Consider the following 72,089-nt stretch of genomic DNA (forward strand, 5'->3'; position numbering starts at 1 on the left):
AATCCGGTCTATATGCGATGCCATGATCGGTTTTTAACGAGAATTAATTTTAAACTCACCGATCAGTCAAATAACCTAATTGATCTACAGGAGGAGGAGTTAGTGATCACTCTGTTTGTAAGATCATAAAGACCCTCATTGTAAATAACCACTTAGCAGCAGGGGGGGCGATGACATCGACGCGGTCGTCGATGTGCTTACCGGACGCTGACGACGCTGGGGATCGACGCGCAGAAGGTGTTAATTAAACCAAATGACGTCACCATCGTGTAGGATGGACCGACGTCGTTTTTTTTTTACCAGCGCTGACTACACCGGATCCGCTGAGTGCAGAAAGTAATAATTAAGCAAAATAACGATTGGACAAAATGTCCGATTCGCCCCCCCCTGCTGCTATTAGCATGAGCCTTGTATGAAATCTCGCAAATCCTCGTTGGAAACGTGAATTCACATGGCTTTTCAAGGTAAGCATACGACTGCGAATCCCTGAAGTGGTGCAAAACTGTATGTGTAAAAGTTATCTTTGCAGCTAAATGTATCAGAAAATAGCATAAAGCACAATGTCATGAAATACTTTGGACGATTAAGTTAGGGTAGATGTATGTTACTCACACTTTTTACAAAAATTAACTCGACGCTAGGATTAAACTTGCAGGTCAGTGCGCGCTAAATGGCGTCCATCGCACAAGGACTTGGGCTATAACGATGGGGTATTTGTGGTGAAATTTAGGATTGGAGGAATCGATTTATGCCATAACGAGATTGACTTGTGTATCAAGTTCGGGCATTTTACACTGCATAATAATTTGTTACACAGCCCCCCCCCCACACTTTACTCGATCGCTAGCTATGATATTCTTACACCATCCCATTTGTTTGTACTCCCTACATATTTTATAAACAGTGTGCATCAAGGATATAAAATGAGAAAGCAAAATACAGTCATTTCATTCACTGATTTGTAAGTTCTAACTTAATTATTGCTATTTGGTCCCAAACATTGTCAGCTTCTTGGCTTCCAAATCAAAACATAATTTCTTTAGCAACACGATCGCCATCTTTGTTTAGACCAGTCTATGTTTTCAGGCAACACATATGATATAGTTCACTGTATTGGAAAATCTCAATAATTCCATAAATTTTAGATTTACATCTCTTTGAAGACATTTATACAAGATTTCCTCCTATTTGTTTCCTCAGTTTGTTTTAGAAATATTAAAACTAGACATTGTAAATATTGGAACCAGATGGCACATCTGTTTGCTAAAAGAGACTATTCAATAAACCAGAAATGGACAGCAAGCAGTCTATTTGTTTGATTACATCAGGACTAGCTTTCATTTGCATTGAAATGCCAATAATATGATATAATTAGGGACCCTGTGGCAACTATCATGTTAGAAATGATTAATAAAAAGTGAATGAAAATTATTGGATTTATTAGTAAAAGTTGTCATACAGCTTTATACTGATGAAATTTCAAAAACTTTTAAATTAGATTATTCCACACTGTGACGAAGGTATGACCCCTGATTTCCTCTCCAAAAAACACTAGTTTCCATGACATTTAAGGAATATTGTATTTCAGTCAAATGTATCATGCACCATTATATTGATGATAAGTTGGAACCAGTCAGTTAACATTCTAATTTTAAATTATTAAAATTTTAGCCATTTCTAATTATGATTTCTCAATAGAAGTTCATCTGCATAAGGTCAGATGGAGCAAATTATTGTAAACATGGCTTTTGTGATGCGCCTATTGCTAATAGCTCTAGTTTGTGGTGTATTCACAGGCAATGGTACAGGAGTGGATGGGGCTACAGATCTTGCTCCAGCTGCCAATGGAACAGGGGATAAAACTGAGAGGGAGAATGAAGAACCAGAGGAACATGAACCAAAGGAACCTGAAATGACTGTGGTAAGAGTTTTCATCTCATATTTTTGTTTTAGTCCATTTTCTATTCATCCATCCATTTATCTACATTCTCCGTTCCATGGCAAAGCTTTGAAATAATTTTAAATATCTCAGTGACTCTTGGTGAATGAATTCGATGTTTTAGTCTAATAGTCCAGATGTGCCATTTTGTATTCATAAAGTCAGTATTAATTATCATGTTTAAGATTTGTATCCATTTATCTGTACATCCATTCTTCCACCAGTCATACTCTATTTTCCAGAATATTACTCCAAAACCATTCAAGATATCTCATTGAACTTTTGTAGACATATTAAACAAGTTGTCCAGATGTGCCTAGTGTTATTCACAGTTCTTAATTTTCAGAATTTTATGTTAATGTCTGTATATTCATCAACTATTCATCAACCCATTATCCACACTTTAATTTCCTTGTCAAAACTCCAAAACCTCTTAGACATTTGTACATATATTAGGCTAATATCATGTATGGGACCTTTTGTTTTCAACAATGGCTGTTGAAAGAAAATATCGCATATTCAGGATATTGAAGTCAAAACTCCTGACAACATTTTGCAAAATCTCCTGATCTGGCCTAATCTGATGCCTGTGTTCTATCACAGGTTTTTGTATTACTCACAATGGATCTGTTTAACAAAATCACATAAACGAAGACTTTGATTTTAGCAGCTTTCTTTATTGTCATAATTTCTGGCATATCTTTTTAGTGTTTTTTTACAATTTGTTCTTTACAATTTAGTAAACAAACAGTATTCATTGTAGCAATGCCAGCACCAAAATGAATAGTTAAGCATGGTTCTGCCAATTATTGGCAGTTGACTCTTAACTTGTTTACGAGATTTGCAATGACAAACAAGCCATTCCTTCACTTCTTGGAAAAACAGTGTTAGTCTTTCTCTCTTGTCCTATCATTTGGGAACTTCAGGACTGTTGCATCATAAAACATAAATACCTAAATCAAATTACTTTAAAACAATATCGGGAATAATTATTTTGGAACAGAGATTTTGTTGTCTAAAAACAATAAGTATCTGAAAGCAAAGAGACAATACAGTATTCACCAAATGACACCTGAACTTGTTTGGTCACTTTATTTAATAAAAATGGGTTTAGCATGGCATTACAATTACTCAGCTGTAGTACAAATCACATTGATCATGTACGTGCATTTGCTCGTTTTAAATTTTTTTACAAATGTCTTTAACCAAAGTCTGTTCAATCTGGATTATTGAATGCTCTGCACCTTACCGGTCACAAAAGAAACTTTCAGATAAAAATTATCTGTCGCTGTGAACTTACAATGGTGTCAATGTACTAAACTTGGGTCAAAATAGGAGCTTATCAAGTGGAATCGTCACAATCCTTGAATTTGTTTATTAATTTGAGTAACGTTTATAGTGTCATCAAAGCATGCAACATTCAATCCAGATTGTACTGGATCACACCCTTAGGTTCAATTTATCCAAAAATGTCCATGTAGTTTAACATTGAGTTTGCCATATGAACCTCTTGGAGCATCTAAATAATGACTTTCCAAAGGAATATGGATGTATTCAAATTTAAATGAAGTGAATACTTGCCACTTAAATCAATGTAGAATCAATGTCTAAAAAATGACACCCATTACTGAAACAGTTGGTGTTGAATTCCTACATGACTCGTGGCTTGTACTATAGGCCTGTTTATCCTGTAAAACAGCTTAATGCATTCTCATCATCATTTTTCTCAATGTAGAAACTTGAAATTTGTCATTAGCTAAATTAGATAATGCATTCCGACCGCGGTTACCCACCCTATATAGCCACTTTTTGGCTACTTTTATCAAAGTCTTAGTTTCAATGATTTGTTTTGATGCCTTTTGAACACGGATTTAATATTTTGGACTTTGTATAATACTGAACCGAATTTGAGGTTTGTAAACTTTAAAAAAATATAAAGACCAAATGATTTTGTCTGTTTTGTTAATTGTTTAATAAGATAGGAAACATTCTTAGTATTATCTTCCTACACTTCAAAATTAGAAATTTTCTTGTCAACATTGGAGAAAGTACCTTAATTTTTGGATTGGTAATGGATGTAATGCCTGTAAATCCATACACTTGCAAAAAAATTCAGGACACCCCACCTATCCAACCTGAATTCATCAGTTCATACTGTATTTGATATTTCAGTTTGACATGATCAATATGAGAGTGATGATGGAGAATTTCAAGAAAGAGCAATGGAAGGACATCCATGATGATGCCATCAGAAGATTTCTTGAAGATTCAGGAAGTAGACTGATAGTGGCTTACAGTGACCCATATCGTGGCTTTGTAATTGAACATTCTATTCCTCCCTACATGGTTGACCAGTTAACTTTCTTCATCCGTGATGAGCAAGTGAAGGAAATTACTACTGAGAACTTCATGAAAGCTGTCCATTATGGCACAGTGAAGGGGATGCACATTGAGAGTTTGTTGAGAGTTATGTCAGGGATTTTTGCTCCCATTTTCTTTGAAAACACCTTATGGCCAGACAGTATCCTTACAAATACAATCCATTTTATTATTTATATTTGACAGCAGGATATAAAGAAGTGAAAGGCACTTAAAAAGTGTATTTCACTGTCTTCTATGTTATATTTTGTATCCAGTCAGATATATTTTATTGTTGTGACATGAGAGTATTGCTCCTATTTGAAACTGAGTTCAGTTTCAGACATATGTGGCCATGTTTATGGATTTCAACTTAAAACAGAGTTCAGTTTCAGATATTATTGTAGCAATGTTCATGGATTTCAGCTTCAAATATTTTTTGTCTTGGGTGATAAAGAATGTCCTACACCCAAAACTAAGACATATAAATAAATCAGTGTAGTGGTACACACATTTCGGAGTTGGCATTTAGTTACTTGAAGCCAACTCTTTACACCGTTACTAACATCTTAAATTATGCAAATTGTTTTTTGTACAACCAGTTTGATAGAAATTAATAATGGTTCACTGTCTAAACCCTCTAAATAAGTATTATACCAATTGTCTTCAGTATCATAGAATGCTATACCCCCTATCTCCATGAGATACAACCCTTTCTTTTTCCTCATTCTCTGACTTCCCTAAAACAAATTCTATTGTCCTGAGACATCGGTCTTTGGAGAATGTGACTTTTTTATTCTATTGGTTCTAGTGGCACTTATAACATCAATGATTATATCCTGTAGGGAAAATGGGAACTAAATAACTTTACAAACATATACGGAAGCAGCTGAACCAGTCTGGGCTGGGCAGATATTGATTATTTGACCATTGAATAATGAGTCCCATGTTCTACCGTCTGAGCTATGGCGGTTGCCTCTATGTAAATAATTAATGCTTTACAAAGTCAGGATACATTTGGACTGGTGCCAATGTATCTTCTGCTCATTCAAATTTTACTCATTTTAAATAATAGTTGATCAAATGGGTGTGCTGTTTTGCAGTTCCATTATGAACTCTGTGATACTAATTACATACTATAGTCAAGCAAATGATCTAAGATGTTCAATAATTTTTGGTCAGCAGGTTTGGTGTGGGGAATTCTTAGACAGCTTTAACTTTCAGTTGATCTACACTAACCCGATCATTCCAAACTTTTTGATCTGATTAAATGTATATCATTTCAGGTAGTGTTAAACGACATTTGAAGGTTTGAGATCAAGATTGGCATCACATAATCTTTGAAATACATCAATCATCAAATGACGAAGTAAAAGTTAAATGTTATCTATGTATACGATGGCAAATTTCCAATTTAAATCTTTGAGAACTTTATTAATAATTATCGAAACGTTTTGGATCAAAGAAATGGAAGTTTTTTAATTTGGATTATGCCTTAGCATGAAACAAAATTTGTCTAAGCCTTATCTTTCATATACTGGCAATTGACAAAATCCAGACATGTTCAAGCAAGCATACACTTGAGTCCAGGATTGCATGAAAGAACACATTATATCTGTTTAAAATATGATAAACTGCAGCAGACCCTTTATGGTCTTTGCTTTATAGGTCATGTATCACCTGTCACTATCTCATATGCATGTACAACTCTGACATCTTTGTTAAAAACAGTGTTACCCAAAAATGATTGGAACCTCTTTTTTTCTTTCCTCAGTGAGATTAGAGCTTGTCAGATCTATTCCTAACTACATGGCTGTTTCATTAAACTATTTATCACCTGTTATTTGTTAAGTTTTGCAGACAATATGATGTGCAGTATTGGACTGTACATGTTAAATACTTTCGGTATAGGGCTGAGTTTTACATCCTTCGAAAGTGTCTCACATATCTTCTCTATCTATGGCCAGATGAGAACTTCAACCTGATTATGGTTTGGGTGATTATGTGAGCTTATGTTATGTATGGCGTGATTAAATTTCCTTCCATTTTCAGTTTTTACCCCATGAAATTTAAATTTCTTGGAAAATTTTAAATTTGTTCTAGAAAATATCACTGCTAAAATACTGTACCAGCCAGTTCTACTTCAACTCAGTTATAGCATTTCTGGGTTGTAAAGAGTTGTTACATTTAACTTTCAGGTCCAGCTAATTGTTTTCTTCTTTCTCCTTTCCTGAACTAGGCTTTCACATATAAAACCATCCTGATGTTCTAAAACCTGCAATTCTCAACCATTAGTTGCATTTTTTAAATTAGGACTTCAGTCCCAAGTTTTATGAAATCTCACAGACCCTTGATGACTTTAAATTTCTAAACCAGGTTAAGATGAACTACAACGGTAGTAACAGTAACCAGCCTAACTACATTTTAGTTGTGACTCCCCATATGTACCCTTCTGGATACCTAAACCTAATTTCTGTACAGAAATGTCTTGTTCAAAACTATCCTTTCTTATTGTTTTTACATTAGCCCTGAACAATTATTTTTCTACTCCAACATTTATAACATAGAATTCATTTTTGTGCTGTATAAACAGTCAATATGGGGGTCCTTTTAATTAACATTTGGCTCAATTTTGTTTAATTATGCCCTTTTCTTTTTTAAATTATCCTTAACCAGATTTTCAGGTATTAAGAATGATTTCTCTGCACAATTGCACAAATTTCTGGCCAACTTGACAGACACACGGTGGAAGCTAGAAGGAAATACAGCCTTGTACATTCCAACAGAAGAGATGAAAGTTCCAGCTGAGGAATCTGCCAAGAATAAAGAATTGGTTCAGAGGTTGGAAAGTAGGTCTTATTCTCTAATCAATTCAAGTGGTGATTTTCCAGTCAGTTCTTTTTTTTTCTAGAAGTATATGCAACAAGTTAAGCCCTCAAGCTTTTGGAAAACATTCAGTAGTATAAGATTCTTATTATCCAGGCCAATTTAGTTAATTTAAAATTTTGCTGACAACAAATAATAGTTTATTCACTTATATTTTTATGGAAAATAACCATTACATAAAAATGTTATTAGATTTATACAGTTTGAGAATTCTGCAAGAACTAAGTGCACCACAACATTTGATCATGCAGATGGCTGGCAATGCTTATTGACCTCCTTGTAAAATATATGAGGAAGGATATAGACAGTACGAAATTTGCATGACTCTTAAAGAACATTGAATAAACATGTAAACAATGTAACAAGCTATCTTTATTTAACTAGCTATAACATTAGAAAATCATGGTAAAAAAGTGAGAGAAGAAAACCACTTTAAATGATTAAAAAATCTTAAGTATTTCTAGACTAACAGATATAAAGAGGGACAGCAGTCCAGGCTTTCTTGAATTCATAACAGAGTAATAGCCAGAGAGAGGGATATCATTCCAGGCCTTTAATTCATAACAGTGTAATAGACAGAGAGACTCAGGACTTCAAACCTTGAATTCGTAGTTAGTTAGTTAGTTAGTTGGCATCCATTAGTCTAGAGAGACGATGGAACTGATCCCATGAGAGATTTCCCGGTTGGTGGTTGTGCAGCGTCTGCTGTGGCTAAGCAGTCCAATGCGAGAGTGGCAGTCCCTGCTGCACTTGCTGCACTTGAAGGCTGTGTCAGGTGTTGGTTGAAGCTGCTTCTTCTTCCTCTGCGATCGTCTTTCATCAGCGAGCAAGCATTGCTTGTCCTCTCCGGCTTTCAGACCAGTGATCAGAGCATGTCGCCAGCCTGATCTGTCTAGAGCGAGCTCTTCCCAGGTGTTGACATCAATATCAAGAGCTTTCATGTCATGCTTACAGACATCCTTCAAGCGGAGATGTGGCCGTCCGATCGACCTTGTGCCAGAGGCGAGTTCCGAATAAAGAATGTCTTTGGGGATCCGTCCGTCAACCATCCGACTTACATGGCCCAGCCATCTGATGCGGCGTTGGCGGAGAAGTATGATCATGCTGGGAATCTTGGCATGCCCGAGCACTTCGTTGTTTGTTACTTGATCGCTCCACGTGATCCCAAGTATGCGTCGTAGGCATCGCATGTGAAAGGCGCTCAGTCTTTTCTCTTGTGAGGCATATACAGTCCAGGTTTCACTGGCATACATGAGAGTGCTTAGCACGCATGCACGGTACCCGACGGTGATCTTAGTGTTCATTGTTATTAGCATCAGCGGCTACGACGGTTACGAAATCGGCAGCGTAAGGAGCAATCCGAACTGAATACGGAATGTTTGATTAAAGGCGCTTGTTGGTGGACCATGTCCACTCGTTAGAGCACCTCAGGGTGGCATACGCATATAAACTAAACTATAAAAGTTTTCAAAGATCAAAGGAACACAAACGGAAATGATAAAATGTTGTGGCTTCGCCTTTGTTGGAAGTGAAACATCTCAAGTGCAAACTTACCAAACATATTAGCAATGATACAATCAGTCAGACAATTGTACAGTATTTGTATGAGGGAACAGCTCGGAGCAAACGGTTCTTTATCAAGTATTACAGAAAATAAGGAAACCGATATGGTTAACAAAGATCCGTCAATATGACCTGGAATATACTGGGTCGCATACGTGGTGACCAACAATCATCTTTTGCATTTTGGCTTGTATTTCATTGCACCACTTGCAGTTGATTTTTTGACATGGGGCGCTGGTTAACAAGGACAATTTGCAGACATGTTGTTCAATCCTTGCGTGCACAAATGGGATGCAAAGCTTCAATCATGCCGATACCGAAAAGCAATGATATCGAAGTATGTGCACTATTATGCAAAATGCCATTTTATATTTATGGACACTCATCCTCCTTGCGATTTTTGATGATCAAGCTGGTTGATTACAAGCATCTGTTTTTGGCATACAAAGTTCATTTAAGAAACGGATTTGCCTGAGATTATCAACCAGGATAATGCTTCCCCAAGCTAACATGCGGTTTTTAAAATCGAACATTTAAATAACAATGTTTTAAATTGAACATTCTGAATCTTACTTTCGGATGAAAGGGCGCAAATAATCTTGCCGAAATTAGCGATGATGGAGGAGTCAAATACGCTGGGTCGTTTACGTATATCAGATATTAAACTGATGCAATCGCAAAGTTGTCCTCAACAACACACCTAATAACTGCATGGGGTGTTTTAATAAGTACAATAACAAGTGAAGAACGGTAAGAAAAGAGTTGTAACGGTAAATGTTACGGTTATTTTCTGTTCCATCGGAATTGGCTATGATTCACTTAAACCTCACATCATAATAGTGAATGAGTAATTTTGCACCATGGCCTATAATATTGGTTGATTGGTGATATGACATTAGTGAATTGCCAATTTATACAATATGATTGTTATTGGTCGCCGGAGATGAAATTTATAAATATGGCTGCATCAAAGCCTTTGTTATTTAATATAACGCATCTAAGACATCATTTGCGGTTTTTATACATTCGATACGTTTATCGCATTTGTTAAATGGGTTTGTCCAATCCCGTGTATACTTATGTTTTGGTCTATTATGCAAGTCATTAGTGAGAAAAATGTACGGGTCCAAAGTGACCCGCGCAAACATGTTACCAAACTAAATACATGTTTAGACAGCAGCAATGCAAGTCCTATACCAAGAAGAATCGTTTAGTCAAGCAATTCTTTACTGTGTTTTGTTGGTGACCTTTTGAAAAGGTTTGCGTGGCATTGACTTGTTTTAGGAATAAAATCGTCGTACGTTACAATACTATTTTCATTCGCATCCAGATCTGTACTGAAAAATGTTTTTTAAATTGTAGAAAAGAAATCAATCGTGGCAGCGCTGGTAATCAACGACGAAGTTGGCTTTGCTTTAATAATATCAATATATGGATGATCACATATAAATGGTAGCATGTAAAAGAGGATACAATTATTTTGAACAACGGATGCATTTTCCTGATCTAGTTGGCACATTCTTGAATACGCGAGGTTAGTTTGGAACCACTGAATTGGTTCCATCTCAGTGCTTCTTTGGTCTAGGGGCTTCCTGCGTGGAAATGTCAATGATAGAAAAAACTATTTGTATCAAAGAGAAGCTTTTGAAATATGTGAAGTTTCCTTTTCATACTATCATTGCATTATACAATGGGTACATACTGTTCGTGTTGTGTTACACAATCATGTTGTAATTGTGTGTGTGAATTGTTTAGCGAAAACCGTACCGCAATCCAACTCAAGCCGAAACACACAACAACAGGGCCGCAATCAAGATAACGTATGTTCGAAATAGGGCAAAGAATTTAACGTTTATTGGATCCTCCGGTTCCAGACCTTCCGGCACATTCGGTGAAACTGAATGGTCTAGTTTACCTAAATTCGGAGGTAGTGTCGATGTTATATTAAAGAGACTAGCATGAACACCATCCAGTAAATAGTCTGGTGATACACATATATCGGTCTCTCCAGGACCTACATACAATTTATGTGAGTCTGACACGAGGCTTAGTATACTTCTTGATTCTAACAACCAGCCTGGCAAACTACCAGTACATCGTTTTGATATTGCATGTTACTGATACTTTGCGTAACAATCAACAAACGTTATCCGTGTACAACGCGCTAGCATGGGTCTCAATTATGCGATTGCGGAGGGCTCTGCTTCCTCATCAACTCTCGGATAATTAATCTCTGGATGGCTAATCAAAGGATATACTGAACCCAGTAATGTTTGGATGGCCAATATAAACAGGTTATAGTGATATAAACTAATATCGGTTAAGGATATTTTAAAAGTATACTTTCTCGCTATCATGAACAATGTCGACAGGAATTCTTTCTCCTCAATGTGGCATTGTTTCCCTTATACAGATTTGTTCATAAGTATAAATAAATATTTTGCAAATTCGTTCGTGTCCGCTGTGCGCAGATCTGAAATCATCAAACTGTATAGGATCATCCAAGCAAGCTGGGGTAATCGAAGCAAAGGACTAACTATACTTGCACGCATTCAAAATCACATGCAAATTGAAGCTTTGGTACGTGTAAGACATAAATGTCATTGGTCCTAAGACTTGGGAAACAAGTTTGATGCACTCTATAAATAGGTGTTCGGATTTTTGCATGATTTCACAATGATAAGGTCACAAACAGCCACGAGCCACGAAAACTCGTTGATATGAATATGTTAAACGTGTTGATGGTCTCAATCGGTAACGTGTCGGTTGTCTTGGTGTATCAATATGTTCCGGGATACGCAATTCTTCTACAACAGCACGTCATTTTCACGCCGTTGTCAGCCTAATAACTATCCATGTGCATGGAAATAGCAAACAATCTTGTCTGCAAAATTACGATTAAATCATTCCAGAATATATTGATGTATACTGAAATGCCTGACACGTATTCGTATACGATTTTTGGCCAGTACCACATTCACATATCCTATACATTAACTGCATTATCCACTAGTAACATATGTGGCAATGTGAGCAACTCTCATGCACATATGCATTCTAGTGAAACCGCGTAGCGTGCGAAAGCTTCAGATGTCAACGGCTCCGCTTCTTTGCATCAGCGGGCCTGATCGACAGCCGTGAGCAAGCATTTTTAGGTGAGCAATCGGTCTTGGTTTTCAGGGACAAATTGCATGGGACAAATAACAATTCAGCCTGATGACCCACAGCTGGTGTATCAATATCACACCAATACCGTAAGACCTTTGTTTGGACTCTTCTAAATAAATTTGCCACATTGCTTGTTTGGCCAACCATGTTCGAGCAATCACATGAGTGACCTTGGCTGCACTGCTTACATGTTTTCCCTCTCCAATGCTCACTCGGACGTTAGTATATGTTACCTAAATTCTTTGTTTATATGTTTCTGATTTTACTTTAAATGATTGCTGTGGGAGTTAGAGTCTACGAGTGCAATCTCGGCTTTCTTACCATTTTTGACAACCAATCTTGAAATTCTTTCTACCAATGTTGAAATCAGCGCACTTCTGTCATGGGTCAGATCCACGTCGGTGCGTTTACGTCATCGCATATCATTGGATATTTTATAAGCCGTTTTATGTCAGTAACACGCAGCAATGACTCGATCGTTAGTTGCTTCAACAAACCATGGTTGTCTCTTATAAGAGAGTTGTAGCTGAAACAGTATTGCACGCCCGCAGTAATTGCATGCATGGTGTCCCAGGTAAACTTGATCATACAACCGCGATATCGCCGATGCAAATTTTGTTTAATAAATGCAATATTTCTGCTTCACATCAAGTAGAAATTTGTGTTCCACTTTTCCAGTGACATCTCACACAATATGGATGCATGTTTGTATTATAACGAAAGATAATGGCTATATGCAAAATAAATGTTCATTGGACTTGATTTGCCTCCGACCACAAGTGAGATGAATTTCGTGACATGTTTCTCAGATTACGTGTGGTCAGCATAGTTGTCTCACTGATGATTTAACTGGTGGTTCACACGAGTATCGTGCTTGTCTGAACCGGAAAGTGTATCATGCAGATACGTCAATTAAACAATAAAAGCATAATGATATAAAAAGTATGTCCGTCAAGAGATGCCAAAGACGAGTATGAAAAACGGCGCCGTAAAGCTGTACAGCAATTCCTATAAATGTTGAATTTATGATAGAAAAAGCAAGGAAGTCAAAGATGATCTGTAGTTCGTGACAGACTGGAGTAGAAGATCTTACAACCTGGTTTAAATACAACATTTGCGTCACTGATTAAACCCAGGCAAAAGTATTTATGGAAGGAGAATACCAAAGAGGGAAACAGAGGAACGTTATACCACATGGTGTTCATGGGAACTGAGGATAGCCCTTGTCCACTTTGTAAAATAACCAAACATACAAATCAAAGGATATACAAAATGCAGTGGTCATTAAGCGTTTTTCATAGGCAATTGGGTAAGCGAAATGAAAAGTTGAATGTTTTGGTAAATTTTACGAGCACGTAAGGAAGTCATTTGCCAAAATACCAGAGGTGCCGCTCTAGTACAAGTCGCAGTTGAAAACACCGCCTCGATTTGTACAGGAAGACACTACATGATACAACTGTCATAAAATCCACATTTTAATTAAATCTTTAATGAAACCACACTGATTATGTCGGCGATTGCTGAACAATCATCGCTCGGACAGTTACACAAAATCGCGCGCTGATGCATGAATTTGATGGCGATGTTCGTGATACATATTACGAACTAGTTTTGCTCACCAATGATGAGTTTGAAACGATTGCATAATTCGCACACACATTAACTGCCACTGTGGAACACTTTGCTTTGCAGATAAGGACCCGGCATTATCTTAAAGAACCAATGCTTGTTCTTGTGCCGGTTCAAATTACAAATCTGGATAATGTTCAATCTCAAAGCAAAATTATATTTGGCGACTTAGAAGTGACTGATCTTATTTTGCGGTTAAACTTTCAAAACAAACCTTCTAAAAAAATTCGCTTTAACTAGTCAATTATAGTGCACATGCACATCACACTATGTAGCATGGTACTACATTTGATCTGTATCCTGCATAAACATAGTGATTTTATTGTAGTTAGGTATCTGATAATTAGTTACAGTCAGATAATCGGTTTAATGCTGGTGTTGGTGTCTTCAAAAATAGTACTAACTATTTCGAGATGCACCCAGTGGATAGTCATTTGATTTAATTTTTTGCATTAGGAATATTATATTTGAGAGCAAATTATTTACTTTAAGTTAATTTGCTACTGATAAAGTAGCATGTGATCTTTTGCTTCGAGTCTATCTTATTTACCGAATAGGAGAAAATATCCCGGTTATATCCACGAAGCTCATACAAATGCAGCTTATCACCTAGTTTTTAGCATTCGATAAAACTACACTAAATCTTAGGTTCATTTCAGCGTGTTTGCTTCATAATTGTACAATGCACTAGTTTTAATAGTCGCTCTGAGAGAGTTTCAAGTGAGGATTACATGGTATGGATTGAATTTTGGACCTGTGAACAGAAAACGTATTATATAAATTATATAACAAACCTTTGTAAGCGATTGATAAATGAACAAGAATGTACTTATCTTGATGCCAATACATCTAAGTTGGACAAATATTACTGAATATTTTAAGAGGGATCATGTAAGGATTGTATATATTCTGTTTAAGATTTATGATTAAGAGGATTTAGGAGGTCAGTGTGACCGAAAGTACGTATAATGGACACAAAGTATAAGGACATTATGCTGTATTATTTGCCATGTATTAAAGTGTACTGATTACAATAATTCATTAGAGCCTGAAATTCCCTCTTTAACTGCATGTTAAAACTGAATATTGGTAGCGTTGCGTTCAGAAAAGATCACACACACGCACACACGCACACCTCTCTCTCTCTCTCTCTCTCTCTCTCTCTCTCTCTATATATATATATATATATATATATATATATATATATATATATATATATATATGCAATTACACTAATACACTCAGTTTGAATTTGTTCAAGAATTTAATGCATGTTCTGGAGTATAAATCATGACCAAAACGCATATGGCATACATGGATTGAGAGGTCAGCTTCACATTGTCAAATGGGTGGCTGCTGTTAAATGATATTGATATGTATATATACAGACGGACAAATGGATACATAAATGTGTAAATGAATGGATGGATACATATCTAGTTACCGAAAAGAAAAAGATAGATTAAACATAAAATGGATTTGCAAAGCGTATCTCACACAAATCATCTTAATTGAAAGGATTTGATTGTAAACACGAATGTAACAAATATTACAAGTCTGATTATGAAACTACATGTTGAGATTCACGTATGAAAGTATATTACCACATACCAAGATTAATATTGTAGAAAGTATATTTGCGTGTTAAATTTAGACAATACTTCACATCCATCATTCCGCTTGATTGTGAGATGCCCAATCGGGTTCGTTCCCAGAGGATATGAGAGCTATTTATACATGCAGTGTTGAATTCTCTTAAAAGATGTAAACTACTCCCTAGTAGATGAGCCATCTGTCTGTCATCCTGCCTTCAAACTTCCACGTCATCTATGGACCACACGTAACTGCTTCCGGACAAGCCAGGCTGTTTGTGCAGTCAACCTTGTCCAATTTGGCTAGACTACTAATTCTTCATGTTGCTGTGGAGCACATCAGACCATGTGACACATTGCAAATAAATGTCCTCTGACAAATGTCCACTGACAAGGTTCACCGTGGTCTGCAGGCTCTGTACCATGCTGATGATAACGTTGTTAAATGGACGAGCACGAACTAGATACAACAATAAATATACTAATATATAGGTTACTTTCGTTGCAGTCATTTAAATCATTTTTTCAGGAAAGTATGCTTGACATCAGAGAACGTCTTACCCTGATCTAGAAATCCCATAAACAATCTAATTTAGATGACACTGGAATAAGAGCGAATTGTAAATGTGAAGAAAACAAACAACATCCTGTAGGAAAATATAATTATCAGATCAAGTGATCTGAGTTATTGATGCAGGTACAATGCATTATGGCAATTATTCATGTATTTTGTAATATGTGCCGGGTACAAGAATAACATGTGAACAAATCATCTGTATGTTGGGATCGTACTAGTTACAGTTTCCTTTTCTGTGTTATTATAATAGTTCGTATACGCGTTTCAATACTGATAACCAGTGGTATTTCCCGCACTTGATTACATAGACTGCAGAAGGTACAGGAGACATTTGAATTAAAAGTGATCTGACAAAATAGACTGAATTACCTTGTGATTTTCACTTCAATACGAAATTTACTTGCCCATGACCACTACAAACAAGATTATACGCATCAAAAGTAAATAATAATATTATATAAGCAAACTATTTCACGAATTTTAAAGCATTGCTTTCATTTTATCGCTAACGTGAATGTTCAATTACTACTACGACTAAACCTACATTTATGCAAACAGTATATAGTACACAATTCCACATTTAGGACAAGTAGTCATTAATCAAATGCTTTGTTCATAGATGTTGCTTAATTTTCATAAATGATAATTATAGAACTAATATACACATACTTGTAAAATATTAGCTGCGTTAAGTAAATGAATGTTTCAACAAAACAGAAGGTCACTCCAGTTGATAACAAAACAACATATCAACTATTCGTGCGAGCATCAATGATTTCGTTCAGACAACTAGGTACAATGCGTAACAGCATGAAGCTCCCCCCCAAAAAAAAATAAAATCCTGCGGAAAACCTGTTTTTCACGACTGAGCAAAAAATGATATATGGTTCATAGAAACATTTGTTAATAAACTATCATTCTTGTCTATGGATATACGACCAATGGTATCTTCCCTATAATACCACTCTTTTCTATTTACACTGATTTGTATAATGCTCCTGCCCACACATTTTTGTTCTGTTCAATTTACCATGGTTTGTGATATATTTTGTTCCAGTTTCCAGACGAACAGGTTACCGTTTTTACCCAACTTATTTTCTTTGTTTGAATTGTGTGGTTTTGGCACTTGTATTTATTTTGACAGTTTTTAACATTGTTTTCTAGATTTCTTGAGTTATATGATACAGTATGAAAACTCGAGCTCGGAGGTATCTTAGCTCAGTAAAATCGTCTTGGGAAACACGCGTTGATCATAGCCTATATAGCCAGTAGAATCAGCAACGCTGAACGCTAATTTATCCGAGACCACAACAGCGCTGCTGTAAAGTAACGGGTTTAATATTATCCAATGCCATTCTGTTGTTTATTGCAATCAAGCCATCGTTGGACGATTTAACCGTACACTCTATGAGCCGTTATTTAACATGACGGGAAATGTTGATACAGCATAAGGGTTCCAAAACATTATCAATGTTATGAGTATCAACAAATCGCGCCATTTTCGGTATGTTTTATATACTCACCTGGAGAACAAGAACAAGAGCTACTGATCTCATATGGAGTTTTAGTGGCCGGGTACAGTCTCGTGAATTGGACCCTGTCAAAGTTCGTAACTTAAGGCTATGTTATGACTTTATCAGTTGTTACTGTTTGCTAATTAAATTTCAATTGCATCAACCTGTTTAGTACACATTATTGTGCAGAAATGTCATCTAGTGAAAGGATTTGTATTTGTAATATGATCATCACATGGTGTCACAAATGACCTTCCGACACAAAAATTGCAGGTATAAATTTGCAGTTGGAGTTAATAAACTTCTTTTGCTATGCAATGCCATTGAATTATCTGGTCAAGCGGATAATAGTCTTACGTTTTGTTAATAGAGGTTTCCACAAATATGGCAGATGTTGACCTCACTTGTGTATTTGATTTGTTTATGTTTCTTTTTATTCTTGGTTTCTCATTGCGACATTAAACTTGTACATACAAATTAGACCCTGCCCCATTAAGGAAAACGGATAATTTGTACTGGGTTTTTTCAGTCACATCTATTACATCTTTATATTTCTTTGTGTATATTTAAATAATATTTAAGTATTAACTTCATTATAGTTCCTTCCTTTTCCCATATATCACTTAGTGTTGTATGTAATGCTCTTTAGAGATGGAGATAACTGTGTTTTGTATGTCAATGTGAGAACTGTTTACGTCATTAAAAAGTATCCTATTGTGGACGCAACTTACTAAATATGTGGAAAAATGGTTATCATAATGTATTGTCCTGCTCTTTATGTAGTTGCAAGGTTTGCACCCATAATTTTATGAATATTATTCAAATTTCAATACAGACACAAATAAACAGTTGCATTACATATCTACATGCATCATTAAAAGTACTTTAACTCCACAGGAGCATATAAACTTCAGAGGATTCATACATAAGCATAATGCTGTAAACGTTGATGTTACCAGTGGAACGGTCTTATAAATAATAATGCATATGGTATATTGCTTGCCATATTTTGCTGAGAAAAAATGAAAGTTTAACACGTCGACATAGTTCAGATAAGAGATTAATATATCACAATCGTGTGATAATAAAGAATGTATGTATCTTGACATTTGTAGGTTCAGTTAATAAAGGAGCAAAGCTTTACTTTAAGTGTCAATTTCATACATTTTACAAAAGGCATGAAGGTTTTCCTGACATTCTTATGCTTTCACTGAATGCTAAAAGTAAATCAATAAAATGTGTTTCTTTTCTTTTTGCAGATGTCAGTTTGGATGGTAAATTATTAGGATTAATCGATTAGTCATGTTGAAAGAACAATATGTATAATCTCATCCATATACTCCTTCTAATGTAATTGCAAAAGGGCGTGACTTTGACGGACAAATTTAGATTCTGCAGGAGTTTTTTTTATGGCACATGCTTATTAAAAGCCAAGCGGGTGAAATGCTTATTACCTTGAACTGATTTTTCCAACGTAAACATGTATTATACACTTTATCTTATTATTCACTATGCTTTTACAGACTCCAAAAATCATTAGTGTCAGTTGTAAATGAATTGTGTCTGAGAAGAACGTTCTCTGTCAAATTTTATTGATTAATTGTACTTGTATGGTCACTTTCAGTGGTAATGTATCAATTGATCAATTTGATATGTCACTTTGTAAGTTTAACAGGGTCCCACACATCAGCCTATCAATATTCCGGAATGGTCTAATGTCCGGTAGGTAAACTTTGATTTCTTCTGATTAGCTAGATTGTTGTTGTGACTATACCCCCAACACACACCCACATACTATTTATGCTGCTATCCACATAATATTTATGCTGCTATTAGCATCTCCAGAATGATAACAAATGGTAAGGAACTGCTAGTGTTATAACAGAATAAAAGTGCATCTAAAGCATTTATCTACTTAAATGATTGATTTCTTTAATGTGCTAGGACGGTTAATAGCAACTCTTCCCTTATGACACTGACAAATAACATTGTATGTATGTCCTTCACTCCTAAACTGTGTAACATCCAAATCTCTTCGTGACATTCATTCAATATTTTAAATGAATTTTGAATCTCCTCTGATGCTATGGTGGTAAGCAAAGACCACAAACATTGAAGGTTGCAAACAATTTGACATATTTCAATAAATGCAGTCACAACTCACAATGTAAATAATGCAGTGCTTCTTTCTGCAAGGTGGTCACTTTTCTAAAAGCATAATACTTTGTTTAGTTTTGCGCACAAAACGTTTTTCCTTTATGCCATTTTACTAGATAATATCTAATTATGTGATATGTACAACATTCTCGGCATAAACCATTTTCAGGTAATTCTTAGGTGTCAGGGTAAAGCCTCCATATCTGTAAGCACATGAATCTGGGGCAAGTAGAACATCTCAAAACGGCTTGATGACAACTGTATTCAATTGCATCAGCCTGTTTAGTACACAGTATTGTGAAGATGTGTTATTTAGGGCAAGGGCTTGCAATTGCACTATGAGCATTACGTGGTCTCAAAAATGACCTTCGTACATGAACATCGCAGGTATTAATTTGCAGCTGGGGTGCACAAACGTATGTTGCTATATACTGCTACTGATTTATCTTGTCAAGCGGATACTAGTCGTATGCTTTCTTTCAATATAGGCATCCAAAAATATGGAAACTTTTGATCTCAAATGTGTATTTGATTTTTTATTCTTTTGTATATCTGATCGCTGATTGCGGCATCAAATTTGTACATAACAATGGTCTCTGACCCCTTGGCCACACAAACCGTCTCACATTTGGCTCGTCACAGGAATACACGGTCGTTTTATCATTTTTAGGGAAGCACCATTACGTAGGGTTTTCAGTGAGGAATTCCAATTGATACCTTTTGGATACATAATTACCATCCATGCAAGTCATGCCTCAACGTCAGTTACACTCAATTCACATCATTACTACATTACCATTTGCTTATTATCTATACCCTCCATAATAAAACGTGTGGTATCGCCACCTGTGCAATATCATAGTAGTATGACGGTACATTGCACACAATGATAATTTTGTTGTTTCGCAAAGCCGATGACGTCATCCACGGCCAGATCCTCCATGTTAATCAGGGCGTCTGTATGTTACCATTATATGCTATCTTTCTCCAGAAATGGTTAGGAAACGTTTACATTTGTGCTGACTGCTTCGTTGGCGTCGTCAAGTACAACGTGGATGAGTTTTGATAGATAGTCGACACGCAATATGAAATATGCGACCATTCTTTGCAACTGTCGTTGATCATGACACGCTGTGGATTCTTTACTGTTAAACATTGTGATGAATAAACACTGACTGCGTATCCATGGAGCTTCTTATAACATTACTTTCACTGTATCATTCAGTACAAACTTCAGAGATGTTTCCGTGTCTGTTATCAACACGTCGATGTTTTGGCCTCATTTATTCACCCGTCTATATACGATTATCCTTATGAAGTGAGAACAATTCACATGTAGAGTGCCATGCATTTTGTTTCCTTGTGATCATGCTGGGTGATTAGTTGAACGTCACTTATTGAGGTTTCTGCAGTAACCTCACTTAATTGCACATTGTCACTCAGATCATCAGATTTGGCCCGATATTTGTTTAGACTGTTCTCATCATTAACAACTTTGGACAACAACTAGATACGGGAAGATTAACAGCCAATAGAAGAGGATGACATTGATTGTCACGGAATGGTGTAAATGTTGTTAATTAAATACATGTACTCGGGTTTCGTTTCTTTTCGCTGTACAATGATACCCGAGGGTGATTATATTACGGTCTATTGTATTTCGAAATCGTGAGTACGATTCATCATATGCCACACGTGCAGGGTACTTTCGATAAGGCAAAACGAAAATTCTAACGATATAAATACGTTACTGCATGTAAAGGACCTTTACAATACTAATGGTTTTGTCAGCAAGCGGCCTGCTAAAAGGATTCGCACAACTCCAACTGTAGGGGTAGGTAATTTTTCGGTCTTAAGTGATAACTAGTGTATTACCATATTTACCAGGTTTGGAACAGGAAGGAGATATTTAACAAGATGATGATGCACCTAGCTATTTCCGTCGTTCAGATATTCGAGGGCGTGAAGTGTAGCTGTACCATGGGAGATTTAGGAATCCACCAATATAGCCATATCCAAAAGACAATATGTTTGTTCTTGATATTTTGCATGGCAGTTTGGGACTCCTCTTAATGCATATAGTCTTGTTATCGCGTCGTATTCGGTTTCAGTCAGCGATAATACTGAATACGTTTTAAGTTTCCGTATGCGTGTCCCGTTTATTTAATATGAATTATTTGCAACTCTGCGTTGCTTGGTAATCGGAAATACATCGATAACAAATATATGATTTCAGATCAGCATATTGTTGATATTACCCATCTTTATAGGAGAGCATTTGTCCGACTTTAGCACAGGTCACTGAAATATATGCCACTATATAGTTGATGATTAAATTTAGTTCAGACTTCTTAAAGGCGTATTTTATTTAAGAGTTTGCGGATGTAACTTCGATAAATGCAACTATTCGGTTTCGCCCTATAATCTTGTTGCTGGAAATATCTTTAGGAAATGCACCAAGAGAGGGATACGCCGAAAGTACATGAGGGTAAATTGAAAATTGATAATTTCAGCAGACCGAGTCAGATCAATGTCTGGAAGCAAGACACATTTTAAAACTCTAAAGTTGATAATGGTGCTCACATCCATGTTAAAGAACACGAAGCGATATCAACGGAAATAACATCATTCGGATCGCAATATTTTCCAAAGACCTCGATGTCCACACAAGATCGATTGACCTCCTCGAGTAAACAGTTTGGTACTGATTTCCATTTTTTACGTTCCTGTGTGAAATAAGACACCACTGATATGACAGTGAAAGAATTTCGTGTGCCCTCATCAATAACATGTGGGTCATTTCGTCCCTGTGTGTGACTGATTTTAATGTGCCATGGCAGTGCCATGATCTGCATCAATCACCGCCCGACTAAATAAACATATTAAACTTAATTTTTGGATCAATCTCACTTTCAAGAAGCCATATATTCAAATGGCCGTTCTTGGTTAATTAGCAGTTGTATTGTACACATTACCGTTGTACAATTTAACAACTCGGATGACGGTAAATGTGAATCATCCGACCATTCATGATCATTTGCAAAGATACATTTTATAGCTACTCCAGGGTTGCCAGATTTTCCAAGTCGCATATTCCTGTAACATCAATAACTTCCCCAGTCATGATAATAATTGTGCTGAATTTATGTATATCCCTCTCTGCGCATGGTTATGCTTTGTGATATTGCAAACTTATGAATGATGATATGGAAGAGGTGGATGGGGATAATGTTGTGTGAAGTTGATACTACCACCACTTCTACTACTACTATTACTAATAATAATAATAATAATAATAATACGTACAACAATAGAAGACAATTATTCGTATTCTTATTTGTATTCGTATTCATATTATTGGTAATAATAAAAATAATAATAATATTATTATTATTATCATTATTATTATTATTATCATCATTATCATTATTATTATCGAACATTTATTATAAAACAAATACATTAATACAGTATCTCATGTTATAGCATAGCATGTACAGTGATTTGAAATATGTAATCTGCAAATAAACATGGGCCACCTGTCATCTAAATTTTAAAATTCTCTTTCAAAGTGTCTGTCAACACGTTGGATCAGGTCGGATATTCAGAAACACCCTTTTATGATGCTATATGCCATGTAAATAAGCAATTTGCACTAGTTAAACAGTCTGTGGTCACCGTCAACCAAGACAACAGTGATTTGCCACCCTAATCCATAAAAGAAAATAGTTTTTGTTCTTCGGCAATCGTTGAAATCATTACTGGCATCCACAACGAAATTGTGTTAGTATTACTTTAATAGCATCACCAGCAGGATGCCAAATTGCATCATCATCATTAGCCTTTCTTACATGTGCAACTGTATGTTTCACTTAAAAGGTAACTTTTCTAACATTTCTTCAAAATCCAAAAATATGTGAAAATGGAATTGTGCATAGAAATCTTCTACGAACAACTTTCAACATTGATCGTCGTGATATAAATACTAAGTTGTAATCTGTATTAGTACCATGAAACACCAGCCAAAACGGCCACACCGCAGCATCAGCATTGTCCTTATCCTTTCTTGGTCGTCTTATATTATGCGGTATGTGGTCAGGGCTGTCAGGACCGTCTTTGGCGAAAGTCATTGTCGGGCCGGCTGATCTTGTATAATCATCTGAATATCTTGCTAGAGCAATTGTTGTCGTGGCAGCGTCAACGTCCTTCTGATTTGATTCAATATTTCTTCCGTCGATGATATTATATACGTGGCAATGTCATAAAACGCCATGATACTGTTGTTGACAAATCCAACTCTAACGTCAGGTGCGTATTCAGTATCATCTGTTTTCAAATTTTCACCTTATACTTCAATAAATGCTTCAGCGGGTATGAAATATCTGCTTGTATCTTGAACTTTTAATTCAACTGACCCACGCTGATTTGGATGTCGTCCGTTATAAGAACAAAACTGATTATTGCGTATAGATTCATCTATACGAACCGGTGCGTCTATATTGAACGCTGGATCGGATAGACGTTTGAACATTGTATTATAATTGTTATCGTCAAACAGGAAGACCACTTCCTGATGTCAAACTTAATGCTATATATTTTTCTTCTTCACCAGCCATCTCTGATATTTGCCGGTTTGTGGCTTGATTTATTATTTTACTGACATTTGCAGACATAACTTCAGTGCTAGGTAATTTTACTGGTTGTGGTTTTCGTCTAGGTATCCTATCCTTCATTGTCGAGAACGCTGAGAGTAATGTCCAGAGTAACAACTAGGTTTCGTACTGATTGTGTGAATTTGATATTTATCTTGCTGATATTTATTGTTTGATGCAATGGATGTGAATGATAAAGTCTTTGTGTTTTGATCAGAATGGCCTCAGTTTTATCATCATTCATTTTCAGCGTCTTACATGTCATCCATGATTTCACATCAGAAATGCACCTCACTACACCTTGGATGGTAGCATCAACTTCAGTTCTAGGGCTAGATTTGTACATTTGGGTGTCATCAGCGTACACTTGGTGAGACACAGAATGATGATCTATGACACCTGAGAGTGGCTGAGTGTATAGAATGAAGAGAACAGGTTCAAGAACAGACCCCTGTGGAACACCACAACATAGATCAAATGGTCTTGGAATGTATTCCATTTGCAGACCTAAGTTGTGTCCTGTTGACCAAGTAGGACTTGAATCACAGTAAGGCTGTATCACGAATGCCAAATACATGCTGGAGACGATGAAGTAATATAGCATGGTCCTTTGTGTCAAATGCTTCAGACAAATCAAGGAGGGTGAATAATTTAATCTTTCCGCTATCCAAAGCAGAGAGAATGTCATTAACTACTTTTAGAAGAGTAGTTTCATTGATGTGGCAAGGGCGATCTGCAGATTGTACATTGCTAAAAAGACTCTTTGAATTCAGATGAGATACAAGCTGAGATAGAACAACCTTTTCTAAGCTTTTTGATATGAATTGGAGATTAGTTCTTTAAATCGGTATGGTCTAGTGTGGTTTCTTCAGCAGAGACTTTACAATGGCAGTGTTGAAAAAATGATGGGAATTCCCCGGATGAGAGAGAGGTATTAATTTAGTTAGTGAAAGCAATACTGGGTCTATGCACTCAAGCAGCAGTGATGCTGGAATTGGATCAAGTTCACATGACTTTACTGCAGTCTTCATCACGATTGTACGTACAAAATCCATAGAGACAGGTTCAAATGCTGCTAATAGTTGCCGCTCAAATTCTGTATCCCAACTGTATGGTGACGACGAGTCGATTAAAATTATGGTATCAAGCTTATCTCTAATATTTTGTACTTTGTCACGGAAGAAATTTGCATATATGTCCGGAAGGTCGAATGGAGAAAAGGTAGTTGGAAGTGGTGTATATTTGTTCCTTGACATTAGCTTGTTAGTAATCTCGAAGAGCTCTTTGCAGTCGGAACTTTCCATGATTTTAATTGTGTAGTGGGCTGATTTCGCTGCATGGATTATATTTGTGACATTCTTCTTAGTGGCTTCATAGATTTACTTATGAATAGTGAGTCTGGAGGAAAGCCAAAGCCTTTCAGCTTTACAGCAATCTCTTTTAGAAGTGCGATGCTGGTCCCAAACGCTGCTATACCATGGAGAACACTTTTGAATTGATCCTCTGCACTTGGTAGCTGGGGCATATTTATCGAGCAATGAACGCAGGCAGTTATCGGTTTGTTCTGCTGTAGGAATTAAGCAATGTTGTAAGGTTTGTTTGAATGTCATGCATTAATTTGGTTCTATTTATCATATGGAGGTTTCTCTCAGTAGCAAATAAAGGTGGAGAGTTAGAGACTGATAAGTCAAGATGGCACATAATCCTAAGGTGAACTGATGCAAGTTCATGGGATACCAGGGAGGACCGTAGAATGCTATCATCAGGACTATGAAGAATCCAGTCTAAAATGTGACCATGTTTATGGGTGGGTTGTTTAACTGTTTGAGGTTGAACACATTAATGGAATATAGGAGCTATGATGTATTTGGGTTTCCGGGACAGTCAAAGTGAAAGTTGAAATCTCCAAGAATAATCAGGTTGCCACCTAACGATTTTCCATACTCCATGAGATTCTGAAACTGCTCCAAAAGATAGATTCAGTCAGCTTGTTTTTTTTCCTGCTAGGAGGAGGGCGGTATAGGCAGAATAAAAATGGACTGACCTTTGCTCCAGTGTACTTCATCTGAAATGCCTTTTAAAATCGTTCTTGTTTGTTTAGTTCTTCTTGCTATCTTTTTAGTTTGCTCAGCAGTTTGTTTTAACGTTGGACGAAGACCTTCAGTAGCTTCAGCAATTCTCTCAGTAACTTTTGCAATAGGTTTAAATAATGTTTCTGTATCTTCTGCAAATTCCACCTGAGACTCCTGATGTTCTTAAAGTTTTCGTCTAACAGAATCACGAACATAAATAAATATATAAATTGGATCTAATCTCTCTCGAGCTAATCCAACTGTAAAAGATTCAGCACCAGATGCCATTATTGATATAACAGTTATCTAGTTATCACATGAGAAGAGGCGCGACCTCAATGAGACTTCAGGCGGGTGAACAAAAAACATACAGATTTTAACAAAAACACTAAAGACGAAGATAAGGTAACAAAAGCCTAAACCACTTAGAGAAACTTTCGGTAAAGTAAGAGGTTTTGGTTTAGCGTCAGTGGCCTTATGTTTTTAGTTTTTTTTTTTCGATGAGGTTTGTAGTTTTCAACGTTACGTTTCAGCAAAAGGTCTGCTCGCCTCCTCTGCTCTCTTAACGTTGGGTATATTATTGGTTCAGTGCTGATCATTGTATAATTTATGTAATATGTAACATTATAAATGTATTATTGAATGTCGTTTCTTCACAAGTGTACGGCCACGTTATGAAGAGATCTTTGTAATGCTGATTATAAACGAAATAGAAATAGATATAACCATGATCAGCACTTCAGTCACTGAAATATTCAAGTAAACGTGTGCCAGTCTATGTAACTTATGTAAATGTATCTCTCATATATAGGACAACATAAATAAAAATGTAAATATATCATACCAATTCCACAATGAAGACAAAACAATGACAACTAGTGTGACATAGTGTCCAATCAACCGTCATATCTAAATGGCATACACGTTTCTCTTTAGAAGCTGCATAATTGCAAAAAAGTGGTGTAATTTTGTCTCGCAGCATATCACTTCAGATTAGATAAACGTGTTTACGTAAACACATCAAAAATTACAGTTGAGTTAAATCCACTTCGAAAATGTTATTTAAAAAAGACCTATTTAGTTAATGATTCCTATACTTGTTGAACTTTATAAAATTACCTATTTATCCATTTTATGACCTCGTCAACATCAAATTCCCACTGAACGATATGTAGTTCTCCCCATTTATTAGGGATGGAATGTATATCGTACGTAGGGCCTTATCATACAAGGTTCATGACATATAGTGGATAGTGTAGTCAGATAAGGTTATTAGTTAACTAACAAATGCGTTGACACTATTTCTAAATCTACTGTCAATAAACATGTGCATTGCCTTTGCAGAGTCCAGTTAAATGATCAAGTTTATGATCCCTATACATACAAACACCTCCGTTGCCCCACTTCTCGTTTGCTTGAGCTTACGGGTCGCAAAGCTGTGCATCTAGCTCCGTTGTCTGTTGATCCATACATATTCTTACGCAGTTTGTTTTTGTATATGTTTTCTTCAGTGTGGTTTGTCAGTGGACACATTTTGCAAGTTTTACAAATATATATATATATATATATATATATATATATATATATATATATATATATATATATATATATATATATATATATATATATATATATATATATCCATCATACGGCTGTACAAATGGCTGAGTAATGTTCGTTTCAATTGTTTGTTTCAACTGAGTATAACTGAGTCATTTTGCTTACATAAGATTATCTGAATATTTATTTTTTACTACATGAGATTATGTGAGTCTCACTTACATTCCAGAAGATTATTTTATTCTCACTTTCATATGAATTATTTTGTGTTTTCCTACTTGTGAATGTTTGGATACACTACTCTAATGAGATGTATGTTTGGAGCGTGAAAGAATCGCTGTATATATATATATGTATGTATGTATATATATATGTATGTATGTATATGTATATATGTATGTATGTATATGTATATATGTATGTATGTATATGTATATATGTATGTATGTATATGTATATATGTATGTATGTATATGTATATATGTATGTATGTATATGTATATATGTATGTATGTATATGTATATATGTATGTATATGTATATGTATATGTATATATATATATATATATATATATATATATATATATATATATATATATATATATATATATATATATATATATATATATATATATATATATATATATATTATTTTTATTAGTTCATTTTATATACATTGTCATCATACATCACATTGTGTTGCGTTGTCATTCGATCCGGGCATTCATTCAGGTATATCCTGTTACTTGTCATAAGTTCTGAATTTATCGTACATATGATGTTAACGGTTACTCTTCTTTATTACAGATTATTTGTCAGTTTAATTTATATGTTGTGTTGACATGTTCGAAAAACTCGTCTACATTTTCCTAGCTATATTTGCCTTTTTGAGGCAAAACTACATATATAAACATTGCATTCCTTCATTGCTAACAATTTTATATCCATCAACTCTGCACAATATGTCTATTTGTTTGCCCGTTTCATTTTTTACAGGCTTAATATATGTATCCACAATAACGTTGAACACTACAAAAAAATATACAATTGATAATGAAACCAGTAATACAATTAAAGTCGCATGAACCAATTAAATAGTTTACTCCTAATGTAACTATTATCAATAACACATGAAATGCAAAAGCGCCTGAATTTGCAAATTCAGTGTTGTAAATATTGAGTTTTTCTTGAACAAACTGGTACGGTATAAATTAATTGTACTCCTCTTAGATTACGTACAGCACCTGTCACCAAAGTGATGCATTTGTAGAATGTCTCTGCGACTTCTAGTCAAACTATTCAGCTTATTCACCTAACACATCACTACATGACATTTATACAGGCAGTGAACATACGGAAGGCTGGAAATTGCAGAATGTCCGCCTTTGATTATCTGATATAAAATACGGCCCAGTTTTCACAGGTAAAGGCCGCTCCGAAGACCTGGCTGGAAATATAAATTTATCACTGAAATTTTGTCACCGAAATGGCATATCAGAGACGGTAGGGTTAGAAGAACGGACGGTTCTGTCAGTAAGCTCCCCGTAAATCATATTTGTCTTGATCTATTCGACGCAAAGGTCCCCATGTCGGAACGGCTGTACAGATGATGAAGGTGTTGTTGTAATATGCATTCGAGTCAATGGATCCGATGTGAACGGCGTGTGGTTGGACCAGCTGTTTACGGTGCATAAAACTGTTCGGCACCAAAGACCTGGCTGAAGAAAATAACAAGATACCGAATAATCACCAATGAATCGGTAAGACGTAAGTTATCTCCCTTGATTTATACCGTCTTTACTTTCATTTATTGCCGAAATGATGATAGCTATTACCGTCCATTTCATGCGTACAGCAATTGTTTTATGAGCATATTAACATGTTCCTTACAAGTACTGTATTATTTTGGCAAATCAATACATGAATAATTAGCTAAATCAGAAACTTAGACTTGCGCCTATGACGTTTTATTGAAGGTGAATAGTAGAAACAAAACAAGAATTATGGTAGATGTCCTTGCTTTGAATTTGCATATAATCATTTCAACAGATATTCACCTGCTTATACACGAAAACATAAATTAAAGCAGAAGCATGTACTTGAATTACTAAATCGGTAAAGCACTGTCGAAACTAACAGAGCAGAAATATATGGCGTTTTTACGATCTTATGAAACTTGCATAAGGTCAAGCAAACAGCTTTTTGACGGTGGTGTTAAAAGAAGTTATGAAGGGTGATAAAATCATTCACAATCTGGCAGAAATGGCACAATAATATATCATATCGGCAGTAGATCGACACTTACGCACAATAAATCCGAAAAGAACGTTGAACGGGCCGATAGGAACACAGCAGTGGATGTATCGTTGGAAGATGAATTGTACGACGTTTAATCTATACAACTTCAAAGCTAAAAGCTTAGAACATTGGGCGGTACCAAGGCGAGGAACTTGTCAAAAGCAATTCACTTGGTCTATTGATATTGACAGGGAACAATATTTTTTTTTATTTTTCGTAGAACTGGAATCACGATGAATGGGGCTAATATTCATCAGGCAAAGTGATTGTGGAATGCATTTCAAGGAGACCGTCACTTGTAACTGTTCAAGTGATCAGCATACTTAAAACATATTTAAAATAAAATGTATATAAATCAATATTCCTTTGTTTATTAGCAAAAAATCTGTCGATCATCTTATCATCAGTTCTTTCATGATTATGACTCCTTAAAGATAATAATTTCTCATAGATATCATCAAATATGCGTTAAAATGACACTTGTGTCCTCATCTAATTCTAATGTTTTATTGACCATAACTTTCGGAGCAACAATATTGCAGATCTTTGTCTGCATACTGTGTGTGGACCAATGAAGCAATTTAAATCTAAATTTCTTTTAAAATAGAGATTCATAATTTAATCTTGTCGATCATTTTCCAGTTTCAAAGAGTAGCTGTTAAAGGTTAGTGAGGTTGTACTCTACTCAGTCAATTAAGGTATGCTAAAAGTACAACGGAACGAAATTTTATCGTCCTGACAGGATTCCGTCTCTCATGCTCATTCTTAAACATTTGTTTCCTATTAGATATTATTGTCCTTACAAAGTCAGTAAGAAAATGAGTGGTCTAAAGTAGCATGGTAGTGCTCCTGAAATGTTAAAGAACATAAACGGATTATCGATATATTGATGGAAATCGCAAGGACAATGAAGGAATCGATTTAATTGCACCTGTTCCACATACTGAGGATTTAATCGATTGATAATTCCATCGGACTGTAGTGAATTTCCAGTAATCAATCTTCCGACTTTAGAAATTATGAATAATCTGGACCAGAATCACTCAAATATGCCGTAACAAGAAAAGAAGGAACTAAAAAGCTGTCCCTCGAATATGAGCACTTTTTTCCTGATTTTCTTACACAGCAAATACAATCTACCATGCCGTTAAAATTCTAAATTCCACACTTCAAATAAATGATGCAAAATTGATAATTAATTGATCCAAAAGTGAGATTTGTGTTACATTTCTAGTACGAATCGTGTGATATGGACAATTTAAACATATTTATACTAAGGCCAAGGCTATCTCTGAATTCCATGTGGCTATCAGTAAAAAGCATCATAAACGAGATTTTTGTATGGCTGGTTCCAATTTGTCCATAATTGCAGAACCCAAGATAAATATATTGAGCAAAAAAAAGGCCTCTCTGGTCAGGCTCTATTTTAAATTATGTACTTCAAACCACTTGTCATCATGGTTTTCTATTTATGCGATGAAAGTAGCAGTATTATGTGATGGCTGCCATAACAGTCACATATGATGTCAGCACCGCAAACATAACATATATTTGTTTGGTAAAAAGCAATATATAAAAACAATATGCCAATACGAACATTCACTCAGAGGTAAGAACAATATGATTTGCAAGATGACGGCCATATTGACTATCCGATTGGCACACCTATCATTAATGACTGAATTTATATCATCATTATCATGAGTTCCTTGGTTTGGAGGACCGTTGGGGCACTGCACGACACCTAACAACCAGGTTCCTCCATTCCTCTCGAGTTTACGTCTTTTTCAGTGCGTCGCTCAATGTCAAGCTTGTCCACTCTCAAATGTTATCTTCCCACCTATTTCTTTGCCTACCTCTCTTTCTTGTACTTTGTACAATTCCTTGTAGAATTATCTTGGCAAGTCCTATTCAACGTGAGACATGCCCATACCATTGCAGTATCCATTTTGTCACTATGATCAGGAGGTCATCGTGAGGCCTAATGGCTAGTCTTTGCCTTATTTCTGCATTGGTGATATGTCTTTGTATGTGACGCCGAGGATCTTTCGGAAACATCTCATCTGTGAAGCCTGTATCCCTTACTACAAGTCCGCTGTTATGGTCTATGATTCGCAGGACTAGGGAACTATCTATATCATCAGTGAGTGCATCAGCCTGGCTTTTGAACTGAGTGCGATATTCTTGTCCTTTCAGATGGGCTTAAGTTTTGTGAGCACTGTTGTTGTCTGTGCAATCCTGGAGAGTTTTTCAGGCTTCGATCATTCATCTGTTACAGTTGCCCCCAAATAATTGAAGCTTTGGACTATTTCTAGCTTTGTACCGTGGATCCTGATATCAGTGCTGATGCACTTGATGTTGTTGGTTGTAATTTTGGTCTTCTCTACACTAATTTCCATGCCATAGTCTGCAGAGGTTTTGACAAAGCTCTCTACTAAGCTAGCTAATTCTTGCTCATTTCCTGCTAGTCCATCAATGTCATCCGCAAAAGGTAAGTTATTAATTGTTCTGCCTCCGATGACTGTCCCTCTATGTATATATATATATATATATATATATATATATATATATATATATATATATATATATATATATATATATATATATATATATATATATATATATCAAAGATATCTTCTCTTGAAAACCCCAAGTTAATATGACTTTCTGATCAGGAAGAGTTGCAATACGAATTAATTGATCAGAGAGAAAATATATTGTATGGATGACAAATCTAATTCCAGCTAGCCTGGGCTAGTGAAAAGTGTTTGTATGCAAGATAAATCTTGGATAAATTGGTAAATATATTCATAATTTTAGAAACGAAACTCTGAAAATATTTACCCGTCATCATTCTTACAGGGCTATAGGCATACCTATCTTAGAAATGCCGTGCCCCAGTATATTAGTTACAGAACCCTAGAACAGTAATTCACATTCAGATCCACATAACAATACAATGCCTAAATATACGTGCTTAGGTGGTATCATGATTATTATGATTACAAGCACGGCAAGGCGCTACAAAATTAACTATTCCTGCAATGGCAGATCACTATGATATATAAGGTATAATTAAACATAATGGGTTTTCAAGCATTGTATACATTGCCTAAAAAAGCAATAACCAAAAATGCTGCTATTGTATTATTAAAAAAATTACGGATTAATATTTTATTTAAATATATTTATTTGTGTCATTCCTAATGGAATAACATTTCCTCTTAATGTCTACTTTAAACGAAAATATTGCAGAAAACTGTCTTTACTGAACTGTACTAGTTGTTTTTATTCCCCAAATACAAAGCAAAGACACATAACAAAACAACGGGTCACTATATACACCTTTAGAAATGTTTAATATGCATGTGTATATATAAATAAATAGACTAAGTGTATTTCATCAATGTAATGCGATATGTTGAGAGATATTGAGTATTTATAATTGATGTGCATACTTCTTGAAAATGAATGCTTCTATCAAGTTTGATAACTGCATGCAAGTGTGTAAGTGAACAAAAAACGGAGATCAATGAGAATTATAATAAATGGTACACACTAGTTCAATGTGAATTATTGTAACCAGTGATACATGAAAAACTATATAATGACGAGCGACATGACTCTTATATAAAACATGCATACATGTTAACAAATACGTGGATTTGACCACCTCTTGCTAATAATTTGTGCCATTAATATATATAACAATAACAATGTTTCATAATTCAACATTGAACAGTGTCCAAGACCTCAAAATGTGAGCCTAATGTAATCAAAGAATATAATTAACCGAACCATACATGTAGGTCATGATTTTACCTTCTTTTGTAGACGGTTGAAACAAACAAAATTAATAATTGCATCCAATTTCATGACTGCATAACCAAATTTATGAGGAAATATTACCTAAATGGATAGACATGTATGTAGTCATACAAGCGTGAGATCACGTCTTTTGGGCTAACTTTATCAGTTAATTATTGTACGAGAGTTGTTTCTGGTGTCCACAATTCCTTTTAAAATATTGCATCGTATGTTCTCCTGCAACATAGTCCAATGTCATGTTCTTAATCTTATTGCAAACGGTCCTCGGAAAAAATAAAAACCACACCAATGCAAATTATTTAGGCCGTGATAATATTTCTCACAGTGTCCCTCTCAAATGATGTGTTGGGTATAGGGTATCTGAATAAAAAATAGAATATTTCCCGTCTAACAAAAATCTGACAGATGTCATTGTACACACACACATACACTAACATACACTCACACCTACCTAAACATCTCTCTCAGCCATGTATGGACTGAATATTATATTAAACCCATTTAAAAAAAGGAAACGAAGACGTCATATTCAAAATATTAATGCTATTTCTGTTTTAATGAAAGTTATGTTCTTGATGGGAGTAGCATTCACACTGTAATAGACCTAAAACCTGAGAATAAAAATAACAATTAATGATTAATATAAATTGGTACTTTAGCATATTAGAGGATATTGACAAATCAACACATTCAAAAGTGTAATTTGTTTGGATCACCACGGAAATTCATTTAGAAAACTGTACATTTGGATTTACGGTAGATCCTAAAGGACTCTTTGAGAGTTAGCTCTTAACCCTGTAAGTTCGTTTTAAATTTCCACTTTGAATCGCAAATGTTTTGTTGAACTGTTTACAAAATATTTTGTTGTTTGCTCTATTGTGTTATTTTGTTTAGGATATTAATACATTAAAATATTTCCGAAAGCTTGAATTTGCGTTGAAATTAAAATTCACTTTGTTTCAAAATGTTTTAAGTCTCAGGTATTCTAAAATATTATATTTGAGAAAGGAATAGTGAAACCAATAAGATTTCACAATTTCATATAAAGTGGATAAACTTATTTTATATCGTACCAAGACCGTTATTAACTTCTATTTGAAATGAAAGACTACGTAACTGGGTCATATACAGTGATATTCTAGATGACGAACAATATTGTTGTAGACGTGAATAATCCACTGTAGTTAATAGTTACCTTAGAAAACACCAAGATGAATATGTCAGATGAAAATACATTCTGTAGATTGTATGCTCGTTTTGATATTATAAACAGGCATTTGCCCTTAATGGTACCAGCTTACTTCATTTTGAATTAAAACACGTAATTAGTAGTAATAAATGATTACGGTTTTGAAGGCTGTATATGCCAATGTCAAAGCTTGTGTGAAAACCGTAAATGGCTCGACAAAAACATGAATTGCTTTGTCGTATGGTGACGATTATGTATTAAAATATATAAGACAAACTGAAAGAGCACTGCAACATCTGGAACTAATGAGAAACCTATGAAAACACTACAATTTTATTGTATGGAAAATTAAGACTTTTGAGAGGATTTGAACGACGGTATTATGATAGTTGCCTGATTGGCCTGACTGACACTTACCATATACGACCTTTGTTACTTATTCGTTTCTAACATATCATGGTCTATTTAAAAAAAAATTCTCGGAATTACAAAAAAAACTATTTGATTTTGCTTTCTAAATCACTATGTCTGGGTCATTGAGAATCATTTCAAGGACATGTTGGATCAAATCAGTGTGATAAATCAAAAACTGTTGGTACATTAGCAGACTCAAAACTATTGACATATCAGTACATTCGAAATTGAAATTAATCCCGATCACCACGGAAATTCATTTGAAACTCTATATATTTTGATTTCTAGTAGAGCGTTAAGGACTCTCTGGGAAATAAATCATAATACTTTAAGCTGGTTTTAAATTTTCACTTTATATCGTAAATGTTTTGTTGATCTTTTTAGAAAATATGTTGCTGTTGGCTTTTTTATGTTACTTTGTTTAGGATAGGAATTCATTTAAAATATTTCTGAACGCTTGAATTTACTTTTGAAATTGAAATTCACTTTATTTCCGATTTGTTTAAGTCACAGGTAATCTAATTTCAAATATTTAAGAAATGTATAGTGAAATCAATAAGACTTGACAAATTCATCTAATGTGGGTAACGTTATGTTATATCGTACCAAACAAGTTAGTAACATATTTTAAATGAAATACTAGGTAAATGGGTCACATACATTGATATTCTAGGCAAAGAACTCTGTTGTTTTAGACGTGAACACGCCACTGTATATAATATTTACCTTAGAATACACTGACATGAATATTTATGATGAAAAGAGGTAGAGGTAGAGAGTATGCTCGTTGTGTTGAATATGAATAAGTATTAGACTATATTGGTACTAGATTACTTCATTACGAGTTAGTAAACGAAATTGTTAGTTGTCAATTATTACGTTTATAAAAGGTATATATGCCATTGTCAAAGCTTGTGTGAAAACCCCAAAACGCAGGACAGAAACATGAATTATATTGTTGTATGGAGACAGTTAAGTTGCAATTCGAGAAACAATACTAGACAAACTGAAAGATTATTAAAAGATCTGGAACTGATAATAAACCAGGGAAACACTATAATTGGAATGTATTGAAAATACATACTTTTGACTGGATTTGAACTATGTCATTATGGTTGCCTGATTTGAATGACTGACATGATAAAATATACAACACTTGTTGCTTATTCGTTTCTAACATATCATGATCTATGTGTCAATAAAGTGGAGCGGAACAAGCTGCAAACGCACTTATAGTTCGAATACAAGTCTTACTTGTTTCGGTAAGCTGTTTACAAAACCTCTATACAAATTATATCAACTAGATGGTAACAATAGTTCACCAAGTTTGAACTATAGTTTGGATGTTCATTGTTTTAATAAAACAGTTGACGCCAAGACTGTAGTTACGACATTAGTGTAAATATGCTATTGGTATTATAAAACAGATTGCATATGCTTTTAATTTTAACATATTAAGTAGACTGTCACTGTAAATAGGACGATACGAGAACTAAGTTCTGCTCCAAACTATTCCAGTTGAATTGAGATACATCACTAATACATTAATATTGCCCGCTATGGGTATCGGGCGAAAAGGGATTGGTGGGTAAATAAAATAAAAACAAACTACTGTTTTCATATGGAAAGAGATAGATTTGGTTTAAATAAAGTTAACTGCATGATTAAAACTCATTTAAATTCAAACAACGTAAGATATTTACCAACACAAACTAAACTGGGGGTCGAATGTAATGAATATATTACGATTATATAATAAGATCAGAAACTATTTGAGTTCTCAAGTCACGCATTGATTAAACATGCGAACAAAGTTCACTTACTAATTAGTTTCAGAAACGGTTCATTTCCGAAAATGATAAATATAGGAACGTTAACAAAATATCCGATATGATGAATGACTGGAAACAGTTTGTGCGGATAAAGAAAATGAATTTCACTTTGTTGTTAAATATCCCATGTATGATATTTGAGCAATGCCTATTTACGTTCGTGCCATCATTGTAAAGCAGAAGCACTTACAAATTAATAAACCTACGTAAGAAATGACTACTACTGTTACTACAAGTACGACTATCATACAGCATTCTGCTCTTTATCCTGCAAGCAGCAAAGAGGGCGAACAGACCTTTTGCTGAAACGTCATTTGCTTAAAATACGAAATAAAAATAGTCACTGACGATAAACCTAAGCCTCTAACTTTACAAGTGTTTCTCTCCCAGATTCTCTCGGGGGGTGTAGTTTTTTTTGTTACTTTATTTTTCGCGTTTGTGGTTTTATTTTTTAATTTACGCGGGATCTCGTTTGCCCGCCCGATGTCTAGCTGAGGTTGCATCCTCTCTGCTGCTATAATTAGATCATTATTTATATACCAATAATGGCACCTGGTGCAGAATCTTATACTGCTAGATTAGCTCGTGAGAGATTAGAAGAAATTATGAAATTTCTTCCTGTTCGTGTTTCTATTAGACGAAAACTTCAGGAGTCTCAGGTAGAATTTGCAGAAGATACAGAAAAATTATTTAAACCTAGAGAGTTATAGAGACTACTGAAGGTCTTCTTTCAATGTCAAAACAAACTGCTGACCAAACTGAAAAGATAGCAAGAAGAACTAAACAAACAAAAAAGATCTTAAAATATATTTCAGATGAAGTAGAGGATACTCATACGTTCGAGATAGATAAATAAGTTCTTGAATATATTGAACAAGCTTGTATTAAAAAGGGTGATACATCAGAACAAGAAAATATTTATGCAATTGACAAATTTAGCGATGATGGTATTTCCAACATAAGAAATATTAAAGAGTTATATTTACCTATATTTGCCGTGCATTGTTATTATAATAAAGAAGCGTTTTTGAAGCATGTGTACTCTGATAAATATGGGATTATAAAGTACGTTATAACCTTGATAGGATCGATAAAAGAAAGATGTAAGGTATAGTTACTTTACTGGTGAAATAATTAACATTAACTATATTAGAAAATCACAACGGCTAGAATCACACAAACTATTAGAATTACAGGAGGAAACATCTCCAACAATAAGTGATGAAGAGGCTGAACACAAAAGTGAACAAAAGGCAGAAGCTAAACGAGATAAAAAAAGAAAAGGACCCGGAATTTGAGAGAATTAGACCAATATGGGAATTAGGTTCTTCGCCAGTAGGAAAGAAGCAGAAGAATCAACTGGAAGTTAGTTTTACTCAACTACTCAAGTAAGTGGTTTTATTGCTTGTCCTAACAAGATTCTTTCTGACGTAGACATATTAGAAATTTTGATTGGCGGAAAGCGTGCTGGAAATAATTCGCCAGAAATAATAAATTATATCTCTGATATTTGTCAAAGATTATTTACTGGCGGTATGTTGGATCGCTACATATTTCGTTCTCTTATTATATCGGACCCAGCGTTCGATATGGACGCACCGGATCTTAAAAATGAATCTATAAGAGGTTATCAATTTTGTTCTTATGACACACGTGTACCAAATCAGCGTGGTCGAATTGAATTAAAAGTTCAAGATACAAGCAGATATTTATTACCTGCTGAAACATTTATCGACGTAGACGGTATACTTTTAAAAGCGGATGATACAGCATAGAGACTTTAAGATTGACCTGGTTTTGTTAACTAGAGTATTATGGCATTATTTAACAGAGCTATATACATGATTGACGGAAAACATATTGAATCGTGTCTCTAAATTGTTGGTATTTCTAACACGATATTGGGTCTGTCAAGATATTCATATGGTTATCCCAGGTCAGCTGATGTTTGCTTAGGATACCGTTGATCAGCCTGAGGATAGAAACGTAACGCTAAATGCAGCTGGGGACGCAGTTGCGTCGACTAACGAAAATTACAACCCTGGATTCGCAGTACGCAGATCAATGTGAAATGACTAAACAAATTGTTCCATTGCGATTCCATTATCATATATCTTTTCATGTTGTGGAAATGTTAGAAAAGTTAAATTTGGAGCTAAACACACTGTGGTACTTCTGAGAAAAAACACTGAAAAAGATGCAATCTGGCGAAAAATCGCAGTTGATGCTGGTAAAGAAATACTAACAAAACTGTCTCTGTGGTTGCCGGTAATGACTCCGTCACTTGCTGAAGAAGAAATACTACTTGCTTTTATGAATTCAGGTGGCAAATCATTGTTGTATGGGTTGCCAATGACTACAGATAGCGTCGAAAGCAATGCGGCTGGATTATTCACATGGCAAATATCTTCACAGCAAGGAGTTTCTGCACCGCTTCGAATATTCATCTCATTTCAGGAAAATGCTAGAATCGATTCACAGGAACGAAATCCAATGGTATTTGACACACTTTGAGTTTCTGAAGTTACTTTGAGGATAGATGAGCATCAAGAACCATCTGAAAAGATTTTTTAAAAATAAATGTTGAACTAAATCATGTAGCACGTGTTTATCATCAGTTAATGACACTGATGTTCACACTGGTTTACAGATATCTCAGCGGGATTTCACAATATTATATCCGATCTATTATTTTGCATTGGAAATTTAGATGTATTCAGGCAATATGTCATTGATATACATTTACAAGCTCGTGTAGCTCGAATGCCCGCTGGTGGTTACAGAGCAGTCGCTTTTATACTCTGCGACAAAGCAATGATACTTGAAGGTGTTGGTTGACAAATGAGAGTCGTTGACACACCAGTAGAAAATATGTAATTAAATCACTCATCATTTTATATAAATGCCGAAAATGACTCGTTAATATCTCTCTGACTCCACGTTAGGTGGAAAATTGCAAGGAAATCTTGCTTGTAAATGTGTATTAAAAATATTACTTAAAATGAGCACATTTCTGGTGTTGGTCCAAGCAAATTATCATTGATGAAGACTCAATTTAAACACTTTAATACGGCTTTACAATAAAAAGCCTGAGTTCAACTTCATCTTTCTCTGATCTTTATTAAAGACTCAATTAATATTGGTGGAATATTTCCACTTTCTGCAGCTCTACTTATTGCAAAAACAGCTGCACTTGGTGATGTAAGAAGTACTTCCGGAAGGTTGGGTAGTATGATTGTTGATAACATAACTGGAAAAGGATATAAAAAGGTAATGGGAATAAGATTACCAGGAACGCCTCATCGATACGGAAAAAGGTCTGAGACTTCCAGGAACACTTCGCTAGTTTTGCCTTATGTCAAATTTTGATTTACTCGATGCTTCTAAACAATGAAATATTTTAAAAAATTCAGAGGTGTTTTTCTGCGTGACCAATTACCAAAACAACTGAACAATATTGAAACAGGTATCATAAATCTTGATAATAATTCTGGTCCAGGAACTCATTGTGTTCCATACGCATTTGATGCACGTGGTTCTATTTATTTTGATTAATATGGGCTTCCTCTGCGAAGATAATTTTTAAAAAGAACTCCAGAACAATTCCACTTTTGTATTCATCATTGCCAGCACAAACATTAACTGAACCACCAATATGTGGTAGTGAAGTAATTAATGTGCTCAATGCTGTAACAAAATCAGCATTACCACCACATAAGGTCGTGCATGATTATACTAGTAACCGCGTCTATTTAAACAGATCTTAAAGAATAATGCTGAATATTAACGGAAGTTCTTTTCTTAGTGGTATCACTTAAAGGAAGAAATAATATGATGATACTGATCTGTGAAATTACGCGACTAAAGATGAACTCGCTGATAGTATGAACCTCTCTGGACCAAGATGAAGTAGATATTTTTTTCAGGATGAACACGGTGTTTTCAAAAGGAGTAATATTAAATGGAATGACATAGTTCGTAGAGTTCTCGGTGCTACTACGGATAATATTCCTGTTGTTACCAATGATGGTAATATCAGAAACTCGAGTAGATCAATCACAACTATCATAAATGAAACTACAAAAGTGTTGCTAATCGTTTGAGGAACACTGACGATACAATGACATGCTAACTCAGCAGGAACGGAAATAAAATAGTTGTTTTAAGAGATCCAACATAAAAATGCTGCAATAAACAATATGCAAGCACAGTAGATGCTAAATTATCCACGTTGCGGGCCTAGTATGACGTTCACGTAAATAGGATTTTAATACTCGTAGAAATTTTCAAAATGAATAAAATCGCAGATGATTTCTTTGGCACCCCTTTGACTATTGACGTAGCCTGCTGTATAATTTTCATAAACCTATATGCAACAGTTATTGTATATTTATCTTAAAATTTATAATTTTGTAATGATTTCAAGGCAGACATCGTTTTCTCTCGATCAAGTGGAATTTGTATGCCGTCTTTTTTTATTTTTTAATGCAGAAACAATATCATTAATGTTTTCTTAATTCATTTTATTGTATATATATATATATATATATATATATATATATATATATATATATATATATATATATATATATATATATATATAAAATATATATTTAAAATAAAATATATTATGTCATCATTAGCCAGTTTGGAGGATGACACAACCTCCTGTGCACTTAGCAAGATCAGAAGGTGATATATTTTACACAACACAACATATATACATATAATCGTAATTATAAAGACAGCACAACAGATACAAAAACATTTGAGGACGGCACAAATACATATAGAAGCCTATTTACAGCACTGTATATAATCATGTATTTACAGCCTTGTATAAGCATATTAACAGCGTATTATATACAATCTTAATTCTAAGGACGGCACAACATATATGGAAAGCACATATACATAAAATCTTAATTATGTGGACGGCACACCATATACAGGAGCATTTTCTACGTTCAACATGTTTTTGTACCCCCATAATCAACTCAGGGAGTGTGCAAAACATCACCCACCACGTGGTCATATGGTCTTTAAGGTGTTTTTGTCTGTTGAAGTTCGATGATGGGCTGGGCCTCCAATTTTATATAAAATAATTGCTAAGTATTCCCAATCATCGACAATTATCGGTCATGGGTTTCGACCGCCAGACCTCGGGTATATGAATTCAACACTCCAGTATTACGCCACGTTCCAATCTTACATATTTACTTTTCAGAAAATATTATAATGTAACCTGTGCTGGATCGCTTCATACAGAATAAAATTACAGCGCAGATATGTTTTCTATTTTCCAATCGTCGATAAAATAATTATATATATCCCCGTTTGTTTGCATCCCCCTACAGATTTCAAAAACAAGAACGTTTAATGTGATAAAACGTGCACAGAACTAAATTGAATCATTGATTTTTAATTTCTGACCTGATTGTGACCCGAATGGCACTAATGCTCGCATCCAATGCACCATTTCATGCTTAACGGACTTTCCTTTCTAACACGGCGCCATATTGTGTACACTATAGGCTTTTTTGTTTCCACCAGACAACATAATGACGTAGTTCATTCTGTTCGGCAAGCCTGAATAGCTGTGTACATTACATAACGTTGAGAGTTTGGAATTATATCCGCCTGCATCCATGAACACAAAAATTAAACCTCTTGTTCAATCCACGTGAAAAGAGTAGTTGTCATTTTCCTTTGCTTGATTCGACATTGTAAATATCGAAAGCAGACGACTTATGTATGTATATCTGTAGTCGTGATACACTCCTTTGCTGAAAATTGACAAGGCCATGAAAATGGAAATAAATCCGAGCATGTCCGTCTATTGCACTGAAAACTTCCGTTAAGCATGAAAAGCCCATAAGATGACGATGTTAGGGCCACTCTACTCAGAGTCAGGTTAGAAATTATAAATCAGTGAATGAATTGACTAAGTTCCTTGCACGTTTTATCACATTAAAGGTTTCCATTATATAATTCGGTGGGGGTGGGTACAAACAAACGTGTTTGTATTATCAGACTATACTTTGAACTGTTAAACAGTTATGTTACTTCAACGATATTAATTCTGACACAGATGGTTCATTAATTAATTACAAGGACAAAATAAATTACGATCGACGCAGAAATATTTACAACAGATTTATCTCTCTTCGTACAGAATTGTATGTTTTGGGAGTAGTAGGTAAAGGAGGTTATGGAGAAATATTTACTGCAAACTTTTCTCTCTTGGAAGTAGAAAAAAGGCGTTTTCATACGTTCATATATCTCACTATGACTTTTTAGTAACCCATCAACAACCGGTCGTCATACATCAGTTTGAAACGATAAATTGACAGTTGTATCATAACTAATATTAATTACTGAACAATTACAAAAAGGAAATTAAATAAATAGATACTAATATAAGCTTGATAACTGCTTAATTACTCTACTGAGAAAACTTATATTGACAGTTATCTCTCTCAATAATGAATGGTTATTTTGCTTATATTTTCCTGAAATCGCAAATTTGTAAATATTATCTTCGAGGTATTTTACAGCACGCAAGTTAAGAACAACATATCTCCCGGCTAAATTTATAAATTTAAATATTATTTCTTCGAAAGTCTCTATATTTGTAGGTAAAACTGATCATGCAATTTTCGAATGATTGCCAGTATTTCCATATCTGCAGTTGTGGCTCTGAGTGACAGCTCTCAGATTAGATAAATTATTATCAATTTTCATGTTTTTAATGTGATCGATCACAAGGCCATCTTCGATTAATCCATTGAAACGTTAAAGTATTAACCTATGGCAAAAATTTATTTTATTTGTCCCGTTACTGAATATGAGATGACCAGTATTAATGACATATCCGACTGTATTTTTTTAGTTCACAGTGCCTGATTACACAATCATGATTTGCCTAATAAATTTTAATGGTTGGATGATTTGCAAAGTCTTTCTTCTCCAAATATATAATATTATTTGTTTAATTGAGTATAAGTCTAAATTATTTCTTTGAAAATCTAGTTAGATAATCTTCTACATTTTTGTTATCTTGTCACTGCCTTTATTTTATAGCATAGTATTTTTTTAGTTCTCTGTATTTTTTACTACCACATTGCAAACACAATTGCGTGTTTCCTCTCACTCTAACACCTCATTTCAAACACGGTTTTGGTCCTAGACTTCCATTACGCACGCTTTGCAAATGATGTCCTCATAATTCGTTAAGGCCGGCTTTGTTACAATGAGTCAAAGAAACTATCACTAACCACTTGCCTTTATTCTTTGTTTGAATCATTATATATATATATATATATGTATATATATATATATATATATATATATATATATATATATATATATATATATATATATATATATATATATATATATATATATGTATGTATGTATGTATGTATATGTATGTATGTATGTATATGTGGATGAATTTGAGAGATTATCTAATTTTAAGCCTTATAAAGATAAATTTAATCTTGACAGAATATCCCCTGTCTTAACGATAAATGCTCGGGTAGATCCGAACAATAAAACCTTGATTAATAATATTCATTACGCCCATAAAGAATTTCGCAAAAATGGCGCTTCTTATATGTGGTCAGCATTCAAAATCATGGTGTCGATATTACGATGAACGACAAACGAGCAGCAACGATCATTAATTATCTCGGCAATCGAAAATATCTTTGCAAGGTAAAGTTTGTTAGCAGAAACAGACAATACCTGGATTATCCGTCACAAATTTGATCCTATCCTTCATCGTAAACAAAATGCCATACTGAGCACAAATTCCAAACCAAGAATCAAGAATGTTGGCTGGTATTGCCAAACCGTATTATGAACCAGCGTATCATGTAAGAGCAATTATCAATGGAATTTATTGATAAATGATAAACCCAGCGTTAACTGTCTAAAACAAATGAAATTTTCAAGACTAAATTGTGCAGCCGAAAGAGTAGTTGAAATTTTACCATTTTGAAATTTGTCTCACTGATAAAAGACGTAACACACAACGAGTATGGATAAATAGTTACGGATACCAGAGCATCTTTCAATGATGTCGCTGAGCCAGGATGGAAACAAAAATTCCCAATAATATTAAAGACGATAACCGGATACATTTTATACGAATAAAAGTATAAATCAAAAGGAGCTTCGATTGAAATTATTGATCACAATGCGCATGAGTGGACCAATGCAGTAACAATCTTACCACGAAGTCAAATTGATGAATTTTATCAAAGAGACATATTTTATTTTATTAGCGAAATAAGTAAAAACGATCCTATATCAGTATGGTTATTTCAAAGTTCTTTTGATGGAAACTATGAACAATTTTCACGACCCAATGGCGTTATTTATCGCACTGAATCTCTCCACGAAGAAATGAAAAATCTTAAAATATACCGATCATGCTCAACAATTAATCAGTAACTGTTTTACATTTCAGTCCCTTATGTACATTTTGCTTAAGAGATAATTCGTGGAAACAAACTCTGATTTTCTCAATGATATGATATCCAGTTGTGACAAATATGGACACGGTCGATTATGGAATAGTAAATAGAATTATAAATATCTTATTACTTTTGCTATGGTCGCGTCTTATCCCGAAAGTTGTCTTGTTATGGGAGAGTAATCTAGGTATTTTGAGCGATCTGGTCGTTCCACAAACAAAATGACCAGAGTATCGCTAAACGGACCATTGCCAGATTTTGACCTGACTGGATTCGCTTTTATCGAGTCATTTAAGTTTACCGAAGGTATTCATCCAATTTTTTATGTCTGGTTTGACAAACATTTTTCAGTACAAATGTGGGCGCCAACAGTATTATTACGATATATGCTCGATGTAAAAATACTGATATTTCTGACAATAAGTGAAGCAATTATATAATATCTCCGCAAAAAGAAGTTTGGTTACCAAAACACGAGAAATATTCGGATAAAGAAAATCCTGATATAGCCGATCACGAAAATAAAATCGCAAAAGATCTTGGCAGAACAATAATCGGTAAATTTACCCAAGGAGGATCATATGATCATAAACGACATTGTACAAGATTAATTATATATGATGCTGAACTAGATTCTATAATTACTGATGCAATGAAAAATACATGTATAAGTCAGTAAGATATTATAATTGCTATACAACAAAAAAATACGTTTATAAGTTGAAGCATTGTCAACTTATCGAACGGGACTTAATTAGGTAAAATTGTGAGTTATATTGATGGTGATTCACGACAGTTTACTCATTTAATATCATCAATGGTCGCGTACGTTTCGATAAATCTATTATCGATGATATATAGAGTTTTTGCGTTTGCTGTGAGAGTTTTATATCAATAAAAATATTTAGAATTGTTTGAAAAAATTAAAATCGGTACTTATGCAAAATGGGGCAAATGGAGAATAAAGCAAGGAAACATACTTGATTATTCTGAATATACTGACTTGAAAACTAATATATTTATTAAACAAATAATCAAATATCAATAGTGTCATCTGAGCCGTCAGTGTAAGATCATGTGACCAGAAATGAAACTGTTTATCTCAATGGACCTGATTGATCTGATAAAACAACTCGCATGATTGAACTATTTCGGAATTTCACTATGGTCGTTTTAACCCCTACACACAGACTCGCAAGCAAGGAAAATTAGAGAAATAAACATAAAATCATGTACTTATCACAAATTCTTCGATGAAAGGGAAATAAATTGACGCCTTATCGAATGGGAGAAAAATACATTCCAAAGATTATCGTTCGGGATGAAATATGCACTGTATCATTAGAAACGCTTTAAAAGATTTTTTGATTGGTTATTGACAATAAATACTGCTGTGATAATGTGTGGCAATCATGGCCAACCGCCACCTTTTGTTGGATAGTCTCCACACGAATGGCTAAAAATTATTTTTGATTATTATGAATAAATAAGTGATAATCATAGATCGCTTGATCACGAATTAAGAGAGCTTAAGTAGTTAATCAGACTACAACCGAATAAAGGTTAGTGTGAAATAATGCGTGATTTAATTTCAGAAAATCCTATGATCATTTTTTGGAACTTATGGAGACTAAATAACTTAATAGTTGCAAGTAGAAAAATAGTCAGTATTACACTTCAACATCAATTATTTCTGAAACATAAAAAAATAAAGTTAAATCTACCCATACCATCATGTTATCGAACGGTTGATATGCAAAGGCAGAATATCAATGTTGGTATACCGGATTCGACATAAAAATAAAATCTTGTATTAATTGACATTGTCTTAGTTTATGTGAATGTTGTTGAGAGCGCGTCAGCCATGGACAAAACTCAATGGACGCTACGATACACAATGACAATTCATTCATCACAAGGATTAACAATCTCCGGTACAAATGCTTGATCGCCAATGATCGTATCGAATAGCCGAATTTAGAAATCTCGCAGCGTCTCGAGTCAGAAGGATATCTCAGTTGCGGAGAATTGTCATAGACTTTACAGAAACTACTGGCAACACCGAAGGTGTTGGATATGTTATTGACAATGATAAAGTAATGAAAAAAGTTGGTCATAAACAGTGTGACAAAAAAACCTAAACCTGATTTTGATCTTGATGCTGAATTTATAATGTCATTAAAACAACAACATAATAATCTGTGTTCGAGCTGTAACGCAGTAATGTTGTGGCAGTATTCAAATAATTATCCGAGACAATTTACGGTAGACAGAATTAATAGTAAGTTTGGTCATACACACGAAAATTAGATGCTGACCTGTCTTGCATGCAATCGTCGCCGATATGCTAGTTTACAAACGTGAATGCGGTGGTAATTTGTTGTCTTCAGGAATTATTTGTAATTGCTCTCGTACGAATCCAGGCTGAGTAGCAGTTAAATCTAGTCTGTATATTGCAGGTCTACCCGTAGATCTTACCACGCTATAAATGTTATGTGTCGTAATACTCCACATAAGATCACATGCTCTTTTTACCACCTTCAAGTTCACCGGGTTCATATAAATATCTTACAGTCACATTACCTAATATTGGTCGTTATGAACATTCATGTCGCTGTATTGGTATGTGTTCTTTTGTAATTGCATTAACGGGTTTCATGGCAATTGTTCGAGTAATTTCATTATTTAACGCAGCTATCACACTTGGTAATATTGCGAACCGTTCGCGGCATCTTATATCCTGAATTATTTCCTTTGCGCATTGATACTCAAACACCTGCGCAGCAAGTGGTCGATTAAAACGTTCAACAATTACCTGATTACTACTAATTGCAGTATGTCATCGTCTGATTTTGACATTATGTTGCTTCATCAACGATGTTACTCCACCAATAAATTCTCTGCCAGGATCAACTTGTAATAGCTGTGACCATCGTAAGGGTCCTCATTGATAAATTTGCTGAAAAGCAGAGAAAACCTTCAGCTGCTGTTGTAATTGATAAAGGTTCCGCTTCCTTATACTTACTTGCATCGTCAACAACATTTAATGCGTATTTGTATGATAATTGACGTCTGCATATTTTGATAGTGTCATGTGGTAAAAAAATATCTTCTTGATGAAATTCATTGTGAATGCTGACATCAAAATGTGCGTACTCGATTCGTTTAGGTGATGTTAGTTAACTTTGCCATATTGGCTGTCGTGCGTGTGACATTTGCTCCATCAGCGAATTTACTAATTGGTTGTCTACCTTTCCAACATCCCCTTAGGCTATAATAAATCGATTTCATTATTTCAATAATTAGTTGATTAAATACCGGCTCCGAATAATAATTTACCTTTCATCGCAGATCTTACCAACCAATTAAGTAATGATTCCTAGTACGTTTTATTTTTTATAGAATTCAATGCATTAATCAACTTCAGATCTGCACTATGTCGCTTTTTTAAATCAGTATTTTTATAAGCTACATCATGAGCGTGACATGCTCGATACATATCATATATAAGATATTCTCCAGGTCTTGGTTGATCTAGTTTATCAAGTCGGATATCAAATCTTTTACCAGGACGACAATAATTATATCCTGGAAGATGTTTCTCTCCTGGGTATTTAGCCCATGGTGTTCATGGTAAGTTTCCAAATGAAGTAGCGAGATCCACCAATTTTACTGGTAGAAATACATTTCTATTTTTTTTTTTGCCACATTTTATACATTTAGCTGCAAGCGCGCGTCGTTTATTTTTGTTATCTTTGTCAACATACTCGTATGAGTATGTGCTCTACATTCAACGCAACATAGATTCATTTTATGTATTATATTGCTACAACATGATGTCATTGATTTCTCAGCGACACGAACACAAGCGCCTGTAAAACATATTTCAGCATTAATGAATTCCATAAGAATTATAACAATTGGTCCTTCCGGATCAGGTGAAACACAATCATTACTTGATTTGATAATGAACTGGCTCAATTGGGACAAGTTATATATAGTTGCACCATCAGTTGATGATCAGAGATGCTAAAATGAACTTAATGATTTTAATGAAAATGCAAAATTACTAAATGATGATGGTGATGACATTATTAATAATATACCGATATTGATGAAATGCGGTCTGAAGATGGGTTTGACGGATTTATTAACAATCTCCTAGTATATAATAATGTAATGCTAGATAAACAGTCAAATCAAGCTTAAAAAATTCTCGAGGTAGGAATGCAAATACTAATGTGATTTATTATACTCAGAGATATACACAAATACCTAAGTTGATCAGAGGTAACTTTAATACTTTAGTTGTGTTTAAAGGAGATGATACACATAGTCTGAGAAATATTCATCAGACATGGTGTAGTGGGGATATGGACATGATTGAGTTGAGAAACGTCTGTTCAAAAGCACAATCTACTCCACACGGAATTATAACAATACATTTACACGATTCTATAACAAGTTAACGTGTAGGTCATGATAAAATATTTGGTTGATATAATAATGATTTAGTTATAGCAGCAGGGAAGGTACGACCTCAATGAAAATTCAGGTTGGTAAATTAAAATACACATAGAAATTTCAAAAAAAAAAAACTAACCCAGTTAGAGAAACTCTTGATAAAAATAGAGGCTTTGGTTTGGCGTTAGTGACATTTTTCATTTCGTAAGAATCTTTTATTTTAAGCATATGACTTTTCAGCAAAATGCATGTTCACCCTTCCTGCTGCTGAGGTGCTTCTAGAAACAATTAATTTCACTTGCTTGCATGATAGTGTGTGAATGGTGTAGGGTTGTATGTATTGTTGGTGCTAGAGTGTGTTTGACGGCAATATAGTGATTGTTTATTTTAGGTCCGTGAAATCAATATTTTGGTTGTGTTATGGTGTGTATTGTTAGCTTTTGTGTAAGGTGGTAGGTGTTTCACGTCCGTTCTTCATGAATATTAAGCGTGGGGTTCTACAGTATGTCTACGCACCGCTGACTCGTCAATAAGGAAACAATGAGCAGAGTAAAACCACTGATTGAACTCAAAATCCAAATGGTGTATACTTTTTGCCTCCTGGATGAGCTAGCCATGAATACAATAAAAAAAATGCAAGTCTTTAGCAGAAGAAGTTTTGGCGAAATAAAAGAAAGAGTGACGGTGAAAAAAAGATTTTTTTCCTCATCTGATTTTCAAGCAGGGTTGTGAGGTAATATCGGTGGTGAGGAAACCACCACAACGCGAACTACCATTAACATTACCACCATCGAGACCCTCTGTCCCTCAAATTGAAAATGGGGCAGAGATGATAGAAAGACAGCTTCATCGTCTCAGGCACATTGTAGAGTAAAGACGAAAGAGCCTTCAATTTCCCCAAAGCGAGAATTGGGACGATGAGGCCACCCATCCCAGTTTTCGCTCCCAAAAACAAGAAACAAGCGGGATAATTACTGGAGAAGAGGCTGTGTATGTGGTGCTAGAACATGGAGGTGCAGTTATTTACGTGGAGCCAAAAAAAGCCCTTAACGGAGCTAATAAGATCTCTAGAAAAGAGAAACTGATCTATTTGCCTAAAAATGTGTGTGTTTCTTTTCTCTTACAAAATTTGCCAAAACACCCTACCACACTGAATGTTTGTGTGAGAAAGTTGAGTAGTTTGACTATAAATACTAATTCACTTTGAGTGTTATGGTACGTGTTTTGTAGGGCTGGTGATTGTTTGGGTGAGTTCTTTTTGTTGAGAAAATAGCTTTCCTTATCTGCTATGTATTAGTATGGTGTATATTGGGTTTTGTTGGTATTAGTGTGTTGGTTTCTATATCAAAGTAAAATAGTTTATTTTATATCCCTGCTAGTATCCATATGGATTGTTTCTTACATGATAGGTGTAGTTGGTGCGGGGGACTTCATGTCCGCTCTTGACATATACAAAGCGGAACGTTGGACAATCGTACCGTTCCTCGCTGACCAGTCAAAGATGCCTACAACCCAAGTGTACAAAATGTAACAATTACAAGATGTAATAAATAACCTGAACATAATTGAAGATTTGCTAGAAAAGACGGAGAGATGTGTCTACAGCCCCAGAATAATAAGGAAAACAAAAGGAATGTTGAAAGATATTTTTGAAGCAGAAACAAGAGGAAAAAGCGGACAAGGGGGAATGGAAAAGGAGAGGAAAGACAAGGTAAGGGATAAGAAAAAAAATAAAAGAAGACAAATTTCCTGGAAAGGTAGAGGTGTTTGTGGATAAGTAAAGGTGTTTGTGGAGAAGAAAAAAAAGCAAGAGAGAGCTTAGATAATTACTTCATTATCACTCATATGTCTAGAAAATATTTCTACTCCATTTGCCAAAACATTTTTTCTTTATGTTGTATAGTGTTTTGGTCGTCTATGTCTGTATTGCGTTTGTACCTATTAAAAATGTATTGTCTGTAGACAGACCTTTCGTTCCATACTTCTTGTCCCCAGACAAACACATCATGTTCAATACCAATGTTAAATTTCCCCTTGTCCGTGTAGTGACCCACCCTGTTCAATTTATATGTTCAATTTCCCCTTGTCCATTTACTGGCCCAAACATTTTTGCATAGATGTCCACTTGTCGGTATATCGCCCCATTTAACTACAGTCATATTATTCTATATAGATCACGGTAAAATATATGTAAAAGCCATGGTTATATTCAGCTAAAGTTGCAATAATCGTCATTTCCATTCAACCACGTTAACGCAATTCGCTCTGCCTTTTGCATTGGGCACGTTGATATGAAAAATAATTATTGATACTGAATAAAGTGATCATTTTGCATTATTCACACGTGTAGATAATAGTGGTCACGAAACTGCGTCAAAACACTGATACTTTGGAAATCATTTGATAATTTTCATCTGTAGCAAGCACAGATTGGAGAATTATAGATATTCATTCTCAGTACATGTATCACATATTACGTTGTAATTTGAAAAGTTTATCAAATTGGCTAAGATATCCTAAAACATTCACTGATTATTTTGCACATTACAAAAATGTACTCGTTTTTGCATCAGTCCGTCGATTGTCAGGACAAGAGCTGAATTGAACGAGGGAAGTTTAAGTGTGCAAATATTAAAGAAAATAAAAGTGAGACAAGGTTTGCAAGTTTAATACAAGACCATTGCAATAAGTGTGATTCCATGCTTTATTGTTTTATTGAAAGCATTATCTGGCTGCTAAACCTGAACAATTCCCTCATCATAGCTGCTATACTGGCATTTCGAAGTAGGCATATTAGCAAATGTTTTGAGTTCAACAATATTTAGATTACAATTTTCATACAGTTTGTAATTAATATAGTTATCATTTAGATTCGAGCAAACAAACCTCATATCTATACATTTATATATCTATCCAGAAGTACAAACAGGACAAACACCAGGTGGACCCTTAGGACCTGGCGGTCCAGCAATACCCGGTAAACCAGGTAGTCCGGGGGTACCAGGAAACCCTTCTTTACCACTTCTACCCGGAGCACCAGTAGGACCACGATCACCAGGCAAGCCAGGAACCGACATACCAGTGTTACCTTGAGGACCATTCTCGCCAGGGATACCAGGCAAACCAGGACTACCATTTGCACCTGGTACACCCGGAGGGCCTCGGAGACCCTGCTGACCCTGTACGCCTTTCCTACCAGGAGCGCCCATTTGGCCAGCAGGACCACTGCTACCCATATCACCAGGCGAACCGGGAGCACCAGGAGGACCAGGATTACCTCTCAAACCAGGTGCACCAGGTGGACCATCAAGACCAGGAGGACCAACAGGACCAGGAGGACCAGGAAGACCTTAAACACAATACGAAACCATCATCAGTTATATGTACACTTATCAGATCAACGTTTTCGCATATAACATATCATAGCATATCACCGTTTAAACAAATGGTCCCCTAATCTAGCCCCAAATATATATGTTGCTCCCCTTTTCTCCCACATTCTATCATTCTCTCACTCTCTCTCTGTCCGCTACACACACACACACACACACACACACACACATAGAAACTCACACTACTTATCTCACTATCGGCGCCCATATTACCATTATATGGCTACACATTCTGTATCTATCTACTGGGAAAAAATATTACCATATTACATATATATATGGGTAAAGACGAAAATTACATACATATTCATATATATATATATATATATATATATATATATATATATATATATATATATATATATATATATATATATATATATAACGTTTTTCATTCACTGTAGGGGCCCCGAGTGGCCGAGTGGTCTAAAGCGTTCGCCGTTACGGATCACTGCCATCTCACCTCTGTCTGCGCCGGTTCGAGTCTCAGATTCAGCCAATGTAGATATGTGAGAAAGCATGCCAGTAGCTTCTCGTGGGTCGGTGGTTCTTTCCGGGGTTTTCCCGGGTTCTTCCTCCACCATTAATACTGGCCGCCATATATGGCCTATCGTGTGCTGAAAAATGGCGTTAAACCCCACAACAACAACAACAACAATCATTCACTGTAGAAAACTATGTTAATGTTCATTTGTACATATAGTAGGTATTAATCAATATTAACTATGCACTATCATAAACGAAACTGGCGTTATATCGTCACGTTCCAACAACCGAGATTCTTTTATAATCAGCAAAGCAAATTCCCAGGAGAGTCCTTGTTCTCAAGGAGTATCACCCATTAGAGTGGACGTCAAATGAAGAAATATTGCATAAGTTTATGCTGTTATCATTATCATTATTATTATTATTATTATTATTATTATTATTATTAGCATAATTATTATCATCATTATTATTAGTATTGTTATTATTATTAGCATTATTATTATCACTATTGAATAGTAGAATCATTTCCAATCATTTGAAAGTCACAAATTAGATGAGACAAAATACATGACAAAATCTTGCTTGCCCGCTACAAGTCTAACAAGTCTTGTTGCCCCGAACTCCCACATGGAAATTTAAGATGTTCCAATTAGTCTATAATTTATCATTAACAGCAATTCTTCGGTAGACAATGTCTTGCTCTTATTACCAATGTTTTATAAATGAAGGACACTGAGTGGAATAGCCATATCGGTAATCTCACACGTGGCACCGGATGTTTTAAGTTTTCTCAGCATTAATGGATACAAAAGAGTCAAGATTTTAGCTTATATAAACGAAAATACACTTTGCATAAACTATCTCCATTTAGAATATCTTTGTCTGGTCCATCGTAGGGTTTGTGACACTTAACTTTTAAAATCACATAAGAGTCAGTAATGTTACAGTGATTATATTTTGAACTCTTCAAATGCCCTCAATCGAAAATAAATCCATTCGATCAACATAACACATGTGTTGATGATGAAAGTTCAAATCGTGAAGTTAAAAATATTTGAAAAAAAATATATTTAAGCAACGTTTATGCTAGATGCAATCAATACCTGTAGACATTTTTGGCATTGCAAACTTTGATCATGCAGATGTTAATATTTATATACATGGACATTATACGAATTAAAATGGTGAAGTTAAAAATATTTGCAAAAGTAGCATATTTGAGCAACGTTTGTGCTTGATGCAATCAATACCTGTACAATTTTGGCACTGTTTAAATTAGATCATGCAGATACTAATATTTATATACATGAATGAATTAAAATTTTGAACGAGGATACTACCTTCAGTATGATACGCTCATGCTAGAATGATGAGTAGTTAGATGTAAGTACAGAAAAAGGACAGAGGCTTTAATAAATAATAGATCAGTGCCTCCTTGAATATAGGGATAAAAGTACTTTTGACATAGACTCATTAGATGAAATATTAGTACCACTTTTCTACATGTTTTTCAGCGTCGAATAAATCACCGATTATGAGAATGCAACAAAAGGCTCAATTGTTAAATTACATGTACTTAACGACACTCTCAGCAAAAAGGTTATTTTTTTAGAAGACAGGTTTGTATTTCTGGAAGGTAAAATCAGCAGACGGAAACATTTTTTTCCGGCAGATACAGGAATCGAGAGAGGGCAATTGTAGTGATCTTATCAAGGGTTTTCGTGACTTTTAAATTCATATTTGGCCCCTGCGCGGCGCAGTATTTGTACAAGTCACCTCATGTGTGATTATCCTTGGAACTATAAAATGTTTAGCTGATTGCTTTTGGAAGATATGACATTTTCACGGTCTAGTAGGGGAAAATAAAAGATAGCCAAAAAAACTGTGCATGTGAGCAGTGCGAACGATATTCACTTACATCAATAACAGAAGATGTGTTTATAATATATAATTATATTTTATTTTTGTAATTTGTTTCTCAAACATTGTTATTTAAGTCATATATTACGATTAATGTGAAATTGTATTACATTTTTGTTCATCCAAAGGAGAGTATGTGTAATAATCGGAGACAACAAGTATCCAATTAATCAGAATGCATTCATTATTATATAACAACCATCCTTAAGCACAACCACATTTTGTATATCTTCCGTTTCGTATGTGTAGAACCTAAACAGATCTACAGATATGCGTTCTCATCATTACATCAGGCATATACTATGTATAGCTCGGTATTTATTTAAGTATTGATTTATAACTCTTCCTTTCATTGCATTTAGACGTCTTGATTATATTTGTGATTTTGTTTCTGGCCGAATTCGTGTGCGTGGATTTTGCATGCAATTCAGTCTACCTCGTTTTCTATACATAAAACTGAGATGTTCGTTTTGATGTTTGAATCATGTGGATATATGTAATTCTTTCAAATAATTAAGTCTAATCATTTTGTAATCCTCCGTGTCTTCAATAGTTTTAATTTGCTTTAACTTGCATTTCTTTATAAGGCAAATATTTAAATTATCCTAGATTTTATTTTTTTAAGAAAACATTCATCTCATTAATTCGCATTGATCATTTGGTCATATCGCTTAATATTGCGAAATGCTTTTAATGGTCTGAAAAGTTATATTTTGTATAATCACTAATATGAAAACTAATATTAAAAAAATTAATTTAAATAGAGAAATATAGTTTTGAAAAGCTTTTCATACCTTAAAACATCAATTCTCTTGAATTTAAATTTTGTCAGCAAAGGAAAACTCACATTGAAATAAAGGAGGAACACAATTATTAATTGAAGGGAAAATCTTGAAAATTCTTCTCTTCTGATAGGTGTTGAAACATTAGAGGAAAGTTAAATAATTTAGGAAAAAGTGAATTACATCGGCAAAAAAGATTAAAACAACACCATTAAAATGTACGCTGACCAAATAAATGCAAATACTATTTTACACCAGTTGGAGAGATGGAAGGAAAGAAACGACATAGTGTAAAACTTACTTTGACCTTGTGACATCGTCATACCCAGAAAGATCATTTTGAGAAGCATTAGAAACAGTTGAAGCATGTTTGTAATAGTTTTTAAATCTGAAAATATAAGTAAGAATATTTATTTAAGGTGACATCTGCACTGACATTAAGTGCTTTTAAAGATACAGTTTCTATTGAAACTTAAACACGTTCAAACAGACTCTACGTCAAGCCAGACTACAGTTACGGTATATAAGGTGTATAAAATTACCTGTTACCGATAGGTGTGGCAAACATTGCCTTTGTCCCTGATGTCCAAAAAATATAGGATCTATATGATAATGGAAATAACCACTTTATGTTAATAATTATTGCGTTGCATCACATTATTTGAGCATCACAGTTATTTTAACAGACCTGCACAATGCGTTTATATGGAGAAAATCTTAATTGAAAATCTAGATGAACGAGATATTCCGAATGCATTTGAAATTTTATTGGAGGCATGTGATCTTGCTAACGCAAAATTGCTTGCAAACATTTTTATATGTTTCGATCCAAGACATACTGTGAGAAGAAAAGTCATTGTACATAGACCAACTAACTTTTAGTTCAGAGCATCAACGTGTTGTACAGTCACATCCTGGTCTTGCATATATATATATATATATATATATATATATATATATATATATATATATATATATATATATATATATATATTGATATATATGTAAGATAACCATACAACCCGTGAAAATGCAATTTCAATACAGATGTCGAAATTACGAAATAGACAAGTTCTATCACACAGTTAAGGAAAGCGAAATGACATACTGTTGTCCCCTCTGCACGTAAACCTTGATTCTCTTTCAAATATAAATTCCTCTTCTTCGTGTTTCCAAATGGGCAATCTAGCCAAGATGTTAGTTTTATATAGTGAGCACATTCCACATATAGTGACCTTTATAATACCTTTGTTGTACGCAATGTTTCCAGAAAGATTAGAGCTCTGTTTAATGAAAAGGATAAAAGGTATTAGTGTTGTCGCTTACTTATCTGACCATATATGGTAACAAGTACAGGTTCTCTTATATCTAATAGTACATTTAGTGTGCATGCACTCATAACTATTGGATCAAATGGGTATTTCTCTATAAGAGCACGTCTGAGCCTAATCGTCATCATTACGTCATTATAATGTGATACCAACCATATCAAGACAATTGCAAGCATCCAAGATAATATCATTTCTGACATTAAGGTATATAATTAGCATTGTTAAAAACAAGAACTGTCATTCCTCTTTGCCGAAGTAGTCTGATTCATGTTGTTTTTTACTGCCGATATATGATGCTTTCGTACATTTGTGTGTATACTAATTATTCAAGGTTTATTTATTATCTTGAAGTAACATGCATTTACCATGCAGTATAAAGTGTTCAAAATAAAAGCTATAACTTTTCCTTCAAATGGTTTACATTATTGTTTAAATTGAATTAAGGTTTGTACAATTATGGTTACTTTTTGTATAACAAATATAGCATGGTTTGGAGGACAAATGCTTAACTGACAATAACCAATAACAACTATATTTTCCGAATTAGTGAGAACCAAAGTTCATATCATAAAGCAGCGTAATGCGTAATGCATTTTTGCCGTCTCCTTTAATAAGCAAGCTTCTGATTAACAGGCCAACTAGTCTAATGACTGACATGCTATTGAGTATAATTTATAATGAAAATGAAAAGAAAATAATTCATTACTTGTTAAAATGTAACGGTGCGTTATACAATTATTTCCTATATACTTTACAGCACATAATGTCCGATATGGAAATATTAGATACGAATTATTTGTTAAAGCTTATGCAATTAGTTCTTGAACATAATTCTTCCCAAACTACCAGTATGTGATCAGGGTATATGCGACTATAAAGTCTTCGAAAAAAAAGGCAGCAAATTTCAGGCACGATTGATTTTTTCATGATTGATTAAAAACGGAATTGGCAGATTAAGAAGACTCGTCGAGGGATATGACAATATTTCGGCATCGGATTGTATTAGTTTATTTTTCTCACAAAGATATCATCCTGGTAAATATGACACGTGTGACTTGTAATTGGTTCTCTGATATTAGTGTCTCTTTTATTGTATTGCAAGAGGGTATAAGAATGTATATGCATCTTTGAAAACATGCTTGCATGTATCTTTCTGTTTGATTGTATACATGCTTGCACAAGTATTTGTTAGATGACCAAACTGAAAATCCCCACATAAACAGTTCATAATTATTATTTGTTTTCTATCTCAGTTGTTATTTCATTGGAATAGCATAAGTTAAATCTATAAAGTATAATAACAAACACAAAATGGTAGACAAACACGTTAAAATTAAACCTACCAATGTTTATTAAATAATAACTTTGAGTTCTGAAATAGAACATATTTTTCAGGTCTAAATAATGATTTTCTTGATGTCATCAGTGTTAGCACTATAAATAGCATTATAAATGTTTGTCTACGATGCTCATACTATAAAATCATCTGTGATACTTATTCTGTATCAGAATTATTTTATCTGGAAAAGACGCTGACAACAAGGCGCAATAGGGTTATCTCGATTATTGAATTACTAATGATATTATTAACAAACTTATCATTGTCTTATAATATAATACATACTGGATACATATTATATCAATGATGCTCGCTTAGTTCCAGCCTTGTTTGAGTCATGGTAATATGGAATTGGTATTGTCGATATCTATGTTCTTCTTAAAGAAAATGAAATTAAATTTCAAGCTCTTTCTTCAGTAAATATTGATAGGTATATAATTAAAGCCAGATATTTCCAAAAACTTATTCATATTTTAAGTGAATCTTCGGTTTGCATCATTTTGAATACATCAACGCTAATGATATATTATTAATTTTGCACTAGTTTGTAAACAATAAGGTAATGTGGTAATTTTGCTTGAACAGTTGTCAGTATGACACTTTTACTTAAATCAGTATAGAATGCCACAATACTTCTCATACGTTTACTGGCCAAAAGTAATATGAGATCATAGGCTGCATTAAACCGACGGTAAAATAAATCTATATGATATTTCATTTTGGCGATTGCGTAATGGGATAATGAATACCCGATTCCTATGGATTGGTATGGCTTCTTAACGAAAACAATCACAAATACCGATTAGTTGGAGATAATTCCTGTACATTAATATGGGTTACCTGGGGGGACAATTTAGCAATAAAATCAGAAAATAAAACATTGAAATAAAGTCCGTCAGCATTCAAGAACTTAGGATAATATCTAATTCGACTCTTATCACTAATCTGCACTTAACCAAACTTACGTCACTAAGGACAAAGTTATCGTTAAGTCCAGACGTGTATCTAAACGTTTAGGTAACTGTTTACTTTCCACGTGGCCCTTTTACTGCTTGAGTGAACAGCAACGGCGACTGGTTGAGAATCAGTAAGAATAAGCCATTAAGACATAGGGCACTCTTGCACAGCCGAAAACAAACGAAAAGTTATTGTCCTGATAAAAGAAAGCATTCTTTACTACTGACACTTTAAGGATGAATCATAAGGTTTTGATAGTAATTAATGTGAGTACGCTTCGAAATTGTAGGCACACATCACTCAACAACGTAGAATACACAAATCATTCGAGATGAACTTTTAGGTACGTCAAAAAGAACTTCTATATATACATACTATATAAAATGTCATTCAATAAAGAATCAATATCGTACAAAATACATTACAAATATGTTAAGCAATATATACAGTTTTATACTATAAACATTGTTTGTTTTCTGCAAAATGACAGCCAACAACATTCCTGTTAAAAATGATCATACCCGGTCAGGAAATCACTGGCGCATAAGAGATACATAGGTCGTACAAAGCATAAAATATTATATTACTCTTATTTGTCTGCACATATGTTTTCCTCACAAAAAGGTAAAGTAAATTTAAGATGGCAATCTCCATTAAACTTATGCATCTGGAATGTCATAACTTGCATGCTAAACACGTGCTGCTAGATTATACCTGCAGGATAACACACTGCATTATGATAATTGTACGTACTGATACTTACAAAATACAGAAATATTTCAGGGCTTGGTTTTGGTGGGTAGGTCTCAAACGGGAAAACCTATCGTTTCCGTTATAAATTCCACTTAAGCATAAGACGTGACAAAATGTATGCAACATGAATAAGACCATTAGTCATTATATACAATTTGTGTAAATTGTCGAAACGTCGCTTGTAAACATTGGACAGAAAGAGTATATGGAATAATTCAGTCCATCATACATGTAATATACATTCAGATCATCTTAATCAAGCTCTAGAAATGAAATAAATTCTTTTTACAAAGTACTGGATATAGTGTGCGGACCTTCTGGAGTAAGCAATTAAATCAATGTATCTAATATATCGCTAGTATTATTTCATAATGTGGGCACGCATATTAGTATAGGTGCTCTCAAAGATCTAATATAATGAATCTATGATGAACAAGCGATTGTTTCTATGACTTGTATTGTTAAAATATTACACATAAAATATTTCAATGGCGCATGATAAAAATAACGTAGTACTAACAAAGAATAATTACGTGTAACAGTTTGGTGAGAGGCGATAACAAGGAGAATAAACTAAATGAACCTATTTCTACTGGAACCTTTAAAATAATTGTTAAAACTCCACAAGAGAATGAGTTTGAAAATGCACCCTCTTTCTACTAAAAACAGCGTCACCATACGAAAATGTTACATGTACGCATTAATATATTTAGAAAAGCGTACAATAACATAAGTGAGAAAAAAGCATTTTAAAAATCAGTTAAAACAGCAAAGAAATACCACTTGAATACCTGATATTTAATTATTATTGTATGGATCAGAATGTTTAGATATTAATACAATATGCATTTGATTGGCATGCAAATGACGCATGTTTCCAAACATGAGAGTGAGACGATTTTGGTCATCTTTGAACAACATAAGTTGCATCCGGAGGGCCTCTTGATGTAAAACAAGGTACAACCCAGCCATATTAAAATATATTAAAATGGAAGAATGCATCTCCTATTTTGACAACAACTCGATTAAAGATCTGCTTATTTGCTTATTTGAATATTATTCATTGCAATCTTTTCCAAAACATACCTAATAGTTTACACATGTGTGCTATTAGTTCTATATCATATACCGGATTAAGCTAGTGAGGGGCTCGTAGGATTATTGTAGCATATGTTGTAAAGGCGCCCAAATTTAACAAAACCAACATACATATTTATGCAAATAAAAGCGCGGGGATAGTAGCATTTTCTTCCTTTGCTACTTGGATAATCAGACACTGTAAATACGTATCATTCATAGCCATTAAACATCCTATATGCACCATGTAATATACTAATGTAATATTTGTGCAAATTGCGCATCATCTACCATATAGTACTTGCACATTACTAATATAAATTGGAGCTGTAATAAACACACTGACGTTGTTATCAAAAGCTAGAGGTATGCATTAAGAGCGATGTCGTTGAAAGTGTCACATTTTGTGCTAATAAATTAACATTTTACTCGTTGCCCACGTAAGCTAGGTTGCATTGAACATTAGTAAGTAAACACTCTATTTAAACAATACACCCAATAATGTTGTATACAGTCAGTTCACGTTTAATATATTATTCTGTACTTATCTTTAACAACGTTTGCACCAAATGCAGTACATACAGTTATCATTTTTGCAAATAAGATTATAATAGTTCATCCAAACCAAAACTTCCTTCTTTCGAACCGGATTTCATATTATACAATTGCTTCAAATGCTGGTAAAAGTAAATATTGAAACACAAAGTGGGAACTTTTAACATAAGTCCACTGTCGTTTAAATTAGACATTTTATAGGATTTATAAGAAGCTAAAATTGTTCTCATATCACGGACACTTATTCGGAAACTGTTGGAAGCGATTTCAAAAAAGTATTAATTAATATACAAGGAATGCATGCCAAGAGAATACGAACATGGATTAAAGTGCGCAAATGTCGTTATTATTGTATTGTGGCTCTGAGAGTGCTCGGAAACATCAATTGTAATTTAAGGTAGAGGTATCACAAACGTATTCATTTTCTTATTAACAACTGTTCTGGACACTAGTAAAACTGATTTAACTATTTATTTAGATAGCAATTATTGCATAGTCGAAACAGTTAACGAAGCGTGTTATACAATTGAAGACAAAAAATATAATATCGCAATTATTTTTTTTTTCATCCGATTTATATTGTCTTCCCTGGAAGAGCATCAAAATAGAACGTATGATATTCGTGTACTTCAGATAGATTTGCTAAACCGAGGCATTTTGGTCACACTTGAAGCAACGTTATGTGACACACACAAGCTGGATTTCGAATTTCTACTAATCTAACACAATTATCTTGTCTTAAAAAAGTAACTTTCATTTTGTTTTAGCCGTCTTCATATTCATTATTGTGAAAGTTCAATAATATCTTGAAATGATCCTATCAAAGGATACATTGTTATTTTTCCATATTGTTTGTGCTTAACTAGTTATATATATGTATGTATATATAGAGTTAATATATGTATATAGGGTGTATATATGTATATATATATATATATATATATATATATGTATATATATATAGCTAGCTAAGCACATATGCATATATATGCATATATATATATATATACATATATATATATATATATATATATATATATATATATCTGTGTGTGTGTGTGTATATGCATGGCCGAGTGGTCTAAAGCGCTCACCGTTCCGGATCACTGCCATCTCACCTCTGTCTGCGTGGATTCGAGTCCAAGGCTCGGCTAGCGTGGGTACGCGGGAAAACCTGCCAGCAGCTTCACGTGGGTCGGTGGTTTCTTCCCTGTTTTTTCCTCCACCAGTTATACAGGCCGCATGTTTAGCCTATCCTGTGCTGAAAAATGGCGTTAAACCCTAGAGCGACAACAACATATATATATATATATATATATATATATATATATATATATATATATATATATATATATATATATATATATATATATATATATATATATATATATATATATATATATATATATATATATATATATACATACATATATATATATATATATATATATATATATATATATATATATATATATATATATATATATATATATATATATATATATACATACATATACACATATGAATATATCTATGTATATTTGTATATAGATATGTCGATATATATATCTATATATTTATATTTATATGCATATGTATACATATATGTATATGTATATATCTATGTATCTATATATATATATATGTATATGTGTATATCTATATAGTGGTCTATATATATATGTATATGTGTATATCTATATAGTGGTCTGAGGTTGACATTGCCCGGGATGGGAGTGGGAGACAAGCGCCCCAATCATCCAAAAAATACCCCATACGGCTTGCGTCTCTGACTGCCTCTGTCAACTAAAATCCAGCTCCTGGCCTTAGCGAGTGGCTTAGATTTGAAGCCCGGCAGACCATGGTTCCCACTAACAGGAGAAGGGGTGAAGACGGCCCAATGGCTTCTTAAAACCAGTTGCTTCGGGTAGATGGGACTCGTAAACCTTGGGTGGTAGCTCAACTAGGAGAAGGAAAACTCCGATTCCAAACCTCTGCTGCCTTGTGGCAATACCCACACATGGGAAAGGCTAAGGGAGTAAACCCCGACAGAAAATCCGGAGATGGAGTCCCTAAGGCGGTCTGACATTGATTCAACGTCATTCCGGCAACTCCTGCGACGCCGTTGGTGCCAAGCTGTATCGGCATTCGTTGTTCCCTTGGACACACCAACTGCGTGGAGAGGGGGATCTGCTGCATGGACAACAGCTGATTCTCCATACCACCCTGCCCAGGCTTCATAGCTCGTACGGCGTCGGCACAACACGAGAAGTAGCAGTTTACCGGTTCTAAGTCAAAGGTCGATTGTCGTAGAGCTTGGCGCCAGGGGTTACTTCTGACGGTGGGAGAGATCACCAGGTCTCACTGACAGCTGCCACCCGCCTCAAGCTGGGCAGGCTCCAGGCAGTAAGGTGCTGCCCGCCATGGCCTGCCGACTTCACTGGGTGTGTGGAGCTTAGAGAACCATCTCGACAAGTGGGCCACAAAACTCCGCACCAGGAAAGACTAAAAGAAGAAATAAGAAGACTCCAACTCATCGTTTCGCAACCTGGAACATCAGGACCATGTCTTCTGGATTGATCGCTGACCTACCTGATCGACGATGCACGAAAGACTGCCGTCATTGAGAGAAACCTCTCCCGACTGAACACTGACATTGTCTGCCTAAAGGAGACCCGACTGGCTGACAGCGGCACTATCAGGGAAGCCAATTACACGTTCTTTTGGCAGGGGAAGCTCTCAGATGAACCTAGGCAGCATGGTGTAGTCTTTGCCGTAAAGAACACGCTAATCGCCTTCATTGAACCTCCATCATCAGGTACTGAGAGAATCCTTACCCTCCGGCCATCATCATCCTTAGGCCCGGTCAACATCTTCAGCGTGTACGACCCAACCATCTGCTCCACCTACGAGGAGAAAGACAAGTTTAACGATGCTCTGGATCAGGCAATATCCAGTATCCCCAACAATGAAAGCCTTTACTTATAGGAGACTTCAATGCTAGAGTGGGAGCTGACCATGAGGCCTGGTCCACCTGTCTCGGATTTTACGGAAGGGGCAAGATCAGCGAGAATGGTCAGCGACTGCTGCAGATGTGCTGCTCCTACAGCCTACGTGTGACCAATACTTTATTCAAATGCAAGGAGATCGACCAGGTGTCGTGGAGACACCCACGTTCACGCCTCAGGCACCAGCTAGGCCTCGTCATCACCAGGCGTGCAGAACTGGCCATGGTCCTCCTCAGACGCAGCTACCACAGTGCCGATTGTGGCACGGACCATTCCCTCGTGGCCAGCAAGGTGCAAATATTACCCAAGAAGCTGCACCAGGCCAAGAAGAAGGGTCACCCATGCATCAACACCTGCTGTGCAAGCAACCCAGAGAAAACACAGCAGTTCATCAGCAAACTGAAGGAAGCCAGCACCAAACTGACACCTGATGACACCATTGACTCCAAGTGGTCCCATATCCGTGACTCTGTGTACAATTCAGCCATCACAGCTTACGGGAAGAGGGAGCGAAAGAATGTCGATTAGTATGAGGCAAACTGGGAGGAGATGGGGCTCGTGACTGAGGCAAAGAGGAAAGCCCTCCTGGCATACAAGGCTGCACCTACCCCCAGAACACTACAAGCCCTCAGGATTGCAAGGAACAATGCCCAGAAGACTGCCCGCCGCTGTGCCAACACCTACTGGCTGAACCTTTGCAACAGTATACATACAGCTGCTGACACCGGGGATACAAGAGGAATATATGATGGTATCAAAAAGGCGACAGGCCCCCCCCCCCCCCGCAGCTACAAGACCGCCCCCTTCAAGTCCAACACGGGCGAAGTCATCACAGATCAGGGGAAACAACTGCAACGATGGGTTGAGAACTATCTCGAGCTATATGCCACCCAAAACAATGTCACTAGAACTGCCCTGGACGCCATTCCAGACCTGCCTGTCATGGAGGAGCTAGACACACAACCCACCCTGGAAGAGCTCGGAAAAGTCATCGATTGCCTTGCCTGTGGGAAGGCTCCTGGAAGCGACGGCATTCCGCCTGAATTCCTCAAGAGTGGAAAACCAGCACTGCTCCAGCCCCTAAACACACTCCTCTGCCTTTGCTGGGAACAGGGATACATCCCACAGGACATGTGTGACGCCAACATCGTCACTTTGTACAAAAACAAAGGAGACCGTAGCGACTGCAACAACTATGGGACATCTCCCTCCTCAGCATCGTTGGAAAGGCTTTCGCCATTGTTGCCTTGACGCGCTTGCAGATCCTAGCCTTCCGCGTCTACCCAGAGTCCCAGTATGGATTTCGAGCCGGCAGGTCAACTGGAGACATGATCTTCTCACTACGTCAGCTGCAGGATAAGTGTCGCGAGCAGCAGATGCTCCTCTACATTGTCTTCATAGACCTAACGAAGGCGTTTGACCTGGTTAGTCGGAGTGGACTCTTCAGACTCCTGCAGAAGATTGGCTGCCCCCCACGTCTGATTGCTGTCATCATGTCGTTCCACGAGAACATGCACTGCACAGTGTGCTTCAGTGGCGCAACATCTGAAGCATTCCCAGTCATCAGCGGAGTCAAACAAGGCTGTGTCCTTGCGACGACGCTCTTTGCCATCTTCTTCTCCATGCTTCTCCAGTATGCATTCAAGGACAGCAGCGAGGGAGTATACATCCATACCAGGGCTGACGGCAAGCTGTTCAACATCGCCGGTCTCCGTGCTAAGACTAAAGTCACAGAGGTACTCATCCTTAAATTGCTCTTCCCCGACGATGCAGCCTTAACATCACACACGGAAGATGGACTGCAGCAGCTGGTATTCCGCCTCTCCCATGCTTGTAAGGAATTTGGACTGACCATCAGTTTGAAGAAAACGAACGTCATGGCGCAGGACGCAGACTCCCCTCCCTCTGTCACCATCGATGGGTACAACTTGGAAGTTGTCGAGAACTCCACATACCTCGGGTCTAACATCTCCAGCTCACTCTCCAATGATTCTGAGGTGAACGACAGGATTGCCAAGGGAACAGCAGTGATGACCAGATTTGACCAGAGAGTTTGGAACAACCCAAACCTCACATGGAAGACCAAACTGCGTGTCTACCAAGCCTGCGTACTCAGCTCACTTCTCTACAGCAGCGAAACATGGACCACCTATGCAAGACAGGAGAGGAAACTCAACAGCTTCCACCTGATATGTCTGCGCCGCATTCTGCACATCCAGTGGCAGGACAAAGTACCCAACACAGAGGTTCTAGAATTTGCCAACATGAACAGCATGTTCTCCATTCTCAGCGAGAGGCGCCTTCGCTGGCTTGGCCATGTCAAACGAATGGACCCAGGTCGCATTCCCAAGGACTTATTATATGGGGAGTTAGCAGAAGGTGCACGACCAACTGGACGACCACATCTGCGCTACAAAGATGTTTGCACGAAGGATATGAAGACGGCAAACATCAGTGTCAACGACTGGGAGAGCTGTGCAAACAACCGTTCCAGCTGGCGCCTAGCTGTCAGGCGGGGAATTCAAAACGCAGAACGGAAGAGAGTAGAATAAAACAAGCTGAAAAGAGAGCTAGAAAGAAGGATAGACAAAAGCTTACTTTGGAGCTACGCCATCGTCTCCCGTAGACGGACGGATGCCAAGGATATAGATATATATATGTATCTAGGTAGGATAGGTAGGTAGGCAGCTAGATAAACATGTATGTATGTATGTATGTATGTATGTATGTATGTATGTATGTATGTATGTATGTATGTATGTATGTTTGTTTGTGTGTGTATGCTTGAGAACAATTTGGTTATTTTTGTCGTACCTGTGTACAACGTTGCTTAGGGTGGATAGTTGTGTTCTTAGGTGATTAATTGAACTATCGTGTATCTTGGCGTAGATCGCTTGTGGCGAGAGACACTAAACGCAAGGTATGCACGGGTATCTACCCTTTCCAATACTTACTCTATTGTAGATTCAAGACAAGTTTGTTGTCTAACTGACTTACTGGTCTTTAGATCTTGTCAAGGAGTGAACGTTCTCCGTTTTTGTTATCCAGCCATAGGGTAAGTGTTACATTTGTATTTTATTTGATATGTCAAGCATATTCAAGATGTAATGTTCTATCGTTAAATGATGCCTTTACTACTGCGCTGATATGAAAGGTTGTGAACTTTTGAATTGTTACGAATTGATATAAGGGTCCTAAAATATTAGCAAGTATCTTTAGATTCTAATTCCCTATCTGTTCTTATGACAAGTTTGATTTTATTGTAGCTGTCTCTACCTGTCGGAACCTGTGGGTACGTATGTTTATACGTATGTCGTGCGCATGTTGAATCCTGAACAGTGTGCCAGCCAAATTTATGAGAACTTTGTGTTGTCGGTGCGTACATGTGTGCAGGTATATCAGACTGTCTGTCTGACCGTTTGGCCGTCTATGTGCAAATATGGATATGGAAGATGATGTAACCACAAAGACCAAACTGCGAGTTTGTAAACTTGTGCTCATGGTGAACCAAGGAAGTGTTTGTGCGGATGACAGTTTTCGGCCAACCCAGGAATTCGGGAGAACTGTGTAATATGTCAGTGGACACGTTTGCAAGTTTTTACAAATTGTTATGAATCATGAGTTAGGGTTAGGTTAAGGGTTTTGGAAACGAGAACAATTATATTTTTTCTCAGCTATTTTGCTCCATTGCTACAACATTCTATATCGTTGAACCAATCGCCCTCACTTGATAATGGCAAGTCAACCCATTTAAGCTTTGATGGACCCTCATTAATTTTGTTAAATGACCACCCCTTTGGCTATGCACACTGCATTGTGCTCTATACTAAACAAACTGGGATTACATTCATCATTACTTAAAGGTAAACAGGAGCGAAAAAAAAAAAAAAAAAACCATTTCGAAGCTGGCCGGCAAAGAAAAGAACGAAAAGTTCCAGTTATCTCCCTTAAGCCCTTTCCGGCTTAGCAATGAAAAAAGTCGAAAATTGATTTCGATAACGTAATTCAAATCCCTATTAAATATTTAACCTTTGTGTCAACTGAGATACCTCTGCGTATTTCATTATTCAATGCCCAGTCAGTAACACCACCGGAAACGCGCACATAAATATATCATTTCATTAACAATCAGAATACTGACATCTTTATCCTGACAGAAACTTGGCTAAAAGCATCAGGCGATGAGCCTATGTGACCGGATCTAACACCCACCGTCTATGCCACACATCGTTTGAACGAGAACAAACTACACTTACATTGGAACAAAGATTAACTTATTTTTCTGACTATACCGTTGAACTCCTAGTAAGAAAACAAGCTGACTTAATCTCTCATTTTGGAGCAATCTCCGAATCTCCTGGAGCATGGAAATTCGATAGGTGACAACCTGATTATTCTTGGTGATTTCAACTTTCACTTTGACTCTCCCAGAAACCCGAACAAATGAAAACCCCTATATTATATTAATGTTTTCAACTACAAACTGTCAGTTAACCAAACCACCCATAAGCTTGGTCATATGTTAGACTCGATTCTTCAATGACATGATGACAAAATCATACTTTCCTCCCTGATATCCCCGGAACTAGCATCATATCACCTCTGCATTATATGCCATATTGACATATCAGTTCCTAACCCTCCACCTTTATTTGTTACTAAGTGAAACCTCCGTATGATAAATATAATCATACTAATGCACGATATCCAAGCAACCCTAACAACTTGCCTACCTCCTACAGTAGATAAATTCGATAACTGCCTGCGTTCATTGCACGACATACACGCCCCAGCGACCAGATGCAGAGTATCAGTTCAAAAGTATTCCCCATGGTATAGCAGTATTAGGGATTAGCTTCTCACTGCTAAAAGGGACAGCCGTAAAACTGAGACGTTTTGGTTTTCCATCAGACTCACTATTCATAAGCAATTATATGAAGCCGCCAAGAAGAACGACACAAACATTGTCCATGCAGCGAACCAGCTCAATACAGTACTAAGATCATGGAAAGTTCCAGCTCGAATAAGCTCTTCGAGATTAATAACAAGCTAATGTCCAGGAAAAAATGTACACCACTTCAGATACCTTCACTATAGTCGCCCTTCCGGACATGTTTGCAACTTTCTGCCGTGACAAAGTACAAACCATCGAAGATAATCTTGACAACACAATTTCAATTGACTCGTCGTCATCATACAGTTGGGATACAGAATTTCAGTGGCACCATAAGCAACAGTTTAACCTGTCTATATGGTTTTAGTATGTGCAACTGTGATGATGAGTGCAAGAACGTCATATGAACTTTATCCAATTCCAATATTGCTGCTTGAGGGCTTAAGTCCAGTATTGCCTTCACTAAGTGATGCTATTAATACATCTCTCTCATCCGGAGAATTCTGAATCATTTTTCAAAACTGAAATTGCAAGGCCTCTGAAGAAACAAACACTCAAACATAACGATTTAAAGAACTATAATAGTTTATAATCTCCCATTCATACAAATATTCTTAGAAAAGGTTGTACTAGCCTAGCTTGTATCTCAGCTGATTTCAATCGGTCTTTTTAGCCATGTACAATCTGCACATCGCCTTTGCTCCAATACCGAAACTACTCTTCTGAAAGTAGTTCATGACATTTTCTCTGCTTTGGATAGCGGACAGATTACAGTCCACACCCATCTTGATATTTCTGCAGCATTTGACAGAATAGACCACGTCTTTTACTTCACAGTCTCCCGCATATATCTGACATTCATTATACCGCCTAACTGTGGTTTAAGTCCTATATGGTCAACAGGACACAAATGGTGTCTGCAAATGGAATACACTTCAGCCCAGTTAATGTATGTGGTGTTTTTTCACAGCGGTCTGTTCTTGGACCTGTTTTCTTCATTATATACACTCAGCCGCTATCCAGTGTCATATATCATCGTCCAGTGTCTCACCAATTGTGCGTTGATGACACTCAATTATACAAATCTAGCCACCCACCTGAAGTTGATGCTACCATCTAAGGTGTAGAGAGGTGCATTTCCGATGTGAAATCATGAATGACATGCAACAAACTGTAGCTAAATGAGGATAAAACTGAGGCCATTATGAATACAACACGAATACTTTTTCAGTCACATCCTGTACCTCAAACAATAAATATCAGTAACACCAAGGTTAAATTCACACATTCAGTACGAAACCAAGGTGTCACTCTGGACAGTACTTTCTCGTTGCACCAACATGTAATGAACATATGCAAGGCTGCATATCTTAAGATGAAATAAATAGAGATAAACAGTTTTAGTTATGTTTGTATT

General features: G+C 35.5%; 1 protein-coding gene across 1 annotated transcript; it reads left to right on the top strand.

Annotated features, from left to right (window-relative positions):
• Positions 1-1,741: 1,741 nt before the first annotated feature.
• On the top strand, positions 1,742-52,619 carry LOC149771163 (dynein axonemal heavy chain 2-like). Its single transcript, XM_089948786.1, has 5 exons — positions 1,742-1,921; positions 4,112-4,460; positions 6,982-7,146; positions 51,747-51,886; positions 52,596-52,619. Exons 1-5 carry the CDS (start codon positions 1,742-1,744, stop codon positions 52,617-52,619), a joined length of 858 nt encoding a protein of 285 aa, XP_089804912.1.
• The last annotated feature ends 19,470 nt before the right edge of the window (positions 52,620-72,089 follow it).

The sequence above is a fragment of the Sinohyriopsis cumingii genome, unplaced genomic scaffold (assembly GCF_028554795.1).
Source record: "Sinohyriopsis cumingii isolate HCF-2022 unplaced genomic scaffold, ASM2855479v2 utg002080l, whole genome shotgun sequence".
NCBI classification, from domain to species: domain Eukaryota; kingdom Metazoa; phylum Mollusca; class Bivalvia; order Unionida; family Unionidae; genus Sinohyriopsis; species Sinohyriopsis cumingii.

What these genes read in the sequence shown, in the direction of transcription:
- LOC149771163 (XM_089948786.1), top strand. Translation starts at nt 1,742, where the DNA reads ATGGCTTTTGTGATGCGCCTATTGCTAATAGCTCTAGTTTGTGGTGTA. An exon ending in AGGAACCTGAAATGACTGTG is followed by an intron (nt 1,922 to 4,111) that starts GTAAGAGTTTTC and finishes TTGATATTTCAG; the next exon opens with TTTGACATGATCAATATGAG. An exon ending in AAACACCTTATGGCCAGACA is followed by an intron (nt 4,461 to 6,981) that starts GTATCCTTACAA and finishes CCAGATTTTCAG; the next exon opens with GTATTAAGAATGATTTCTCT.